Here is a 60,948-nt window from a genome sequence, read left to right on the forward strand (position 1 = left end):
TTCAAAAAGTTTCAAGCCGGAAATTTTAAACTGAAAAATGCCGACGTTTTCGATTGCAACGGAACGTGCTGACGTTTTGAGTCAGAATGTTCATTCCAAATGACCATTTCTAGTTTGTTTGCAACCAAACATCTTTCAAAGTGTCAATTCAAAATGAATTTGTTGGTTTCCATTTTCCTGATGGAAAATCAGAAAATTCTATCAAAAATGACATTTTTCCATGGAAACCTTCAATTTGAGCTGTTTCCAAGCGCTAAATTTCAACCAGCTCTAATAATGGACATGCATTTTAATCCCACTGAGCCTGGCAGCGTTTGTGGCCTGTGTGATATGATGCAGAATCTCCTATCAGTTGACATCTGAGTTCACAACAGCCCCCTGATCAAATTAAAGCCAGAAGCCGTCTGGCCCCAGGTGTTCATTTGCTCGCTATTTGAATCACTTATACGTCTTCCCGAGCAGGCTTTTTCAGTGAAATCACTCTTGTGTTTTTAATAGCCTGTGACTCAAAGCCTTGAAGTTGTAAATGGCTTGAGATATGATCTATTCCAGGCTACAGGGGACCTTCACAGTATGACTTGCACATGCTGCGTCTCTAATGAGGCTCCCGTTTGCTGTCACAGCATGTTCACAACACTTACCAGAACCAGAAAGGGCGCGGTGGAATATAAAAAGACTGTGGCTTAGCGTGTCTGCGTGTGGGGAAGGAGTTTTGTATGTGTGTGTGGATACATGGGCGGGGGTGAGCATGTGAGACTTCAGTCACCCCTCAATGGCCGTTCCCAAACAGCCTTTTGGTCTTTCCGTTTCGTTTGGAAGACGTTACAAATCGTGCAAATGGTCAACACAGAAGCTTTTGAAAGACGTTAAAGGGGATCTGAAGTGCAGCCCAGTTAGTCACTTCCTGGATCTCCAGGACCTTGGGTGGTTGTACATGCTCATCCATCGTTTACACCTAAGAATAGCGGAGCCAGATGCTCAGCTGGTGTCTATTGATGCAGATCTGTTGGTTTCATTGTCCCATAGTCTGCAATTTCTATCTGAAAGAGGAAGGGTGTCACGCTATTGACCCGCCCTAGAATCACAAACAGCTGCCAGCAGCACCCCCCTCCCAGTTTGGGTGATGCAATCCCAGACTTCGAACCCCAGCCCTGGAGAGCCCGCTCTGGACGCTGGAAGCCAGCATGATGCAGGTGCTGTTCTGCATAAGCCACTCCCCACCACACCGGAAAACCAGCAAGACCTGACCTTTAGGGCAATGACTAGGTCCCTCTCTTCTGCTCCCGGGGGGTTCTGCAAAGAACTAGCAGTTTAAATGCAATCCCTCAAGGTGCATACTGGGTACATTTATTGTGTGCACCTGCAAAACATATACCAGCATGTGGGCTGAATGTGATGTTGAAAGACCCTGAAGGGCCTGATAACCCCACAGACACAAGGAGGTTCAGTTAAGAATGAGAAGCCTTTACATGCCACTGCTTCTCCTATCGCTGAAGGCCCCTGCTGCTTTCAGAGCCCTGCAGTGTCACAGAAGGAAGGACTGAGGGATGTTCAGTGCTGACACTGGCTGCTGTGGCTTTGAGACTTGTCAGATTCAGTGCAGTGACAGCTGCTAGCAGTCCTGTTGCCTGATGCACGACTGGAAGGTGCTCGGATACTGCCATGATGGGTGTGGTACAAGAACTGGGATAGAACAGAACAGTGTCTAGACCAGAATTGCTGCTCCAAGGCGAGGCAGGTGTTGGGAGGTTCTTTGTTAAGTTCTCCTCGTATGTTCAGTATTTGCACTGCAACAGCTCCTGTCTTTCAACTGGTGCATGCAATATTCATAGCTTAAACAAAACATCTTGTTGTCACTGCCAGACCAGAGAAGACAGTTTATCTAGTCTAATATCCTGCCTCTAGCAGCAGCAGCCAGTCCCAGGTGCCTGGGAGGAAAGACACAACCCCCCTGTAATGTACCTCACGGTGAGGCACTGTACTCGGAGGGAGAATTTCTTGCTGACCTCAGATAGTGATCAGTTTATGCTTTGAAGCATGAAGATGAATTGTCCTTGTCGTTGTTCAGCCTGGACAATGTGATTTCAGATGTTGTTTTTCTGCATAGAACTTCCTAATCCTGTCATTGGTCTTATTAAGCTAAAGAAGTTTTGCATTCATCTTTGTGTCTTCAAAGCCAGCCAGCCTGATTTTACTTCCATATTTGGGAGATGGGCGGAATGCATCCCAGCTCCCCATTGAACATCACTCCGGTGATGTCCTGCATCAGAAAGCGACAATTCAGCGGCCCTCTAAGAAGCTCTCCTCTCTGTCACGGAGTGTGGGGGGGTCAGGGCCCTGCACCCCCAGCTTCCTGCGATTCACCCTGACTCTCAGCCAGCCAGTAACACAGAAGGTTTATTAGACGACAGGAACACAGTCCAAAACAGGGCTCATAGGTACATCCAGGACCTCCCCAGCCGGGCAGGGCCGGCTTCAGACCCCAGCGCGCCAAGCGCGCGCTTGGGGCGGCATTTTGCCGGCAGGGCGGCAGGCGGCTCCAGCAGACCTTCCACAGTCATGCCTGCGGGAGGTCCACCGGAGCCACGGGACCAGCGGAACCTCCGCAGGCACGTCTGCAAGAGGTCCCCCGGAGCCGCGGAACCGGCGACCGCCAGAGCGCGCCCCACGGCGCGCCGCCCTGCTTGGGGCGGCGGGATTCCTAGAGCCGCCCCTGCAGCCGGGTCCCTCTGGGGGCAAGGAGCTTAGACCCCTGGCTTGGGGTTCCTGCCTCTCCCCAGCCAGCCAGCCCAGAACTGACAAACCCCCTCCCGCCGACTCACTCCCCTCCCCCTGGCTCCTCCTCTCCCTTTGTCCAGTTTCCCGGGCAAAGGTGTAACCTGGCCCAACCCCCCTCCTCTCAGGTTACAGGCTCAGGTAACATCCATCAAGTAAAGTCACCCCCTGCTCTCCCATCCCCCATGCAGACATTCCCAGGTCAATCCACCCGCCCCCTCCTGCGTCACACGCTCCTTCTCCCTTTTCTTGGCAAATGCTCTTTGTTGATCCAGCGTCCTCCCAGCTCTGCTCTATTGAAAGGAATATTTGGATGCCCTTAAAAAGTGCCAGGCTGCTCACGGGGCAGAGTCTAGCACAAGACCTATGGACCACTTAAATTCCATCTTCCATGAAGATGTCTCCACCAAGGCACATGTGGTTCATAGACCTCTGTGCCAGGCTGAATGTGGCCTTCCGTGCACAGAACAAGTACAGGCTAGTGTTCTCCTGCCGATGGGTCTTAGCCCTCACCACCACAGACTCCGTAGAGTTCACTCTCCAGGTTCCAGTCAGTGCTAAACCAGCTGACAAGCTGGCCAGCTGTGCTGCTGGAACTTGGACTGAGGACAGCAGTTAGTTTCACACCGGTCACTACACAGCTGTAACCCTGGGTCAGTTTTGAACCAGCAAGGTGGGCAGGGAAGGATCTTTACCAAGTTCCTGGTCCCCTGAGCCTTCTGCTTCCCCGGCGTGCATGTCAGAGCTATTCTACTGCACTGATCTCTTCACAGTCGCCACCCTCAAAGTTAACAAGATCTCACCACATGATGGTAAATGGGAATTTTGCAGCTAAGCCCCTGAGAAAACCTCACTCAGATCTGGGTGTGAAGTGCGAAGCATTAAACCAACTTGACCTCAGAACACTCCCTCTTCGTCAGAATAACCAGCCCGTCTTCTCTGTCCTTCCCTGAGCACTCAGGACTTCTACCTAATCTCTTGTTTATACATGATAGCGGAACTAAGGGCCGTGTCCTGCTCTGAACTCAGTGGGCATGTGGCCGGAGACATGAGCACAGGATCAGGCCCCCTGTCTGCGTCAGTATTCCGGTCACGGAGGCTGTGTTGACACTTGTGTATTGCTTAAAATGCCCCTCTGCGGCTCTTGAGCCCATGTGGCTCCATCAGAGGCCAATGGGAGCACTAGGATAGACTGTGCGCCAGGGGGACGAGCCTCACCCTGCACACAGCTGGTCTCCGTGAGATGGTGGTTAGTGTGTCTGCACGACTGCTCCCACAGTTGCTACCGCTGATGGAGCTGCACCTCCTGGAAACAATGCTTGCCACCTCCACCACCCCTAACGACGGATGGTGCCTCGTCCCAGAGGATGCCTCTGGGGACCTGTCTCTAATGGGATTGAGAAAAGCATATTATGCAGAATCTTCTAATGGTCGCTTTGGGCTATTTTCCACATTATGAGCAATTATAGCACGCAGCCACCTGACCTGCGTAATCCTCTGGGGGGAGGAAAAGGCAGACCCCGCTCTGGGGCAGGGCTCAATGTTGATTAGCTAAGCTCAGCAGCTAGCAGAGGAGGTAACGGAGCTAGCACCCGAGGGCACGTAAGGCCACACCAGTCCCAGAGCAGGTCAGAAGATCTGCTCCCCACCCCAGATCCAGCCAAAAGCAAATCCTTCCTTCCTACATGTGCATTCAGCAAGTTGAACCTTATCGGTGGTTTTCCTGTGCTCATTTCCATTTACAGCCAATTCACCACAGCTATTTTCTTGTTTTTAACATCTCAGCTCTCCCCTAGCCCCTGTGCCATAAATAAGGGGTTGATGGTCTGCAGTTGCATCACATGTTTTTAAAGATGGAGGCAAGGCATCAGAGCCCATCTAATAAAGAGGAGTCGATCACATGGACTTTTCTGCATCCTCCTGCTGCTATGCAGCTGGCAAAGTTAGCCTCTGGCAAGCAGCCTATGGATTCTGCTGTATCTAGGGAACTAGAGAAAAGGAGCCCCAAGCTTTCCAAATAACGGTCGGGCTGGGAAGGAAGGCTTCCCAAAAGCTGTGTTGAGGGGAAGAACTCTTCATGGAGAGGTTTGCTGATGCTTTTTCACCGTTTACTCTTGTCATGTAAACTCATTCCAAACACACCCAGATTGTCTAGCTTATTTTTAGTACATTTCAAGTGCGCAGCAGAGCTTAAGCAAAGCCGATGGGCAATGCATTCAGCTGCAGAGGCCACTGGACTGGGTGTCAGAAGGACCTGGGTTCTGTTCCTGACTCTGCCATTGCCCTGCTGGGTGAATTTAATGGACACCAGGACCTTCCTGTTCCGCTCTCACTGCAACCAAACTACCCACACTGCTCTTGCTGCCAATCACCCTCCAGTTAGCAGGCCCCCTTCTCCTCCCAGCTGGCAGGAACTTTTCCTGGACTTCTGAAACTTCTTGAGAAGCATATGCCTTTGCCAATCTCACGTCACGGGGACAGCTGAGTTCACTATGCTTTCCCACGGGCACAGGCTTTCTTTCTCTCTGCTTTCTTTATTTCTTTATCCCCTTTTGGCTGGAATCTTAGCTCCTCAATCCCTTTGCTGTGTTTATGCCTATAATTGGGGCACTAATTCCCATCTTACTCAGTCCAAGTGTGTGAGTGTGTGTGTGTTAAACTTTTTACCTTTTTCAGCCAAAGTTATGCTAAGCATCCAGCAGAGAAAAAGTCACCTTGGGCAAAATGAGAGACTTGTGGAGGTTACGAGTGGTTGAGATGAGTAAGACGGGAAATGGTTACATCTAATAACACAGATATGGATGGATCTTCTGGTCTACCCGAAACTGCCAACTTCTTCTGCCAATCTCGGTCATCAAAGAGGAAGCATTGCACACCTAAGCCAGTGCTGCTACCAAGCCAACCAACCACTCGCTAGAGAAGGGATTTCACTGTGCAATAATATGAATTATCCTTTGTTGGTACTTTTATCATCCTGCAGGATCAACCCACTGAGCACTCAATACAATGGGTAGGTGCAATTTAAGTAATTTACATGTCTAAACACCTGGCCTATGTCTGCAAAATTGTGAGCACAAGAGAGTCCAGTTATGGCTACGCTGAAAATCAGACCCTATATAAAACAGTGTAAATTTACCAGGCACGGAGATGCAGCCCCCTCTGGGCTGGAATTCAGCAACCAATGCTATCCAGTAGCACCAATGCTCCCCTGAAGTTTTTGGGGGGAGGGTTAAGGTGAGCATGTGAAGAAGAAGAACTTCTCCATTTGCTTCCCACTGGAAGGACTCGGAGGGGGAGGTTGTTGGCTCCAAGTGGCATGGGGCCCTATGAAATTGCTTTCTCCCGCTCTGCCCGTGTTGCGCAGGGATGCGAGGGAGCTAAGCAAAGAACATGGCCGGGAAGAAGATCGCTTATTTTTTATTAGTAAATAGTATTTTTCGGAATTCTGCTTCTTGGGCCCGGTTCTTACCAGGCGGTGAAGCTCCACTGAGCGCAGTAGGGCTACGCCAGGGATGTGTGTAGCCATGTACATGCAGTGGCTAATGGCTTAAAAGGAAGGAGCAGGATGCTGCAGTGAACTGGAGAGGGGGATTTCCCTGTCCTCCCAGCTGGCAGGAACTTTTCCTGGACTTCTCAAACTTCTTGAAAAGTGTGTTCCATGGGGACAGCTGAGTTCACTTTGCTTTCCCAAGAGCACTGGCTTTCTTCGCCCCGCCACATATTGATGAACTCAGAATTTCCCAGCAGAGCCTCTTTCCTGAGAAGTGAGGGGCAGAGTGCACGGAGAGGGTGTAGGGAAGAGAAGACCTCGAGGACTAGAGATGGGTCGCATCCAGCTTTGAAGCCAGCCCAGTGTGTAGGAGGGGGACTGTACTGACTATTTGAGCTTGGATCAGGCTTCATGACGGCAATGAGCTAATTTATCTTCACTCAGCACCACAGCATCATAGGTACCTTTTAGTGTCCCCTGGTGCCCAAGGGGCAAGAAGCCTTCCTGTGCCTCCAACGCTGTGTGCAGCCCTGCAGAGGGGTGGGCACAGTGAGGCCGGGAAGCCCACACACTGCACATGAGTACCAGTGCCAGCATCCCTGGAAGAGAAGGGGTAGGGTCAAGCAGGGGCGGCTCTAGGTATTTTGCCGCCCCAAGCATGGCAGGCAGCCTGCCTTCGGCGGCTTGCCTGCGGGAGGTCCCCGGTCCCGCGGATTCGGCGGCAGCCTGCGGGAGGTCCCCGGTTCCGCGGATTCGGCGGCAACCTGCGGGAGGTCCCCGGTTCCGCGGATTCGGCGGCTTGCCTGCGGGAGGTCCCCGGTTCCGCGGATTCGGCGGCAGCCTGCGGGAGGTCCCCGGTTCCGCGGATTCGGCGGCAGCCTGCGGGAGGTCCCCAGTTCCGCGAATTCGGCAGCTTGCCTGCGGGAGGTTCCCGGTCCCGCGGATTCGGTGGCAGCCTGTGGGAGGTCCCCGGTCCCGCGGATTCGGCGGCAGCCTGCGGGAGGTCCCCGGTCCCGCGGATTCGGTGGCAGCCTGCGGGAGGTCCCCGGTCCCGCGGATTCGGCGGCAGCCTGCGGGAGGTCCCCGGTCCCGCGGATTCGGTGGCAGCCTGCGGGAGGTCCAGAAGCCGTGGGACCAGCGGACCCTCTGCAGGCATGCCGCCGAAGGCAACCTGCCTGCCGCCCTCGTGGTGACCAGAAGAGCTCCCCCCTTGGCTTGCCGCCCCAAGCACGCGCTTGGCGTGCTGGTGCCTGGAGCCGCCCCTGGGGTCAAGACAAGGCCCTGCCTTCTGCACTCCCACACTGGCAAGGGCAGACAGCTGGGCCGTGTACCTCACCCTCCCTTCAGGCTGGCAGAGGTGATGGAACAGACCTTCCCCTAGGGGCTCGGGCTCCGGCACATCCCCACACATCCCCCTCCAGCTTGGGGCTGCGGCTTAAGTTCACAGTCACGGCCCATGCTATTCAGGCAGCCCCCCTCTCACTGGCTGGCATGCGGTGCCCCAGCACCGACGGAAAGCAGTGGCAGGCGTTTAATGTGTGATACTGAGCAGAGATTAGCCTGCTCATCACAGGGAGCTTGTGATTAGCACCCACCGGGCAGGGGAGGAACAAAAGAAAAGGAGAAGTGGAAATAGAAGGAGCGTATTGGTTTGTAAGTACAAAGAATTTATTATAAAGCAAAAGATCTTTAAGTAACAATTTCCCACCAAAAAATGAGAAGTATAAATTTAGTAGCTGGCTATTGCACACCAGCCTGGCCAGCAGCAGCACTCTCTGGCTTCAGTGGAAATCCTGGTTGGAGGTGGCTCCATCTGCCTTGCTGTTCCCACGCTGCACAAAGCGGCTGAATCCCAGACAGAGTTTCCTGTGCTGCCCACTGGACTGAAACCTGCTGTTCCCTCTCCAGGAGCCAGGCTGCAGAGCCCTGAGCTGTCCCGCAGCACATGGTCAGGCACAGAGCTGTCCAGCAAATGGTTTTCCCATCCCATGAACGTTTTGAAAATGGTTCCATTTGGCATCAGGCCGAAACTGAGACCTTTAGAGAAACTCCAGAGACTTACTAGTCACTAGACATATGGTTGTTCTGGGGGTCTCTCTTCCTCTCTGGCTTTAGCCAGACATTCCAATCTTGGCCACACAAACCGGTCCCGTCAAAAGCGATATGATCCTGCAAAACATTTCCAGCTCAATGAGTCATCCTTTTCCAACAAAAAATGATTTAATCAGAAAACTCCAGGCAGGAAGCCCCGAAAATCCCCCAGTGGCAAGTGAACAGAGGATTTCAACTGAGCTGACCTTGCCCAGCCGGTGTAGGGAAGGGGGAGCAGCCAGGGACCTGCAGCTGGAGAGAAGAGAACTGGTGGGAGCATGCATCACACTGCTCGCCAAAGCACCATTAGACCCACTTTGCAGTCTGAAAATGGCTTTTCTTTATAATTAAAGCTTGATCACGTTTCCACTGTAATGAATAGAGCACTCTCGCTGGCTGCTGGGAGAGCGGGGCCCAAGCCAGCCATGAGCACATCACTGGGGAATCAGGCAACAGCTGCATATTCCAGAGCTGAACTTTTCCAAAAGCTTTGAAGATTTTGGATATGGGACTAGGTTTCAGGCCTTTTTCTAATCCAGGGGTGGCCAACCTGAGCCTGAGAAGGAGCCAGAATTTACCAATGTACATTGCCAAAGAGCCACAGTAATACATCCGCAGCCCCCCATCAGCTTCCCCACCCTGCTCCCAGCACCTCCCTCCCACTGGCAGCCCTGCTGATCAGCGCCTCCCACTCCCTCCCCGCACCTCCGATCAGCTGCTTCGTGGCATGCAGGAGGCTCTGGGGGAGGTAGGGGGGAAGACCGAGGGCACTACATGACTTTAAAACAAAACCTGTCTGCTCCTGAGCATGGAATAGAAGCCAAGCCACTGAAACATGGCACTGAACAGCACTTGATACACAAACTGAAGTACCAGGGAACAAGATAAAAATAGGCACTGCCGTCTATATCTGCACCTCGCGTAGCCTGTAGAGGCTTCCGCATCCTTGCCAGGCAATTACCAATGGGCCAGCTTCTGCCAGCTACTGTCCCCCATGGCAAAAGGGGGCAGAATCATCCGAGTCGGATTAGAACAGGTACGCCCACTCCAATTCCTGAACACCTACCTGGTTTTGTATTTGAAAGTCCCACCTTTCAGGATGGGTGGCCGGCCAGGACCTTGGTTTCATCATATCCAGAAGAGAACAACCCTCATCATCTTGCCTGAGCCCACGGTCAGTATTGACTCACAGGGATCATCAGCTACTGAATAACCAGTGGCACTGTCTGCAGGAGGTGCTTGTCCTGGAAGGTCTGCCATCCACATATGTCCCAAGCCTAACCCTGTTTAGGTTGTGAAGACTGAGAAAAAAAGAAATGCAGACAAAAAATCATGAAACTACCTATAAAGATCACTATTTAATCCTAAGAACATAAGAACAGCCAGACTGGGTCAGACCAATGGTCCATCTAGCCCAGTGTCCTGTCTTCCAATAGTGGCCAATGCCAGGTGCCCCAGAGGGAATGAACAGAACAGGAAATTATCAAGTGATCCATCCCCTGTAACCCATTCCCAGCTTCTGGCAAACAGAGGCTACGGACACCATTCCTGCCCATCCTGGCTAACAGCCATTGATGGACCTATTCTCCATGAATTTATCTAGCTCTTTTTTTAACCCTGTTATAGTCTTGGCCTTCACAACATCCTCTGGCAAGGAGTTCTACCAGTTGACTGTGTCCTGTGAAGAAATACGTCCTTTGTCTTAAATCTGCTGTCTCTTAATTTCATTGGGTGCCCCCTAGTTTTTGTGTTATGAGAAGGAGTAAATAACACTTCCTGATTCACTTTCTCCACACCCGTCTGTAATAATTTTATAGCCCTCTATCAGATCCCCCTTTAGTCGTCTCTTTTCCAAGCTGAAAAGTCCCAGTCTTATTAATCTCTCCTCATACGGCAGCTGTTCCATACCCTAATCATTTTTGTTGCCCTTTTCTGAACCTTTTCCAATTCCAATATATCTTTTTTGAGATGGGGCGACCACATCTGCACGCAGTATTCAAGATGTGGGCGTACCATGGATTTACATAGAGGTAATATGATATTTTCTGTCTTATTATCTATCCCTTTCCTAATGATTCCCAACATTCTGTTCGCTTTTTTGACTGCTGCTGCACATTGAGTGGATGTTTTCAGAGAACAATCCACAATGACGCCAAGATCTCTTTCCTGAGTGATAATCCTGCTCTGTTTTACCCTCCTTTATTTCTGTTGTGTTTTCAGCTTGCGAGCTAGCTGGGGTCTCTCCCTAGAGCGAGTCAGATGCCTTGTTTGACCATGTTCCTACTGTTGAATTGACCAAGGTCTAGGAGGCCGACCCAGGTTGGGAGCTCAGGTGTTGGAATGGGGTGAAAATCCAGCCAATGTTACAATAACCCAGGACAATAGAAAGGCATGATCAGGAGACAGAAAGGCTGGAGTCATATAAACAGAAAAAGGCTTCAGGGCTCCTGATCTGACCCTGACCCGAGGGCTGCATGGAGGTTGTGTCCTGTCAACAAGAAGGGATTAGAGCAGGAAAATAAAGGATCACAAATGGCCTGGCAGAAACTAGGCCTTGTGGGCTGGATAGTGAGGTGCTGCCCTAGTCCACGCTTTCAGGATGCCTTCAAAAAGAGACTCTGGGGAGCAAAAATGTGGGGAGTCCATGGGGAAAGGCCTATAGGCCTCCACTTTGCTCAGGAGACTTTGCCCTTCATTGGTGAACCTCAAGGATCATCGGAGAGACCCAGAGCTCTCCACATCAGCGGTTGCCATGGTTGCCGGCCCAGTGAGGACCCCAGGTTGAATCCCATGTGACTGTGCTCTGTCTTCCCTTCACTCCTATGTTCCTTTCTATCATTGTGCCCCCCAGTCCGTCCCCGCCCCTAGTCTTCCTCCTGTATCCTCTCTCTTGCAGCTTTTGACCTGATCCTGAGACCAGCTGCGTCTCCTGGCACCAGCAAGGCCAGCCCACCCCATTCTGCTCAGCCTGGGAAGGACTGGTGAGAGGTAGGGACCTGCTGAGGCCGGCCAGATGATGTCTGACCGGCCAGCCCACAGCATCCATCTCTGACTGACCAGCCACTACAAGTCTTCACCTTTGTCACAGTTCAGGGCAACTGCCCCAGTATTTCCCCTCAGTGGTCCAGCCAGGCTGCCAACTCCTGGGTGGAGACGTAAGTCCCTCTCCCTTCATCACACCTTCAACTCAGAACAAGCATGCTCATAACATGTTTAGTCCACCCTCGGTACAGTTCAGGACTCTTTGATCTGGAGTTTCCAGGAGTGGGTCGTTTGCATTCCCCAGGTACTTTCTAGGAAATCCACTTTACAGGTATAGATCCTTTGATGTTCCTAATACCTTCCAGAAATTGCATTAGTCAGTCTCCTAGAGCAGGTACATTCAGACAATTCCACAAGAACACCATTACATTTTAAATAGCGTGGACCCCAAAGATGTTAAACTTAATTCAATAAAGTTTCATTTAATTCAATGAAGTTCTTTCAGGATATTGCACCTCTTCCCTCATCCCCAAACCCTTTTGTGTCTGTCTGTTAGGTAGATGAGGTGAGATCTTTTGTTGGTGAAAGATAGAAGCTTCCAAGCCGCACAAAGCTCTTCTGCAGGTCTGGGAAAGGTACTTGGACTATCACAGCTAGATCGAGGTGGAACAGATAAGGAGTTATCACATGTTGTAACCGTAAATCTCACAGCTGAGCTGAGTTCAAATCCAACAGCATGATTAACCCTTTCTTCCCCACCCTGAAAGACAGTTTGACAAAATAAGGAACTGCAACCAACAGCCTTTCCCTGAAAAGGACTTTGATCCGGTTTGATGACAAGCATATTGTCTAACCCTCCGGTTCCCGTTTCAAAACACTTTATGCCTTGTTTGGGATTCTTTTCCTTCGGTGTATCCTAATCGAGCTTTGGCATGAGTTTTCTCATGTGTTTGCCATGGGACGAAGCAGGCCAAGGTCTCTGCCCTTAAAACCCTGAACTTCGTTTAACTGTTCAGGAGTTGTACAGTGACAGGATCGTATCAACACCTCTGGCTCTCTCGCCCCCCCTCATTTCACTGGAATTAACACAAGGCTGCACCCTTCCTAGTGGCTGTTTGAGAAGACTGGTGGACTTGGGGCAGTTTGTCTGTGTGGCTGTGGGGAAGAGCTGCCTTCGTGCCAGTGCCCCTCCTCCCATGCAGGCAAAGCTCTTCATGCCCACAGTAAAGCACTGAAGTTTCACTGGTTGAAGGAGCATTGCAAGTGCGTCTCCTCATCCCCCAGCCTTGTTCATCTGGGCTTCAGGTGTAGCTCTCGCTCTCGCTCTTCTCCTCAAAGTCCTGGGAGATTTTCTAGCCAACGCTCCAGGCCAGCTCTGCGTAAATGCAACGCTGGGCCCATAGCCTGCGGCAATCAGCGACGCCAACGCTTTTATGCGCATACAGCAGGTCCCATTTCTAACCAACAACCACTGTAGGTTCCAGCTATACTGTCATTTTGTTCCCTTCTGTCATGATACCTTTGAATCACTCAGACTCCCTGCAGCGAGCAAACTCTCCCACCACTGGACATATCCCACACTTGATTACACTTGTGTGTTTCTAAGGCCGGCTTAGTGGACTGTAAGCAGCAAAGTGCTGAAGGGAAGGATAGCTTGAGCATTGCTTTAGGTGGGGATAAATGGGCTTGAGAGGCCTTGGGAATTTTAGAGCCCAAATAGCTCAATTTTCCCTGTCAGCCGGTTTTATCTGCACTCTGCAGAGGGTATTTTTTAAAAGTGAACCAAGTTGGATGGTTTCCGTCTGAGCCTCCTGAGCACTTGGCTCCTCGTCCTCTGACCCCAGTCCTTAAACAGAGCACGATTTCCCGCCGGTGTGTTCACCTTGTGTGCAGCAGCAGGCTACCGCCAGGGAAGCCCTTTCCCATCTTCGGATCTCTCTGATAGATGCATTCGAGCAGGGCAGGAAATTCTTTTCCCAGCCCGTGAGCATTTGAGATTTATAAATGTTTTCCCATCCTGAACTGGGACAAAAATCTCTCACCTTTTCACAAACTGATAATCTGGAGGGAAAAAATGTAGAGCCACGTCAATCAAAAAGTGGCGTTTTGATCATTTCTGAACATTTAGAATTTGACTTCTTTTTCCACTATAACTAAGCTGTAACTGACATTTCGAAACAAAGGTCTCTTGAAGCAGACAACAAAAGGTTTCATTTAAAAAATGTCACATGTAAAAACTTCTTTTACATTTTTTTTTTAAGTAGGTGATTTGTCAAAGGTGACCGGCAGTTTTGGTTTTGACAAGTCAACATTCTTCAATGGGAAAAAGAAGTGTCGCTAAAAAATTCCTGGCCAGCTCTCCCCATGACTAGTGCTTGGTGTCACTAGTTCATCTGTCAGTCGCTCAGGGTCTGTCAACACTGCAATTCAATACCCACGGCTGGCCAGTGCCAACTGTCTCCGGCTCCTGGAGCTCGGTTAAGGAGCTGTCTAAGGGCAGTGCAGATGTTCGAACCCAGGTGGGAGCCTTGGCTTTAGGATGTGGCGAAGTGAGAGGGTCTGAGAGCTCGGGCTGCAGCCCAAACGTCTACACCACAATCAACCAGCCCGGGGAGCCCAAGTCAGCTGGCCCAGGCCAGCCACAGGTTTTTAATTGCAGTGTAGACACACCCTGAATCACCCAGTGCTGGAGTGCAGCTGGACTGGAAGGTGCTGCTGATTAGAGAAGATCTCCTTCCCAAGCCATGGTGCTTGTTGCCACTGGAGTCCCTAATGAACCAACCCATTGTACGATGTGATCTGGGAGGGGGTCTCCGTCTCCTCCTCCCAGCTTAGTCTCTCCCACTGCAGAGATGTGGCAAGACCAATCTGCAGAAAGAGGAGTGACGGCAGGGCACCGGTAGCGGCACCAGCTACAAACTGCAGCCCAGGCACTTGTCTCTAGGGCCACTACAGCAGTTCCCTGGGCTGCTCTGAGGCAGAGCCACACAGGGATCTCCTGGTAAAGGCAGAAGCTATTGCCGGGGCTATGGGGAGAGGCATTTGGTCTTGAAGGGAGAATGTGCATGATATGACACCGCCACGTGGTGTCCAGTTCTCTCCGATTGCTACAAGTATCAGACTTTAAAGGGGATCCGATGCTGCCCTTGTGCTATATTTCTCCCCCAAACTACACGTTACAATCACTTTACCCACCACTGAAGTGCAGCCACTTCTGGGTGCAGCCCGGCACTTGTTTTAACGGTGCACAATAACAGTATAGGGTAGGAAGTGAAGATTAGTCCGTTGGTTATTCTGCCAACGCTGATCTCCATTTTACACTCCGCTCTCTTGGCAGACTGTTCTCCTCTCACAATGTACTGCTGTACGCTAAAAAACCTAAGATGTGTGCACACAACTCAAAGCATGTGGGCTTCAGACAATAGCTTATCTCAGGATCTTTACCGCTCTAACCCTTATCTTTCCCACACCAAGTCCCTCACTTCCAACTCTCACATACACTCCTGTTCCTCTCTCTCCTTGGTCTTGATCTGGTTTGTATTCAGTGGGACCTCTCGCATACTCACCGGGAGCATGGGCTACAGAATCCGGCCTTACATTGCAAGCTCCTCAGGGCAGGGACTTGCCTGTTTAATTGTCTGTCATGCACTGTGCACACTTGGAAATAACAACTACTTCCACATGGGCAGAAAATAATTGTCGTGATCAAAATTTGCACATGACACTGTCGGATGGTGAGTTACCACAACCTGTGAGGACACTGGTTTCATAACGCGCACCTCCAGCGGCACAGTGATCTGTGACATTGCACTGTGGTGTTGTGTCAGCAGGAATCACCACAATCACTCCCACCCACCAGCTGGGCTCTCATTAGCAGTCTCCCAGCCAAATCCTCCTTAGCTTTAGGATCGCAGGCCAACAGTATAGCACCAGGCCATTGGGGTCATTGAGCCGGGAGATGGGGACATACATTGTTATACCGTTATCAGCATTGGCTAGATTATCTCAGGCCTATTTATCTGAAATTTTCCATGAATTTTACAAAGCCGTCTCTCATTACTCGAATTGTTCTTGAACGTTCCCTTCTGACTCCGAGCTGTTGGGCTTCGCAGAAAGCATTCTCTCCAAAGAGAGCACATTCCTATTTTTGTCAAAACAGCAAACATTGCCTCTAAATTAAGATCATCTGTTTCAAGCCTCCTACTTTTAATCAGTTGTGTTTTCTCCAGATTAAGAGCTACGCAAGGAATAGATGAGTAGCTGCTCCAAATTAAAAGCCACTTCTTGCTTAGCAATTTCTCTATCTGCAATAATTAATTGATCAGGGAGAATTCGCAGCCCAAGGTTTTTGGACTGGTTCCAGGTACTGGAAGACAGGGACCAGACAATATTTTGCAATGTATTACTTAGCCCGGTCAACCTTACAGCCGGAGGCACCCATTGAGCCATACAAGACCAGTCTGAGAATTCTACCTGCCGATAGCGAATCCCAGCCCTGGGTTTCTTTTGCAAGCACTGTTGCAACTGAATGGATACAAGATACACAATGACCATAAGATGCAACATATATGTTGCACATAGGGAAGTTATCTATAGGTGCTCAAATACCTGCAGCTAGTCACAAGTTTCTCCAAGCTAGCTGGCATCCTGCTGTGCTCCTTCATAAAATCATCACTAATAAAGTTTGCAAATTAAACAAAAAAATTGGAAGAATGGTAAATAATGCAGAGGACAGGTCACTGGATCACTTGGTAAACTGGCAAGCAAACAATATGTGTGGCTAAATGTATACCTTGGGGAGCAGAGAATGTTGGCCATATGTACAGGATGGCGGACTCCATCCTGGGAAGCAATGACTCTGAAAAAGAGTTTGGGGTCGTGGTGGATAATCAGCTGAACACGAGCTCCCAACGTGACTGTGGCCAAAAGGGCAACTGCCATCCTGGGATGCATAAAAACAGGGGGATCTAAATAGAAGTGGAGAGGTTAGTTTATCTCTACATTTGGCACTGGTGCAACTGCTGCTGGAATCCCATGTCCACTGCTAGTACCCACAGTTCCAGAAGGAGGCTGGTAAATTGGGGAGGGTTCAGAGAAGAGCCACGAGAAAGATTAAAGGATTAGAAAACCTGCCTTATGGCAAATGACTCAAATTGCTCAATCCACTTAGCTTAACGAAGAGAAGGTTAAGGGGTGAATTGATTCCAGTCTATAAGTACCTACATTGGGAACAGATTTATTTACTGGGCTCTTCAATCTAGCAGAGAAAGGCATAACCTGATCCAATGGCTGGAAGTTGAAGCTAGACACGTTCAGACTGGAAATTAGGCGTAGATTCTTCACAGTGAGGGTAATTAACCATCTGAACAATTTACCAAGAGGTGTGGTGGATTCTCCTTCACTGATCATTTCTAAATCAACGGTTTTCCGAAAAGCTCTGCTCTAGGAGGAGCAGGGCACTGGCCCGTGCTGTGCAGGAGGTCAGACTAGATGACCTCTGTCCCTTCTGGCCTTGGAATCCATGAATCTATGTAATGGTACAGTTAGGATTCTGATCCAAAGCCCAGTGAACTCAGTGGAAAGACTCCCATTGACTTCACTGGGGTTTATACCCAGACCTCAGGGCACTAACTGGATAGGCCCGACCTGTCAGTGTGCTGGGTCCTACCCTTGTCCCTGATGGACATCTGCCCATGTTACAGAAACTCCTCACAGTCTGACACAAGTCCACAGCCAAGATCTCCGAGGACCAGGAAGAGTGCAAGGAGCTGCAGGGCAGGGCTGCCGGGGCATACCAGGGGTTGGAATAGTGGGAGGATTGCAGTGAATTGGCAGAGCTGTACATGGGAACCTTGCACACGGCCCCCTCTACCAAACGCCATCTGCCTCCCCCTACCATATGTACTGAGCTCTTCTATACATTGAAAACACAACCTGTTGTCAGCTGGGCTTCATGAGATGTTCCCAGGAATCCCCATGTGAAACCAGTCGGCCCAGGTACCCATCCTCCTTGTGCACCACACACACACACACACACACACACACACACACAGTCCCCCATCTCATTAACAAGCCGAGGATGCATTTTCCGCAACGGCGGTTCTCATTTATACGCCTTTTGTAAGATGCCATCAGGGCAGGATAATTCATCTGTGCCCCGTAAACAGCTTGGTGTCGGTTAATGAGGGCATTGGTCTCACGACCTCGCATCCCAGGATGGGGGAGCTGAACGCGCCCTTTCCAACGGGTTATTTTCAGCAGCGTCTCTCCAGCTTCTCACAGGCTTTTGCGAAGCCACCTGAAGAAATGGGCTCCCGCTTTCCTCCGTGAAATCCAGCCCTCCTCAGTGCGGGTCTGTAGGTTGTGGGGGGGTGCAGGGGTTGTCTGTGTTCTGTCCACAGGTGTGTGTCCAGTCCAGGGCTTTCCACCTGGGCATGCCCGTCCTGTGGCTGTCTCTCCTGGATTAACCCCGTAGCCCGCAGAGCAGCTCAGCTCTGACAGGGCTCAGCAGAGCCTTTCCTTAATGCTCCCCCCGAATTCAACTGCCCTTCCAGCCCCCTCCAAGCCACACCTGTGCCAAGCAGAACAGAAGCCGCATACTGCACGGGGAGCAGGGGTTAGTCATTTAACCAGCCGGCGTGATGCCTGCTTCTTGATTTAACAATCTGGCCTTTCTTGCTGGCTCCCACGCCTAGCGGGATGCATCCCACCTGCACCTTTGTAGCTCAGCTGCTGGCCAGCACTTTGTTAATCCTTTAATTTTAGTGCTCAGCGCAGATGCTGGGGCTGGCTGAGGCTTTGCTAATGGCTTTAAACGGAAGCAAACTCCATGGACCCAGTTAAGACAGGTACCTTTCTGTCCAGCAGCCTTAGTGTCTGATCCTTGGCAGGGCGGGGGTGAATCGGGACTTGAAGAGATCATAGCAGCCTCTGGTTTATGAGGAGCAACATGGGAGATCTTCTATAACTGGGGAAAGAGGGGTTGGGGCTGATCTTTGAGCTGGCCAGAACCAGGCCTCCCCGGGTAGCAGACTTCAGCCCAGACTGTGTGAGGTTGTCTCAGACCATTTGGCCCTGATTCTCCTCTAGCTGGCATTGGCCTAAAGCAGGGGTGATGCATTGGAGAGGAGAGAGATCAGACTCAGGACTCCACCGGGTTGTATGGCTTATTAAAAACTCGGGAGCCATGACCCTGCACCGCGCCCAGCCAGCCGCTGCCCTGCCCTGCAGACCCCATCCCAGGAAGGCCAGCTGGAGACGGGATTCCAGTGTCCGGTTCACCTGCTTGGTAGTAAAAAGCAGCACCAGCATCCCAGCTCCAGCCACCCCTCATAGCTAGTGAGCTGGGAACTCTGCCTCCTGTTCCCGCCCAAGATAGCGGCCATCCATACAGAGTTACCCAGCAACATATCGCACCATTGCCGGGCGAGGCCCCCATGGGCTTGTAAGCCCCTCCCCCAGGCTCAGGCAACGAGCGCCATAGGGTGACGCTGGGCTCGAGTGGGGCCATGGGGAACAGAGTGTACTGATGAGGAAGGGAAGGAAAAGGGCATCTGCAACTCACTGGCCTCATAAAGGCAGCCTGTGCCAGGCCATGAAGAGAGGCTCTCAGGAAGGTTCCCATGTCTAGCTGGATACAACGGGATTTGAATGGGCTCCAGCTGTGGATACTGACCGGGCCTTGGGTTAGCAGCAGTCGATAATATGATCCAAACTCACCAGCTGTCCACTGAAGCTACCGCCCAAGCACCCTCTGCGCTGTTCCTGTGGCCACAGTCACCTGGGTTGCTAGCCCAGCCTGGCTGGCCAGAGTGAGCTGTGTTGGAATGAAATTCGAGATCGGTTCCAGGCTATCCAATGACTCGCAAGCATTGATTTGCCCCACCCATGCCAGCCCAGCCTGTTAGGACCTCCTTTAACCCCCAATTAAACCTGGCTCCTAAACGCAGTAAAAACTCCAGAGCAGACAGGACCTCAAAACGTGTAGAAAGTCCTCTCCCCCGAAAAGGGACATCTAATTCCTCTAGGGACTGGCCAGTCAGACTCAGGGAAAGGGTTAACAGACAAACAAGAGTGCAGGGATTGAAAAGATTGGGCTACCTGGAGTAGGGAGGAAATGAACACATACCCGAGGGACTGACAGTAATGAACGGATGCTCCTCTGAAGCCCTTCTCCTAGCACCAGAACAACCAGAAAAACAGCACACTTAAAACTGATGGAAGGAAATATTTTGCACAACACAAAATTAGCCTGTGGAACTCCTTGCCACAAGATCACAGGAGCTTATCAGCAGTCAATGAAGGATTAGATATTTATCAGGAAAATGAGAATGTCCATGATTACTCTAAACAGAAGTAAAGAATTAGGTCTATAAATCCTTCTGCTTCAAGGCAAAAGTCGACCACGTGCTGCCTGGGAACTTCCCGTACGGACAAGTTGGTCCGTCCGTGCCCAGGATGGGGATTCTTGTGCCTCTCTCTGAGTCAGACGGCCCCCTGGTCGGAGGAGGTGTGTGCTCCTGTCTAGAGTGAGGTTATAGGGTGTCACAAACTGGAATGCAGCAGCACGTTGCAAGTTTACACTCTTCCTCTTCCCTTTTAATTACAGCAACAAACGTGCAAACATCAGTGCTAGAACCCCAGGGTCCTCTTGATGAGACTCACACTCATTCCAGCCTGGCAGCAGTGAAGTCTGGGTTTAGGACTATATCATTTGACTCTGGACTGACTCAGATGGAAAAGAGATTTGAAAACAGCTGCTGCCTGCAAGCATCATCAACCATCGCACAATGCTTCATTGCTGTTGACATGTTAACGGCAAAGCTCTGCAGGGGCTGTGAATGCTTAGCGTCCTCGTCAGCCCACTTCCCCTGTCCCTGTCAGTTATCAAGTAACCGGCAGATCGGTTTAGTCTGAAGTGAGGATCTGCGGACACCACCACCTTCGAAACTACTCAGAGGATGCTCATTCCTAACATGAACATGGCCAAGGCGTTCTGATCCTCGATGGACGCTGGAGTCCTGCGTGTAGCACCGAGAGGCAGAGCAGCAACATGGGCTGTGGAAACAAACCTCCTACATCCTGTCTCCACACTAAGGACAGTTTAGGAAAATTCAACACTGTGGCAACATCGGTAGCCGTGGCATCGACGGGGTTTTCAGCTGCCAACGCTGTGGTTTACAGCTAATCCTGCTGGGAACAAGTCTGGTCAACGCAGCTTAAAAAGGAGCGTGATCAGCTGAAAACCAGCCACTAGGTCTCCCTGCATTGCAAACAGGGCTAGGGAAGATGGAGCCTTATCGTCCTTCGTCTCTGCAGGGCATTGTCCCAGCCACATAGTTCACATTCAGAGCTGCTACGGGACTGGGGGTGACTTGTGCCAGCAGTGACTGCATGGTTCCCAGAGAACAGGGGGCTTCTCGGGACCCTGTGTCGGGAGGGCTCCTGGACAGGACAGTGCTCTGCCTCCAACCTGCCCAGGGTGTCTAGCATTTCGCATTGGCCACGCAACACTCTTCCACTGGAAAATGCTGCATTGCATTGTTGGATTCCAAACGTTTTGCAGGAGTGTATCGATTTCATCGAAATCTGACGACAAATTTTCAAAGTGTTTTGACGGAGCACTTCGACCTTAGCAAACGAAGCGTCTCCGTCCGGCCCGTGGCTGCTGGCCTGACCCCTCGGCCCAGGAGAGAGGGGCACTGCACCCAGAGTCCGGCTCAAGCCCTTTTCTCAGCTTTATTTCTTCCCCATAGAGCTAGTACAGCACATCAGTCGTCCCTTCCCCTCGCACAGGGTCTTCTGCAAGGGCCTATCGGTTTCCTACATGTTTCCACTTTACAGGCCACTTTTCTGTGAGTCACCCTGTTCCAGGGCCTCCTATGGGAGCCAGCCTGCTTCCTGTAGCTCATCCTTTTACCCAGGGGCTTCCTGCCACAGCCTCTCCGTTCCGGCAGCCCTTCCCCCAGCAGGGCCACATGCTGGCTTTTCTGGTCCCCTGCTCCCTAGCTGATCAGTCCCTGCTGGGAGGTAGCTGATCTGTCACAGGCCAGGCTTGGCCCAGCTCCCCTTACATTTTGAAATGAAATTTTGTGGGAAATGTCAAATATGTGACGGCCTGTTCCAATCTGGGATGAAAGGACATTTTGCAATGTCGACATCTCCCATGGAATCGAGGTTCTGCCCTTCGACAGTTCTAAATCACAGCTCGTGCCCAACCCAAGGTCGCTCTCTCTGCCTCACCAGCTCCCTGCATGCAAAATCCAATGAGTGGATGTGGCAGAGATGGGTCCCAGGGGCCTTAAACCAGGCCTAGAACTGGCCGAATGGCGCTCTGCCCAGCCCTCCACCTGGCCTCCGACAGAGGGGGCATACCAGGGTGGGCAGGGTGTGTGGTCAGAGTGCTCTGTGCTGCAACTGTTTGCCAAGGGGGGTCCGCTGCAGCCCGAGCAAGAGTTAGAGCAGCCCTGAGGCCTCTCTAACATGCTGAGGGCCAGGCAGGCACCTGCCTACTCAGTGACCGGGGGCAGCACATAGCCCAAAGCCACACACCCCTCTGGTCCCTGGGTGGAGCGCAGGGACAGAGGAGCTGAGAACTGGCACCGGTCTATGGGTGTCCCCTGGGGTCTTCCACTTTGCAGGTCAGACTTTGTGATGCGACCTGTACCAAGACTCTGGCCAGTCCATTCCTGTTTCCTATCTACGCAGGCCAGGCACCAGCATGTCTTAGCGCCCTCGGGCTGCCTACAATGGGCTTAATTTCAGTGTGCTAACCCCCAGCATGGGGGGCTTTGCGGGTGACACTTCTGCATCGGGATTGATAGTCTATTTCTCCAGGAAACCCGAGTCAAGATGCCAGGCCTGGTGAAAAGGCAGAGGAAGGGTCAGGCAAAGGGGCTGCATTTGAGGATTAGGCACTAATCACCCTAACACTTTCCTGGCACATCACACACCTTCCCCCCCCCACTGCCAACCCTACTGCCCCCTCCCCCATGGGTTCAGCCCCTCTCCCGCTTGCACCCCAGGAGGAATTGCTTCAGCGCTCAGCAGTAGTAGGCTATTATCCCGCTCCCTCAGCTGGCCCGGAGGAGAGGTGACCCGCTGAGACCTGGCCCAGAGCCGCAGCTCAGCCGGGCCCACGGGCGCCAGGGGCCCCGGGAGCTCTGTGCCTTGGCCCTAGCGGCCCCAGACCTCTGGCCCCGAGAGGGACCCGCCTGCCCAGCGCTTGGAGATCGGCCGGCGCAGGGCGCTGCTCTCACTGGCGGAGGCTCCGGCCGGCCCCTCTCCCCCGTCACGTGGGCGGGGAAGGCGCCCGGCTCCCCGTGGCTCCCGGCGGAGCGCGGCTCGCTGCGCTTAGTTCAAACCCGCGGCGGAGCAGCGAGCCCGGCGAGCTCCGCGCCCCGCTCCGGCCAGCAGCGCCCCGGCTCCGCGGGCCGCCAGGTAGGGTGTCCGCGGGGCGATGCGCGCTGCAGCGGGGGCTGGGCTCGGTCCCGTTCGCCCCCGAGCCCATCCCCGCAGGGGCCGGCCGAAGCCCCCGGCTGGGGCGGGGAGCCCGCACCTGCTCTGTCCGCTCGCCTGGAGGATCAGCCCAGCAGAGCCTGGCGCTCGGCACCCCGGGCACCGCCGCCTCTGACTTCCCAGAGACCGGACCCCGCGGCGGGGCAGGCGGGACAGTGGCCTTGGCCCCCCCACGCCCCTCCATGCAGCCAGGCTCCCCGACCTGGCCCTGGGCGGGGGCGGGGGTTGCCATGGGGTGCGGCGGCATCAGTTTAGGGCTGGGCTGAGATGTGCCCATGAAGCGAGATTAGCCCCCTCCCCCCGAGTCTCCCCACTGGTCACAGCAGCATTTTCCACACAACCCGATACTGCCCCGGGCACAGGCGCCCTCGGGGCTCGAACCGACGCTTGGCCGTGTTTTCAGCCCAGGGCTTTGGGGTCCCCTGGCCCCCCGCTGAGCCCCTCCCCCCAGCTGGGACCCACCTCCCCTAGAGCATTATGCCAAGGCCAGGGTGCCCACAACAACCCTTAGGTGACAGAAGCGTCGTGCCCACCCGTTCTGCTGACCTCCCCCGGCCACTGCCAGGGGTCCCTGGGGACGGGGAGCAGCTCCAAGCCACCAGCCGCTTCTGCTCCCCACAGAACACACACAGGAACGGGGCAGAGTTCTGTTTCTGCTTTTCTTTGCCCTGTTGTGATTGTCTGAGCACCCCGCCCTGCACTAGCCCTGGCTCCCTGCAGTGCCTCTGGGGGCCATGGGTGTGGCCCTGCCTTTGGGGCACAGAGCTGGGGGGGAGACACGTGACGGGGTGTATTGCAGCTGTGCAGGTGCTCGGGGGAGATTCCAGTGTGTCCCAGATCATCCCCCCCAGCTCCCTCCTCATCCTCACTTGCTCCACCTTCATTTCCCCCAGCTCACCAGGCAGCCACTGCACAGAGCAGAAAGGACATGGAGGGGAGTGAGCAGCGGGGAGCTGGGCTGTGGCGGGGCCGGGGGCTGCGCAGTGTCCCATGGGTGGGTGCAGGAAAGTTGCACTGAGGAGTGATGGGGAGACACGGGCCAGCAGGGGAAGAGAGGGGGGCTGTCCCCTGACAAAGCCCCTCTGGCGGATTTCTGCCAAAAGGTCCTGGTTTGGGGCAGTTGAGAATGTGTGAAGCAGGGCTCAGAATGGAGGTGACCCTGTGCCATTGACCAGCAGCTGGAGATAGTGGTTTCCACCCCAGCAGCGTGAGATTTTGGATTTGATGACATCCTCTCTCAGCTCCCTTGGTGTTAGTAAGTTTAAGTCTTGTTCAGATTTGAGAAGGACAAAGGGTTTGGTCGGCAGGGGCGGCTCTAGCCATTTCGCCGCCCCAAGCACGGTGGCACGCCGCGGGGGGCGCTCTGCCGGTTGCCGGTCCCGCGGCTCCGGTGGACCTCCCGCAGGCGTGCCTGCGGACGCTCCAGCGAAGCCACGGGACCAGCGGACCCTCCGCAGGGACGCCTGCGAGAGGTCCACCGGAGCTGCCTGCCGCCCTCCCAGCGACCGGCAGAGCGCCCCCCGCGGCATGCCGCCCCAAACACGCGCTTGGCGTGCTGGGGCCTGGAGCCGCCCCTGTTGGTCGGGAAGCTGGAAGCTGCGCTGTCAAAGGGTTCCTGTTAGACCCACAGAAAGTCACCGCTCTGGGGTCAGTTCAGTCTTTAAGGCCCGAAGGGACGGTTGTGATTACCCGATCTGAACTCCCACAGGGCACGGGCCAGGGAACCTCACCCCTGGATTCCTGCCACCAGCCCAATCATTTCTGGCTAAGCAGAGCCGGTCTATTAGAAAGGGAGTTACAGAGCTCCAGGGAGGGAGTATCACCAGGACTCTCCATTGTGCCCTCGGTTAATGACCCAGGCTTAAAAACATGCAGCTGGCAAAGTGCAAAACCAAAGACCAACCCCGCAGGTCTCTGCCCCAGGGACGAACCATCCTCCCAGGAGGGGGCTACACATCGTGCTTGAAGTTTGATCCCCCCCGGGCAATTCACCATTCCTGATCCAGCAACGGCCAACCATTAGCCTGGCGCGACTGAATGAGCTGGAGTATTTGCCAAGCCCCTGCTGCTCTGAAAAGTTTTCCCTAAGGGAGCCCAATGCACTCGGAAACCAAGGCTCCCTCTCCACCTCCAAACCACGCAAATGTAAGGGGTCCATTGCCCCTTCACTAACGCTCGGGGGGGGGGGGGTTGCTAGCTCCCAGCGCCAAAAGAAAGGGGAGGGGTCGAGGGGAAATCAGGACCCTGAGACTGACAGTCCCCAGGAACAATGGGGAGGTGCCAACGCTCCAGGTCAGCCTGATTGACAGGGCGGGCAGGCTAATGAGGGAGACAGGAGGCCAGGGGGGTCCCGTCCTCCCTGTGAGCTGGAATTGCCTGGGGCAGACGGAGTGGGGCCGAGCTGGGGAGCAGGGCTGTGCCGGCCAGACAAGCAGCCCAGGGAGCAGAGTCACAGAAGCAGCCCACAGAGCGGACCTGTAGCAGCCAGGGCCAGAGAAGCAGCCCAGGGCGCTGGAGGCAGAGCAGCAGCCGCAGCCGTGCTGAGGCAGAGTGCGGCTGAGGCTGGGGCTGGCGCTGGAGCAGTCTGGAGCCGGGTGCGGTGAGCAGCTGGGGAGAGCGAGGGGGACCCTGGGCAGTGGGCCCAGCACAGGGAGATGCCTCAGCCAAGAGGCCCTGCAGGCCGGACTTGGGGGGGATCGTAACCCTGACAGGGTGGGGCAACGCTGGGAGGGAGAGTCCTGCCACCTAGAGTCTGAAGGCGTGTGGCCACCGCCAGAGCAAGTGTCCGACCCGCAGCGTCCCTGCAGCATGGCCAGGGCCTGGCCAGGGCCCTGGGACGTGTGAGGAACAGATTGTGAACTGCCCTGACATCCCCGTGACGCTGGCCGTGCCATCCCCGTGCCACAGAGCAGGGTGACGGGTTTTCCTTTAACCTCCCTATTTTTCCTTATTTTTTTTAATTGGTGGCTGTTTAATAAATTGTATTTGCTTAGAACTGTATGGAGTGACCAGTGGGTCAGGGAAGTGTCCAGTGCGGAGAGAGCCCCCCAGCGTGGGGACACCCTCGCCCCTGCCGTCAGTGACCACGACAAGGTTGGGGGTCGAGCCCCCCAGGAATCCCGGGCCCAGCCTTGTTGGGGTTCTGAGGAAGGGGAGCCCTTGAGGCCAGGCAGGGCTCGGGGTAAAGGGAGAGGGAGCGAGGACTCAGATGGTAGCGTATGAGCCAGGAAAGATCCCCACAGTAGCGGGACCATCCCCCGCTTACACAAATAGTACCTGACTGAGTGGCTGTGCGTGTGTTGTAAGCAATTCCCATTTGGCAGCCTCAGCCACATTCTTTTCTCCTTGACCCCCATCCTCCATAAAGCCACCCTGTGTGCACAGGGCGGGGAGTGTTCAGTGGCTTGTCCTGGATCAAAGGGAGAGTCCTGGGGAACAGCTACAGGGTGATCGCACAGCAGGGAGGGGTAGAGGCTGCCTCTGCTGTGCTGGCTTTCCTCTCCGGGGTTCACAGCTCCAAGCAGCTGAATCCTGCAAACGCCCACGGCTCGAGCTGCCTGGTCTTTGCTGGGCCTTTTGAATTGAGGAGATGATAGCCCGGTGCTGGCAGCTCGGCTTCTCAGCTTCAAGCCAGGAGATCAGTAGGTTCTGCACGGATGCAGAGGAAGGTTGAAATGAAAATATCCATGGCCCAAACCCCACCGCTTTCCTGGGACACCAGCTGAATTCCAGGGTCTCCCTTTTCTTGTCTTCAGCTCTGTGTTTCCCAGTGTCGCTGGGATGGGAAACAACCAGGCGCCCGCCCAGAGCAGAGACACTCCCCGTTGTTCTGCCAGGGAGCCCATTCTCAGGAAATTGCCCTGCGGAAGAGATTAGGTACCTGCTGCAGGCCTGCCTGGGCTCATGGCGCAGTGTGGATGGAGCCTTCCCTTCCTCTGGCGCCTCTGTGCCGGGGCTGGGTGCAATCCAAGGCTTGGCAGTGAGTCCAGTGCCTTTCCACAGAGCAGCCCAGCTGCCCCTGCACACACTGTGCCCGCCGGAGGCCGCCAGCAGTGTGCCTGGCAGAGGTGCTTTCTACCCCATCCCTACTGCGAGCAGCAAGAGCCCTGAACTTTGCATGTTTAGCGGGCACATTGGCCCTTTGAGGTTCTCATATAGCAGAGAGGGTAATTGGCTTCCCCTAGGTTAGAGACCCAGCTCCTTTCTGGTTGCATTGTGAAATGCATTCTGCTCCCACTCTGATGCAGGAATGTAATGAACAAAGCAAGGAGCCTCACCTTCTGGGATGTAATCTGAACTAACTAGCAAAGCACCAGAGATGAACCCGTTCAGAGATGCTAACAGCCAGGTCAGCAGCCCATACATCCATGGAGCTGCAGCTTTAGGGCGAGTGGAGCTGAAGCGTTGGTCTGGGAAGGAGGAGGTTACGCCGTGCCAGCCTAATCTAGCCTCCCCAGGCCTGGGTTGGATTCCCCACATTGCTGAACGAATTACAGGCCTCTTGGATATTCAGAGTCTAACTGGTCCTTGTCAGTTGTCTTCAGGGCACTGATGTAATGAAGGTGCAGGGTTTGAACTCAGTCCCTTCAGCACCACCCTCTCCTGCTTGAGCTGAAGGAGTAATTCTGCTAGCTGCTAGCAGTAGTCGGGTGTTATCCTCTAGTGGATAACAGTGTGTGACACATGCACATGCTGTTTCAGTGCATTGCACTGAATTTGACTTATCCTGCCACTGCCACTTTGTTGTTGGTAGCGGGGAAAACCATCCTTTTCCATGGAAATACCATTCTGTGGGAGCAAGCCACCCTCCTCCTCCCACCAATCAGCAAGTAGCTTGTTATTAAGTGTTCTTTGCTTCCTGCCTTAAACTTACTGGATGCTGTTGCTGTGCGCTGTTAAAAAGCTGCAGCGTTCCAACCCAGAGTAAGCTGCTTTTCATTGGCCGGTGAAGTGGTCACCATGTATAGCTGTGTATCAACGTCCATAAAACTCTTGGGAGTGGCAGGTTCTGCAGAAGCTGGGATGAGGAATATTGTTCGCTCACCAGTACAGCTGCTGAAAAATGATCAGAGATGCTCTTCCCCCAGCCCAAGGGCTGAGGATGTTGCTGCCATGCCCCGGTGTGTCTCTGGGATGAAAGGACTAATCTCCACCCCTAGGTTCGCTCAGTGCACTGAGCTCCCACTCGTGTGCCACGCGGGCCCATTCATCATGTTCTCGTACGTCTAGACTCTTCCCTTCCACATCTTCCCCACAGCCAGATAGTTCCCCTGGGGAGATTGGGATCGGGGCCACTCCGAGCTGGGCCGCAGGTGCAGCACACTCACCCTATGTACACCCTAGCCCAGAGCTCGTTGCTTCGACCTCCATTTTTCCATCATGCAGCACCAGGAAATCTGTGAATGATTTACTCATCTTATCTCTCAAACCCCGCCCTGTGCTTGGCTCTAGTATTTTTGACCTACTGCCAATGCTATAAAGCATCTCTTTATGAATCTTACATTTTAATCGGATCTGTTTTGTTTTTCCTGGCACAGAGAGTGAATTGGAGCATGAAAATTTACCTCCATCATCTCCCTGGTCTGGTGCATTTAAACACCTGGAGTTACTGCTCTTGCTTCTTCTCTGCAGTAACTTCCAAGGCTTCTCTGGTAGCTGGGGGTTCTGGTGCCGTTGTGCTCTCTGCAGGTGCCTGGATTGCAGAGAGCCTCTTCTCATTTACACTAGGTAACTCTGTCCGCCTCAGTGGAGTTACCCAGGCCTAGGCCTCTCTGGACGTCTCTGCAGGCCCCATGTGGAACACACGCCTCTGGGGAGAGAAGGAAGGAGGATGTATTGTCCTCTTCAGACCCAGTCCGTCTGAAAAGCCTTGAGGAAAGGGAGTCACTGCTCAACGTGTGAAATCACACGTTCGCTTTCTCTTAAATCAGCAGATCTCAAAAAGGGGTACACAGACCCCTGGGGGTACGCAGATGTCTTCCGGGGGTACATCAACTCAGCTAGAGATGTGTCTAGTTTTCCAACAGGCTACAGAAAAAGCACTAGCAAAGTCAGTACAAACTAACATTTCATACAGACAATGACCTGTTTATACTGCTCTGTACACACTGACATGTAAGTACAATATTTATATCCCAGTGGATTTATTTTATTTTTATGTGGTGAAATGAGAAAGTCAGCACGTTGTTAGTACTAGTGTTCTGTGACACGTTGGTATTTCTATGTCTGTTTCTGTAAGCAAGTCGTTTTGAAGTGAGGTGAAATTTGGGTACACGCAAGACAGATCAGCCTCATGAAAGGGGTACAGGAAAGGTTGAGAGCCACTCTCCTAAATACTCAGTGATACAAACAGTTTCCTGGGAGGGAGGGAAATAGGTGAATCCTAGGGCTGGAAACTGGGAAGTCCTGAGTTCTAATCCTGATTCTGACTTCCTCTGTGGCCTTGGACAAATGGGAGCTGCTGCCTGCCTCCGTGCCTCAGTTTCCCCTTCCCAGAGAGGATAAATAATGCTGCTTGCCTGCCACTCAGGGGATTGCAAAGGTCCATTAGCCCGAGTTTCAAAGTGCTTTGGAGACAAATCCCATGAGGATCGGCTGCCAAGCACTCTTTTGTGTTCTTGGAGTTTATTAGTGTTATCTTTACCCTACCTATTTCTGCCCTCCCGGTGAAGGACACAAGCGCAGACCCGTACTACCGGCTTCCCCCAGGGGCAGTTCAGTCAGAGCAAGGTGGTTTTCCGTTTCACTGCATGAGATAGTGCGGGGAAGACATTGCTTCCTTTTCGTGGTAATGGTATTTCTGAGCTCAGACAGGACTCTTGAGTTATTTATAAAATAGCCACACACCAGTAGAAATGAGCTTTCCGAGTGTAATTCTCTTGTTTGCTTTTTAATCATAAAAGAGTTTCAGAAACTGTTTGGAAGAGACTTGACTCATTTCACTGGCAGGACTTCACTGGGCCATATCACAAAAGCACATGACTCTCATTAAAAGATGTTACAGTCGTCTCTGATGATGTGCTGCTACTGCGGCATTAACATGATCATAAACTGTGGGGCTTGGTTCTGCTCTTGTCGTCACAGGTGATACACTCTTGTAACTTCACTGATTTCAATAGCCTGAGTCACACCTGTGTAGCTGGCACTATGCTATCTGGTCGTATTTGGGGGGAGGTGTATGCGGATGGTTAGTCTTTGCTCAAGAGAGCTCATGATCCAGCTAGTGGGTGCTGCAAGCCGAGGTTGGGGAGCACTGTCCGAGTCAGAGGCAGTGTGGCCAACTCTTCCAATACCTGGTGTTTCTCTTAAAGCCCCAGCTGCTGGAGTCATGGGCTGGAGGGAGAATTTCAGCTTTCATTTTTAACTAAGGACATTTCTTGCCCTAGTGTTCTTGGAGGAAAGCTTGAAAACGTGACCCCTAAAGGCAGGAAGCAAACAAAAAGAACCCGCAGATTTAGCATTTTTAAGCCAACCTCATGATTTTTGCAGCTTCACTTATGGTCCCTGAACACTAGGAGCCCTTTGCCAGCATGGTGCAGCTTTTCCATGCGATACAGTCACACACACAACTGAAAATAAGCACTTGGCCAGCCCCATTGCAGGTAATGAACCCCTGAGATGCAGACTATCCCACAGCCAGGAGCCACCTTGCACTGCACGAGTCCATTCACTCAGGGTGAGTCTCAAGGGAAGAGTTAGTTGACAGGGTTAATTAGGTTCGCAGGAAATCCAATTTGTTTTTTAAGTTCACACTTATTATTCATACTGACTGGGCCCTGCAGGGGAAGGGCAGAGTCATTTCACTTGTTAAAAAGGGAAGCGGATTGTTACTGGTATGCACGGCCTGCTGGCAAGGCACAGGGAATAGTGCCAAGAAAGAATGGAGGCGCCTCCCCAAGGGACGTTATTGTTCCGATCCGGACAGACCAGTGGAGGGGCACAAGCAGGGCCGCAGGGGGGGGGTGTTGGAGGGCGGTGCCCGGGCGTCTGTAGGAGTCGCTGCTGAAAGGCTTTGCAGAAGGGCCTGCTTGGGAGCAGTACTGGAGAGGGAGACAGCTGCAAGCATAAGCAGTGGCCTGAAGAACGAACAGAAAGGTTCCAGTTTCCTTCTCTGAGACGGGTCCTTGGGAGCGCGGGCGCTGATGTGCCTGTCTCCGTCCCAGAAGTATGCCAGGCAGATCAGAGAGAGAATTGTTTTCCGTTAAAGAGAGATGCTGGGCCAGGCGCTCCCAGGTGCCAGCTCATGGCTTGAGGAGGTGCAGAGAAGCTACTGGGTGGTGATGGTTCAAAGAACCAGCCAGGGGCAACGTCCTGGCTTCTTAAGGATGAACTTCCTTGCTCAGAGCAAAGCGAGAGCGAAGACCAGCCTTCTCCTGGCCCAAAGGTCCGTTCTGCTGCCGGCCTGGACACCTGCCATTTAGTGCTCAAGATCTGGGATCTGGAGTCCAGCCACAGGGCCTGAGTCTCCCCTGTCTTACGCTGATTTGATACCAGGGCAGCTCCACTGACTTCAGATCATGGCAGCTGACAGCAGCATAAGTGAGCGCTGGCAGCGGGCGGCGGGAGGTGCGGGTTTGGTTTCTGGTCCGTCCCTCCCTTCTCAAGGGGATTGGGAAACACCGCGTTGATCCGAGTCCCCGAGAGGGACAGGCGAGCAGAGCTATCCCTTGGAGTTGGCTCAGCCAGTGATGTTCCTGGGGTGGCTGGAACCCCCAAGTAGTCATTGCTGCTTTCTGCAGCAGCCCCTCGGCCGCGTCCCCATCGCACTGGCTGCAGGCCTGATCCTTGTTCTTTCCTTCCAGAGTCCGAGCGGTGGCTGCAGCTCCGGGCCTGAGGCAGGGACCAACCAGAAGGAATGATGTAGCAGAATCTCCCTCTCTACCTTCCCCAGCCTGACCATGTGGACGGAGCCAGGCATGGTTGAGACCCTACGCGACACAGCCCCTCTTAATTTCTCAGAGAGGAGGAGAAGAGCGAGGAAGAGGGAGAGATTGAGACTGAAAGGCGGCCACCAGAGAGGCACCTGGCGGCTAACGTACTGATCCCCAGCTGGTGCCGATACATGGGAGTGATCTATGGGCGTTATTTCTGCGTAGAGCCCACGTCCTCTCCTAGCTCTGGGGGCAGAGTCCCCGACTGGTTCCTGGCACCTTTACGGAGCCAAAGAGCAAACAAGTGAACACAAATCTCTCTGCCCAAGTGTGAGGCTGGTTTGAGTAGGGCCCTGGGGACATTCGTTGTGGGCTCCAGCAGGACCCTCTCTCCAAGCAGCTGCAGAGCTCAGACAGAGCTGGGCCGTCATGGGGACCCAGACGGGAGAGGACTGATTGCCCGCGTCTCCTTGCCATGAGTCCATGTCAGAACAGCACAGCTGCTCCGAAAGGCATGGGCTGCAAACCACAAACGGTGCTAATTGGGATCGTGCTCGCCGTGCTCATTGTGGTCACCATCTGCGGCAACGTGGTTGTCTGCCTGGCTGTCTCCTTCAACCGCAAGCTCCGCAGCCTGACAAACTGCTTCATCGTCTCCTTGGCCATCACCGACCTGCTGCTGGGCCTCCTGGTGCTGCCCTTCTCCGCCATCTACGAGCTCACGCGCGAGTGGCACTTCGGCCCCACCTTGTGCAACATCTACATCAGCCTGGACGTCATGCTGTGCACAGCCTCCATCCTCAACCTCTTCGTGATCAGCATAGACCGGTACTACGCCATCACAGCCCCGCTCCGCTACACCCAGCTGGTCACCCCTCTGCGGGTGGCCGTGGCCATGTTCGTCATATGGGTGGTCTCGCTGATGGTCTCCTTCCTGCCTATCCACCTGGGCTGGAACACCAATGGCACCGGCGTGCAGAACACGGGCTTGAACAACAGCTTGGTGTGCAAGCTGGCGGTCAACCCCGAGTATGGGCTGGTGGATGCCTTGCTCACCTTCTACCTTCCCTTGGTCGTTATGTGCATCACGTACTACCGCATTTTCCGAATAGCCAGGGAGCAGGCCAAGAGGATCAGCCATGCCACCTGCTGCAAGGCCGCTAGCCCTGCGCTGCTCACTGTGAAAGAGCACAAGGCCACAGTGACGCTAGCAGCCGTGCTGGGGGCTTTCATCATCTGCTGGTTCCCTTATTTCACAGTGTTCACTTACCGAGGGATGAAGGGGGACGAGGTGGATGACACGTCCCAGTCCATAGTTTTATGGCTGGGTTATGCCAACTCAGCCCTGAACCCCATCCTGTACGCTGCTCTGAACAGGGACTTCCGGACAGCCTACCAGCGCCTGTTCCACTGTCGAAGGGTGGGGCCCCTCTCCAGGAGCACTGCCCCCCTCTCCACACATCTGCCCCACTCCAGGGCGAGAGCCCACAAGCAAGCACGGTGCATGCAGGAAGAAAAGCCTCTGAGGATGCAGGTGCGGAATGGGAAGGAGAACTCACTCACTCGAGAAGCCACGGAAAGGTAATGCTGCTCCCTCGAGTTGGTTTGGTGGGGAGGTCCGGGATGGGGCAGGGGAGAGCAGGGACATCACATGGCTTCAGCTTTGTGTCCAAATTAGTTCTGGGCTTCAGCTTGATTCTGCCCAAGGCACAGGACACGTACCCAGTGAGCTTGGATGCTATTGTAATATCTCTGGTCACCTTGGTCTTGCACAATATGGCCCAGGTAGCAGCAGGGATCGAGCTCACTTCCCCTTGCTCTGCTAGCACGTGAGTGACAAGAGAATAGTCCCTTTGTAGTGTGAGTATAGGGCCATGGACACACAGCTGGGCAGTTCCGATTCCACCCACCAGAGGGCAGTGGTGATAGCCAGTTTGTTACAAGAGCAAATGTGAAAGGACCCCTTCAGTCCCTCTGCCCCTTCCCGTAAGCCTGTGAAGTTGGACAATAGGCTGGAGAAGACGGGGAGGATGGGGGCTAATAGGAACTAGCCTGGATTAGCTCGAGAGCCGTGTTTAGCTCCAGTGGGGGGGGACAGCTGGCTGCGTGTTCCCTTGCAGCCCTTTTGTCTGTTGCCACTGGTACGTTGCAGCTCTCGTCATGCTCTGCATCTTAAAGCAGCAGTGGCAGCAGCATCTACTGCTGCCATTAGAGCACAAACATTGGTCCCTCGAGCAGCGCAACGGGACAGAGGGAGAGTGTCTCTCCGGGGCAGAGACATCCTGCAGCACCTCCTTCAATCCTGGGACAAGGGTTGGGAGAGAATTGGATTTTGCTACAGCACAGGGTGCCCCATGCGTTCTCCTGAGCCGCAACACTGGGAGCCCAGAGCACGGCCATGCGAGTCCCTACCCTGCAGGGCAGGGCTGAAGCTGGCATGTTCACAGCATATGTATAAAGAAGTGAGCTCAGACATAGAATAGCCTTGCAGAGAGGTTGCAATGTGACACTGCACCCGCGAACCCCAAAACAGAGAGTGAGGAAACAGGCTGCTCCCTGAAACAGAGAAGCACAACTCCCCCCACCTTGCTTTACGCTGCGTCTTTCCACCCCAGCTGTCTGCTGCTGGAATCGGGCCACCCAGACCCCGTGCCTTTCTCAGAGCTCCCTGCCTGCAAGCAGGGCCAGGAGGTCCCTCAGCCTTCCAGTGACACCACGTTCCCCAGCGGCCGATGCTAATAATACGAGAGGCAACCATAGCACCTGCCAGCTAAGGTGCCCACCAGTAAAAAGACCATTTGCACATTACAGTGCCGTCCGCTGGAGGGTCACGAAGCGCTTTACCGACATTCTGAATGAGCCTCCTGGGGCGGGGGGGAGGGGATCCTCTGCATGTTCGTGTCTGGCTACCTTCAAATGCTACAGCAGCTGTAGTGCATCAGAGTAGACAGGAGGTGTTTCCTGTGAGCTGCTGTAGCCGCAAGCCCATCTGGGTGTAGCTACTAAACCCCAGTGCTCCACGTGCAGGTTTCTGTTGCTGGCGAATTCAACCAGCAAGCAAGTTCTGCTCACGTTTCCGAGTCAGGTACAAGCTAAACTTAAGGGGGGGTGCACTGGCTCTTCTTGTGGTTAATATGCAAATGTGCATGCAAATTAGGCCATTCCTCAGCATCTCCGACTCAGAGCCCCGTCCCACATGCTGACCACCATCACTTCCATTCCATGCTGAGCCGGATGAGCAGTGGGAGGGAGGGGCAGGGGCCGGGGCCGAGGGGCAGCTGGAAAGTCCTGCGGTTTCTGCACCCAGGAGAGGCTAGGGCAGATTACCTTGCGAGGCTTCACCAACGTGCTGGACAGAGCCACGGGTGTGAGCTCTGAGCCAGGCCCTGCCTGTTCCCCAGAGCCCGGGGAGGAGAGTCTAAGGAGGGAGGGAGGGAGCGCCAATCCTCCCACACCCGTGACAGAGAAAGGAAAACAAGCTGCATTTTTTTCTTCCTCACTGCAAGTGATTCCTGCTCCTTGCAGGCCTTTCAGCTGACCCCTAGAAGTGGCTCAGAAATGTTCCACCCAGCAGATAGCGTGTACTCTCTCCCCGCCGCCTTCCCTGGGAGCGCCAACAAAGGACCGATTCTTGGCTTTATCCTGGCTGACACCGGTGGTGGAGAAGCAGGTTTCCTACCCCGTGGCTGGAGAGTATCACGCCGGTGCCCTGCCGGGAATGGTGCTGCTCACCCGCGTCCCAAAGTGCCCCACACATGTCCCCAAACCCCCATTGAGGTACAAAAGGCTGGACCCAGCGTGGTAGCCTAGCAGAGACCCTGGAGGAGTAGCTGGTCCAAGCATCAGCTCCTCATTGCGGAGAGCCCCAGGGCCTCCTGCATGTGCTGTGATTGTAGGACATCCCCTTCCCACCGCCAGGCTCAGCCCAGTGAGTCTGTGCTCGCCTCTGGCCCCAGCTGATTCAGGCTCCAGAGAAAGGCTGCAGCCAGCTCAACCTTTAGCCGTCGGGAGGAGGGATCTGCACTGGGTCTCCAAGTTCTGCAGCCTGACCCGCTTGACAGGGCTGGTTCTGGTGGGGGCCGGTGCTCCCCCCAGGCATCCCCAAAGGGAGCTGGGAGAGGACCCTCAAGGAGCACTCTGTTTATTTGTAATTTGCTCGTTAATTGTAACTTTGATCGGTGCTTCTTCTTGGTACCATTTGGGCAGAGCCCCCTGCGGTGCTGAGAACAGGAGAGGGAAGGCAGGGCGGAGAGCCGCTGACCTTGCAGCCAGGGGGAAGGGAGGTCCTCTTCCACCCGCAGCTGGCTATTGGGAAGTCGCCTCCGAGGAGGAGCTGGAGGAGAGCGGTCAAGGCTGGCTCATTTCCATGGCCTTTTGAAAGCAGTGGGAGCAGCCAACTCCCATTTCCCCTACTCCTGCCTGTCTCCTTCGCAGATACCGGGTCCCAGCCGCCCTCTGTCTGGCCTAGTGGCCCTGCTCGGGCCGTGGAGGCAGGTCTGTCTGGGTCCCTCTGCATTCATGGCTCTGCATTGTGCACTAAAGTATTGACTCGAGCGAGAAGGGTGGAAGAGGGAGAGCTAGCTCGACCCTTCATTCCAGGAGACCAAGTCGATCTCACCACAAAGGGAAATAGGATTTGGAGCTTTTCCGTTGTTGAATTCTCTTGGAGCAAGATCGGGAGGAGTTTTCACTCCTGCTTGTGTAGCTGGGAGGCTTGGCTGCCAGGAAGCTGTCGGGGCTGGATGGCTACAAACAGATCTGAAAAGGGATCAGGACTGGAAAATTCTGGCCCCATTTTCTTTTGGAAATGAAGGTACCAGGTTTAACACACAGGCTTACGCCTGTTTACACAGAGCGAGCGAGCGCGCACTCGTTTCGATTACACGTGCATTCCCCTAGCCGGCCTTTGGCCTGGGCGTGATGGGAACTAGCCCCAGTTGTAGGCAGAAGCGCAGCAAAGGGATTGCTAAAAGAAAAGGAGCTGGGATTTTCCAGCCAAAAGGGGAGGGCAGGGATGAAGAAACCCAGGTGAACTCCGCTCTCCCCATGGCGTGAGGTTGGCAAGGGCGCACTTCTCAGGGCATGTTACTAGACAAGGAGAAGCTCCTGCCGGCTGGGAGCAGGTCGGTTCCTGCTAACTGGAGCAGCCGGGGAATGGATAGTGCTGGTTTATTTGCACAGGGAGCTGCTGTGGAGGGCGTAGCAATAGCCTGACTGGCTCTGAGACCTGAGCTCAGTGCCTGGGTAAATTTCAGTGAGGCAGCAACAGTCCCAGGCTTCCTGCCTCGCGCTGCAAGGGCTGGGTGTGAGCTCGGCTCCAGCCGGGTCATGGCACGGTAGAGTTGTTAATTATTATCAGAGGGGGAGCCGTGTTAGTCTGGTTCTGTAAAAGCAGCAAAGAATCCTGTGGCACCTTATAGACTAACAGACGTTTTGCAGCATGAGCTTTCGTGGGTGAATACCCACTTCGTCGGATGCAAGTAGTGGAAATTTCCAGGGGCAGGTAAATATAAGCAAGCAAGAAGCAAGCTAGAGATAAGGAGGTTAGATCAATCAGGGAGGATGAGGCCCTGTTCTAGCAGTTGAGGTGTGAAAACCAAGGGTTTTCACACACACCCAGCTTCCCAGCACAGTCTGTCGCAGCGGCGTGTGGCCCCTCCCGCAATGCGGTCCCATCTCTAGCAGGCCCGGGGGCTAAGTGGGGTGAACTGAGGATCGAAAAAAAACCCGGCAGTAGGCTGGCAAATTGCACCAAATGCCAGGAATAGTGACCGGTGAGCACGGGAGCCCCAAGGAGCCTAGCAGGAGGCTGCAGAGAGGGCCAGTTCATAGCTGCCCTGTGGATCCTTCCATCCTAGGCCTGGGAGCCGCCTCCTTCCCAAGGGAGGGAATTCCATGGAGACGGACAGTGGCGCCCCCTGCACCGGGGGGAAGATGCTCCAGCAGAGCTTGAACGCTGCAAACGTCTCCCTGTCTCTGTGGGCTGCCTAGGTGATGGGTGCAAAGCAGGGACCAGCACCCTCGGCAGGCACCCTCCCCACTCCTTCTGTATTGCATGGACGGTCAAAAGCCAGCTGGCAACGTCTTGATCTAGAAAGCACAGGCTCCGCTGGCGACTGCACGCGAAAGCCCCGGCAGCTGCAACCCCAGGGTCACTCTGAATGGTCCCCAATGGTCTGAACAGTGCTCCCCAAACTTCTGCCATGCCCTTCCCTCACCCATAATGGAAACTGTCCGCACCACGTGGGACTTGTGGTCAGGAGCTTGTTTGGGAGCTGTGGTGGGAGCCGGGAGCCAAGGCTGGGAGCTGAAGCCGCAGCCGGGGATGGAGGCAGGACAGGAGCCAGACCGGAGCTGGGGGGCAGAGCGGGGCTGGGTGGTGCTCCCTCCCCACCCCCATAGGGGCTGGCCTGGGCCCCACCACACCCCCCTCGGAGGGCGCACCCCACAGTTTGGAGACCACTGGTCTAAATAGATGCAACTCTGCTGACTTCAGTGGCATAGATAAATTCAAGAACTAGATAAATTCCTGGAGGATGGGTCCATCAATGGCTGTTAGCCAGGATGGGCAGGGATGGTGTCCCTGGCCTCTGTTAGCCAGACGCTGGGAATGGGCGACAGGGGATGGATCACCTGGTGATTCCCTGCTCTGTTCATTCCCTCTGGGGCACCTGGCACTGGCCACTGTCGGCAGACAGGAGACTGGGCGAGATGGACCTTTGGTCTGACCCAGTGTGGCCGCTCTTATGTTCTTCGCTTGGGTGCAGCAGAGAGCAGAGTGCGGTGTTAGCAAAGGGGCCACTTTCCCCTGATCTTAGAGCCACAGCTGGTCTGTTCTAACTGGGACCGGACTGGGGAGCTAATCGTCCTATTTATCTGAACGCTGAAATACGGAAAACAGGATTGGTCCAAACTAGATGGCTTCATTTTGCCCTGTGCATAGCGCACTCCCCTGCAGTCTGCTAGGTTCTTTGTCACAGCCGAGCGTTAGCAGGAGAGACCAACATCTGTGAACCTCCCTAAATAGGAGAGACCCCTTTTCCCAAGGGGTCAGCCCCCCACACCTCCCAGTCTGGCACCTAAGTAAGAGGCCAGGTTTTCAAAGGAGCTCGGCTGATTGGAGCTGCTGGGCTGAGTTCTTTGTACAATCTGATGCGTTCAGTGAAGTACCCGAGTGGGATCGGCTCTCTGGAAAATCAGTCCCAATTGTGTGAGCCAGGCAGTGCTGGAAATCCAGCCCATTACCCTTCGGCAAGGCAGAGACAGAGACTGGATCAGCAAATACTGCAAATGTTCTCAGACAGTGATGTCGTTCAATGGGATGCCACCACCGGGGACAGGGAGTTCAAACCTGGCCGCTCCATCTGCAAACAGAGAGAAAAGGAGGTGACACAAATCATTAGAATCCTGGGGAGATTTCCAGGAGAAGAGATGGAAAGGATTGGGACTGGCTAGAGAGGAGTTAACTAGAAGGGGAAACTGATGAATGGGACAGAGGAGAGACTTTCCCCTCGCCCTCTCTCCAAACCCTGGGGAAAGGAAAGGGAGCTCGTTTAAAACTGGCCAGAGGAGACACTGCTCCGTTTGCACAGCTCGGAACTCACTGCCACTAGAATCCAGCGAGGTGAAAGCTTAGCAGCCTCGGACAAGGACTGGACATTTCTGTCACTCATGGGACGTCCCCAGGGATATTAGCGAGGTTAAAAATGTATAAAAGGTTTGAATGAGAGAGAAGCTAGGTAGCAAACGCCACCCGCCCACACCCGCCAGCACACAGTCAGACCCCTGCGGCAGGCCAGGCCAGGCCAGCATGCTCGGGGCACTCTGGGAGATGTGGTGACCTGTGAGACGGGAAGAGAAATGCTCCTTCCCTGGGGAAATAACCACATTACCGGCCACAAATGGGGCCCAGCGGTCACTGTCATCCTGGTTCCTCTCCAGCCTGCTCCGCTCATTCCCGGCGCCAGGTGATGCAAACCAGAGCGCCGGGGGCACTGCCGGGGGCACTGCTGGGTCTGGTGCAGCAGAGACACGTGAGAGTAACAGGCAGCAGCCCGGAGCCGCAGCGGAACACTGAGCGGCACTGAGTGATTTTTTTTTTGTCTTTAATTTAATCCTCTCCAGCTCTGGCGTTTTCCCCTGAGTCTCGGCCAGCCCGCCGCAGTGGGTTCCGCTCTGGGACGCGCACTCTCAGCCTTTGATTCCTGGCTGCCCCCCTCCAAAAGCCACCGAGGACAAACGTTAGAAGGTCACAGTTAGATTTGCCCCTGGGGGAAGCCTAAAGGCAGAGGTGGGGCCACTGGGTGAGTACCGGGACAGCGATGCACAGTGGGGGAGCTTGGGACGGGCGAACGCTCTCCCCCATATGCTTTCGGTTCATTTCCTACCTTCCCCCCACCGCCCCAGCAGACCCCACTGCTCTGAGTGCCGGGGCTAGTCGGGCCAGGCTCAGCCCCAGGCGTAAGAGAGCAGGAGAGGAAATCCCACTAAAGAGAGAGGCACTAAGCCGTGTTGAGTCTGGGGCTGGCGGGCTCGGCTCTGCATGTGAAAGGGGAGGAGAGCACAGGTCCCTTCCTCCTGGAGTTCTGTTCCTGGCACGTCTCGGTGGACGGGCTAGTGTGGATCGGCACTGGGTGGAACTGATTGACAGACCAGATGAATGAGTTTCACGTCCTTCCATCTCACGGTAACAGGCCTAGAGCGGATCTATTTGCAAACGACACCAGAGCACAGCTGCCCCTCTCAGCCACTGACAAACCTGTAACTCCCACCTGCGCTGGAAGAGTCTTCAGCAATTTCCAGCCAGCTGATTACTTCCAACTGACTTTCCAATTGGCCTGCACCAGGCTATTCTGCCTCATTTCCTGGGCTAACCCCCGTGGGAACCGATAATGTGAACTGGCACCGTCTACCCCAGAGGTGGCTGCATTAGGAAATCACATTACTGGAGCACTTGGGATGATTGCCTTTGTCCCAGCCCATTTCAGCTGCATAAAGATACCAAAAGCTCTGGCGCAATTGCTGGAGGAACAGCGCCAGCGCAGCGGGCTTGCTGCTGCAGTATGCCACTGTTAGCCCTTCTCCCGTGCTCCCCTGCCGCAGGGTGAGGGTTTTACAGCTGGCCCCTGCGGTTCTGTGTGTGACGATGCCGCTAAACTCCACGGAAAGCGGGTGTGAGTCACGCATGGAAAACTAGATATTTGCAGCAGGAGGCTTTATTTACCCTCCATTGGAAAAGCTGGGCAGGGCTTAGGCAGCGAAGGTCACGGTCACCTCTGCTGCTGGCCCACACATACCACCTGCTGATAATGCGGCCTCTGCTTTATTGACTGTGTCGCAGGGCAAACATCAGGGTCCCCTGTCTGCTGAGAGCCAGATACACTTGTTCTGCTGGCTCCACACCGGGCCCTTGTAACCTTGGCCATGGTCACACTGTGCCGGGGGACGGGCTCCCTCCCTGCGCTCGCGAGCCGGGCAGGCTGGGAAAGGGCAGTGCCCGAGGCTCATCGGGCTTTGGCATCAGGCCCACCAGTCAGCAGGGCACCTGGGGAACCACGGAACCGCTGCTGGATGTGTGGGGACGGTTAGCTGAGTGTAGCTTTAGCGTGGCAAGGCCACACGCGCCCTGAGGCCCACGCACAGCGGTGACACGGTGCTGCAAATCGCCAACCCCCCGCTCCAGCCAGGGGGTCAGCTGGGTAGTTCCTGAGGTCTCTGCTCAGCCCCTCCAGCCGATTCCCACCTCCGGCAGGAGTGGGGCCCTCTGCTGACCGCCCGAAAGCTCTGGTGGGCCCCGCTCAGCACCTCAGCCCCAGAGAGGGAGCACAGCCGTGAGTGCTCCAGGAGCAACCGGCTCGAGGGAGTCACCCGGAGCCCAGCAAGCAGCTCAAAGCTCAGTAATGCAGGAGACGTCTCTGGCAGGAAGCCAATTCCAGCTCTGCAGCTTCTGCCTGTGGGCTTTGCTGGATCTTACCCAAAATAAATTTCCAGCAATTTTCTGTCCATCTTTCATTGCTGGCTTCCTCCTTCCCAGCCTTCCCTTCTCTCTCTCTCCCTTCCCGGTGCGGTCTCTCACCCCGAGCCTGGCAGACGCATGGGAGAGGACATTGGCAGTAGCTGCAGGAGACACTCCCCAAAGTGTCCAGCCTGGGAGAAGGAGACTATTGAGCATGACCTGAATGGGTGGAACAAATTGGCTCTGTCTCTCCCCCCAGTCTATGCTATAGTGCAAAGCACAGGCTGCAAAGGGGGAGGATGGTATTTGGCACCTCTCTAAGGCCCAGGGTCCGCGTCACGGACAGAAAAAGAAGCAAAGTTTGTAATTCCTGGCGCAGTGGCCAGGGGATGGCAGCGGGTCACTCCCCCACCTTCCCAGGCGGGTTGAAATGCAAGGGCATCGCTCTGCCCTCCCGGAACTGTGCTACTGACAGGGTTCCCAGCCTGGGCCGCCTCTGCTGCTGCAAGGGCAGGACAGTGGGAATGGCCAGGGAGTCTCATAGGGTCCCTGTGGCTGGCCGTGGCTTTGGAGGGGAGGGTGAAGCTGCCAGTTGCTGTAACACAGGCTGGGCTCAGAACTTGCCCTTGGCTTTTCCTGCACCCTTTCCCCTGCAAGCTCCCCTTCAGTTTGGGCCCAGGAAAGGGGCTCTGGGAATGGGGGCAGTTGGGGGAGGTAGGAGGGAAAACTAAACCGCCCGTAGCACGTGTCGGGCAGATCTAGTGAGATCCACCCTTGTTCCCTCCCCAGGAGTCCCGCCCCATCTGGCTCGTCCTCCTCCACCATCCTGTCCTGCTGGAGAGGCCTCTGGCTGGCCAAGTTCCTTCCCAAGGGGGGCACGTGGATCCCAGCGCGTGAGGAGCCGGCGACCGAGCTGCAGAAGAGGGTGAAGCCCCCAGCGCCCCCTAGGGTCATTTACTGTGTCTTCTCCTGAGCCAGGATGCATGGCCCAGGCGAGTGCTGAATGCCATCAATACCGGGCAAGCCTTGCTCAGGACCCAGAGACCCAGCCGAGCACCACGTCCAGCATCTCGCTCTCCACGGGCAGAGCACTTTGGGGGGGTGTTTGCAAACCCAGGGACATGGATCTGTAACATAATCCACCCTTCTGTGTGGGCATGGCTGTGGGTGTGCGTGGGTGGGGGTGTGTGTGTACACGTGGGTGGGCGTGTGTGTGTACGCACCCCTGTGTGGGCACGGCTGTGGGGGTGTGTGTGTGTGTACACGTGGGTGGGTGTGGGTGTGTATGCACCCCTGTGTGGGCACGGCTGTGGGTGTGCACGTGGCTGTATGTGTGTATGCACCCCTGTGTGGGCACGGCTGTGGGTGTGCACGTGGGTGTATGTGTGTACACACCCGTGTCGACAGGGCTGTGGGTGTGCACGTGGGTGTATGTGTGTACACACCCCTGTGTGGGCACGGCTGTGGGTGTGCACGTGGGTGGGTGTGTGTACCCACTCCTGTACATATATATATGGGTGGGAACAAATTAAATTATTTACATCTGAGGAAACAAGCCTCTCCCCAGAACGGCGCCCCTTGCTCTCTGCCTCTCCTCCCTACCCGACCCCCCTCTCCCGGCTCGACGCGGCTAGGTCAGCCTGTGAGCTCGCCGGGCCAGGGACCGTGTTGGGTCAATTCAGTGAGATCTTGTGATCCGGATAAACAGTGCGGAAGAGAGGGAGGAGCTGGACACTTGGGGCTGTGCCAGGGCGGGTACAACCCACCAGGATGGGGTGTTTGGGGCTGGACCCCCTGTGTCCCCACAGCCCAGTGCAGCTGGCGCTATATCACGAGGCCACCTCAGGTTCCCAGGCTCGGGCACCATTTTCCCTTGTCTCTGTTTGGGGAGATGCTGTTCATGGCTCCTGATAAGCTGAGGCCCGGTGTCCGGGCAGCACCATGTGCTACCGAGGCATCTACATGGCGCGCTCAGGTCATGTCAATTCTCCTCCCCGGCTGAGGACATTTTCCAGCTCAGTCCCAGGGTGAGGTGCGTCCTGAAGAGCTCCTAGCGCGAAGTCCAGCCCTGCGGAGCTGAGGGCTGGGGGACCGAGCAAAGACCCAGGGCCTCAGCTTGGTCTCCAGGGTAGAATGCCTCCCCCTTTGCTCCCTACCTGTGTGAGCCCCGGGGGGCTGAAAACTCCCGGGGTGTGTGTGTGTGTGTGCGCGTGTGTGTGTGTCTGTGTGTGCGCGTGTGTGTGTAGCCAGCGTGAGGGGAAGCCCCTGGGGGCTACCTCTCAGCACCACGTTAGGAACGAATAAAGCTGACCCCTCCTGTCCTGCAGCGAGTGCTGATGTCCGATCCTTCCCCTGCGGGGCCGTGGGGGCTCCTGGCCCCGGCTCTCAGGCGAGCCTCAGGCAGGTGGGGTTGTCAGAGAGAGGAGCGGATGGTGCAGCCCCCCGCCTGGCTGTAGCATCGGCCATTCCCACCCTGGGTCTTTGCCTTTCGTGAAATGGTCCCCGCGGGTGCCCGGGAAATGGGCTCCGGGCGCAGTGTCTCTTGCGATGAGCCCAATGGCTGGGAGGAGGCTGTTTGTCAGAGCAGGGCTCCCAGGGCATGTGTCAGTCACGGGGCTGCTCTCCCCTGCAGAGACACGTGGGCCCCATCCCCGGGGCACCTGACCCAGCCTGTGGCAGAACAGGGATGGCACAGCCCAAGCCGGGTGCAATGGCAGGGCGCAGCGCAGTGTGTGGCACTGAGGGTGCTCCTGCCTTGTGGGGTCCGGGCATCTCACCACACTAGCACACACGTTCGTCCTTTGCCCAGCTGCTTGGCAGGGTGCCAGGATGCTCCCTGCCTCCCACCCCGGCAGCAACTCCCCATTTCACTCCCAGGGCCCCTGGAGCGTTCGGGGATCGGACCCCGTTTGGTGTCAGCACAGCTGGGAAATGCTGTTCAGAAGAGCAGCCCCTAAACCCGCTGCAAGCCAGACGACCTGCTGTCCGCTCCGGCCCCAGCGCGTGCCAGGCAGGGCTCGTTAGCAGCCGCTCGCTGCCGGAAGGGGAGAAATCTGCAAAGCGGGAAGGGAGAGCGTCCGTCTCTGACTCGTGAGCTCAGCATTAGCACCTTGGGCCCGGGAAAAGCGTAGGCCAAAAGGGCCAGAAGCAGCTACTACGTTTAGGCATCTCAGTTTGGGGGGTTCCCAGCTGGAGACCTCGGGAGGCTGATTTTCAGGGAGACTGAGTAGCCATAGCTCCAGCGGGCATCACAGGGCCACTCCAGTGTGCCAAGGGGCTAGAAAACAACCCTGGCAGGGCACGTGAGGATTCCCCAGGCGGAGGGGAATCACTGGGTAGCATGAAGCCAGCCCTGAGGCTGTCAGCCCCTGGCGGCGCTGGGGCCGGGGGAGTGCGAAACCAGCGTACGCTCCCCATTGTCCCCACTGCCCGGTGCCATGCCCAGCCCCGCTCAGCCAGACCTGGGGCTTGCAGGCAGCTCCCTCACCTAGACTCACCTCCGCAGTGACCCACCAAAATCTGTTCCCTGCCCCCCGGCCCAGACGTGCCGTCGAAGGGGACACAGGCCTGATGGCCACTTCCAAGCGGAACTCGGGGGAATAATGGCAGTGACTGATGCCTGGGTCAGAACTGGTTGGTTTCGTGTCCTTCCCCCACTGGCTTCCTGCCAACCATGTGCCGGCGCCGGCTGCCGATGATGCCAGGCAAAGCTCTGCTGGATGGGACGTCTGGGCTCCTCTGCCGCCTCATACCGAGACGTCGCTTCTCCCAGCTCAACGCAGACCTCGAAACGTCTTGCGAGGGCAAAGGGCTGCAAAAGGTGGGCAGGGGGCCGGGGTTTAAAGGGCCGGCCCAGGCAGACTGTAACGGGTAATGCCACAGCACACGCCCAGAGGAGTCCCAAAGAGAGACAGAAATTCCCTGCAAAACTTCTCTCCAGCCCTGCAGACCAGCTCTGTGTAGCTGGGCGGCGTCTGGCTCGCCCCGTCCAGTAAAAGCCAGAACCTCACCCACCTCGTCCCTGCGAAACGCTGGGAGCTTGGGAGCGCACTGGGAAGCACGAGGATGGTGCGAGAGCACCACCTGCCTGCTGCCAGGGGACAGCCGCTCCAGGCCTCAGGCCGCCTCTCTTCTCCCAGAAGGCTGCCCCAGCTCCACCCCAGCTCCCCCTGTGAGGATCGAGTGACCCTGAAAACGCCTCCCACAAGCCACCTGCCTAGCGCAGAATTCAGCCCTAGCCAGGCAGATTTCAAAGGGTTCCTGCTCCAAGTGGGAAACGGTTTATACGTCCTGGGGGGGGGAGATTGAGATTGCCAACAAAATTCCAGTCCTAAATCAGGACCAAAGAATCACAAGCTCGGAAATTTCTGTGAACCAATAAGCTGAAAAAAATCCGTTCGGGTCAAGCTAAAGATTTTGTCTCGCCGTTTTGGAAATGTTTCATTTCCTTTTTTTTTTTTAGTGTTACGGTCAGTTGCTTCAATTTCTAAACCCAAAGCTATTTGGAAACAAAGAAACCTCCAAATTTTTCACTTCAGCCATTTCAAAACTCCTTTCCCCCAAATTTTTCAGAACGACCCTTTCCCACAAACAGTTTTGGTTTCAACAAATTAGGGTTTTCTGACCAAAGTTTTATCAACAAATCCGCAAGTAGCTCTCCTGCACGACTGCTCTGCGCCTGGCGTCCCTTGCACCTGGGCAAAGCACGGCTGGGACACGCCTGTTCTGCTCTGGGAGCATGTTGCACTGCCCGGGGGTAAATGCCACACAAGATGCGGTGCAGGGTGCATACGGTCCAAGGGCATAAATCAGCCCTGCTCAGAGCCAGCCCCGGCACCGTGTGGTGTAATCAGGCTCCTGCTGGGGTCCCTGGGTCACAGCTTGAGCTCGGCTGATGGAAAAGCCTCCGGGAGCCGGGCCCACACTGGGGCTTTATTTTGGTGTTGTCCAGGTTGTGTCTGGGTGCGGGGCAGCTCGGGGCTGGCTGAGAGATGGGCTGTGTGAGGAGACAGGGCCAGGCCAGAGCCCAGTGGGTGCTGTCTGTAGTGAAAGCCCCTCTCTGGCCCTCTACACCCGGGGGCTGGAGCCATGTGTGGCTGCCACACGCCTGTCAGTTCTATGTCCCGCCTCACTGTGGTGGGAGCTGAGGGCACGGAGGCCTTGCAGGGCACTCGACGCAGCAGGACTGAACTGGAGTGAGAAGAGCTGAAACTCCCCTAGACTCTTCCTCTGGGATTCCCCCGTCCCCAGGCACAGCACCAGGCTGTAACTGAGGTCCTGCAGGGATCCCTAGGACAGTACAGCACCCAAGGGCCCTGCACAGAGGAGTCCAGACCCCGTTTAGCGTCTGGGAGGATCTCCATTCTCTGGGCAAAGCAGCAAGGGCTGGAACCGGGAAATGCCCATGTAACACCGACAGACCCAGGTCGCTGGCGGGCGGGATCGAACCTGGGACCTCTGGAGCTTAGTGCACGAGCCTCAACTAGCTGTTAGCTAAGGCTGTAGGACAGACTCATTTAACTCTCTCTATGCGGTCTCGGTGCCGCTCGATGGGACAACGCCACACCCAGAAGGTGTGTGGGCGGGGCCGGCTCCAGCTTTTTTTGCCGCCCCAAGCAGCGAACCAAAAAAAAAAGATAAAGCCGATCGGCGGCACTTCGGCGGCAGCTCAATCGCGGCGGCACTTCAGTGGCAGCTCAGAGAGGAAGAGGGAGTGAGGGACCCTCCGCCGCAGTCCCGGACGTGCCGCCCCTTTCCATTGGCCGCCCCAAGCACTTGCTTCCTGCGCTGGTGCCTGGAGCCGCCCTGTGTGGGGGTTACACCCGCAGCAGCCATGCTGATCCCAGCCCCTGGAGAATAGCTCACTGGCACAGGCACAAAAAAACCCAACCCTGCCACCTATGATAACAATTGAGACTTATCTAATTGCAGAAATAATTGCAACTGAAGTGTTTAATTACCAGCCGCTCCCGATCCCTCAGACAAGGGCCTGGTTTTGGTTTTTTGATTATTAGATTACAGCCGGGGGGGCAAAGGGGAGGAGAAAGATTCACTAATTAAGGTCTTGGAGAACAGCTACCAATCTGGAAACGCTGCTTTTAATTTTAATACTAACCAGGCTGGAAGGGGGGAGGGGGGGAGAGCTCCTTAATGCGGAACATCTGCGCCAGCCACTGTCTGCACGTCTGCCCACCTGGCTTCCTCACAAGCACCACATGCCGAGCTGCATTAATGCCACCGGCTCACTGCTCAGTGCGTAGCGATCGACCCACCTTCCTGCCACGCTCCGTGTTGCCAGCAGGAGAGCGCTGTGCCCGGTCCAGCACAGTGCCGGCGGGGCCGCTCTCCCATCCGCTGGCTCCCACCAGAGTAACCGTGAGCGCCCTGTTCTCATGCGGGGAGCTCAGCGCAAGCCGGCCCTGGGGTCTGGAACTGGGGAGGTCCTGGGAGGTCAGGAAAAGTACCAACCTCCGCTGCTCAGAGCAGAGGGCAAGCGCCTGGCCTGGCCTTCAGCCGGCCTGCGCTCCGTCACGCCAGCAGCCCCGACAGGAGCGGCCCGACACCAGCCAGGGAGAGAGAGAAATCGAGCCTCAAGTGAGGCGTTCCCACGCCACGCTGATGGGCACGGGGTAGGCGGACAGACGGGGAGAAGTGACGGGAGCACCTTTGACAAGCACTGTTAGGCCAGTTCGAGGGCTCTTTACTGAGCTACCCGGCTCTGCTGGGGGGGTTGGAGCTGAGTCTGGGGGCACATGACAGAACTGAGCCGCATGGGAGCTCTGAAATGTTATCTCTGCCAAGAAATGAGTATGGCATGGCTGGCTGGCATGGGCAGTATGGCACACATGGCATTATGGTCAGCATCAGCTGTATGGCAGTCATAGGCTATCTGGCATGTAGGGCATATACGACTGGCATGGCCTTATAGAACATATGGGCTGGCCTGGGCTGTATGGCACATATGGCTTGTATGGGAAACTGCTCCTCCTCTGAGCATTAGGCTTGAGGCCTTTTTGTTTCCTTTTGTTAAACTATAAATAGCAGCAAATACATTTGTGGTTTTCAGCCCATCATGTGCCAACGGGGCATAAACCTGCAGATCAGGCCCAGCAACACCCAGCATTCAAGAATCATGAGTTGGGCCTGAAAAATCATGATGGCCAGAAGCTGGGAGTGGACCACCGGGGTTGGTCACTGGATAATTGCCCTGTCCTGTTCATTCCCACTGAAGCACCTGGCCCCAGCCACTGCTGGACGACGGGATACTGGGCTAGACGGAGCGCTGGGCTGACCCCGTGGGGAGAGTGGTTCCCAGTCTGCCTGCTGCATCTGATGAAGTGGGTTTTAGCCCACAAAAGTTTGTGTGAGTCTCTAGGGTGCCACAAGGACGCCTCGTTGTTTTTTCAAGGATAAGGGGTTATTTCTTCCTTCCTTAGAATGCTAGGCAGGATCTAAGCTGAGGTCATTGCTCGGCTCCAGCTCCGGCTCCGGCCTGGGACCCAGCAAACCCAAGCTCCGCTGGCCAGGCGTTTGCCCTGTGGTTTGCATTACTGACACTTCTAGCTTCATTCAAAGAGCCCTTCCCCTTCCCGCGCTGGTGCGAGGCAGAGCACAGTGCAAGCCACTAGGGGGCAGAAGCGTGCAAGAAACACAACCCTTGGCACAATGGATTTTGCCTCCCCAGAGCCAGCTGGGGAGAGACCCAAGGACAAAAGCCCCTCGCCAGGCCACATGCAGGGCTTGGGGGCTGCCCCGCCTGGGCAGTTCCTGGAGAGTCCATCCTGACTCAGCACGGCCTGGGCAGGCAGCGAGGGCACGTCCAGGGCACCCGCTGGCCAAGCTGGCCGTAGCTAGTGGAGCTGCCAGCCTGAGCGTGTGAACCACAGAGCCCCGGGGCCCTGTCCCTCCCCTCGGCTTTTGCACAGGGACAGGAGCATAGTGGCTAATAGTCCCCGGCAGCCCGTATACGAAGCCTGAGCAGAGGCAGATCTCAGCAGGGAGAGGCCCGGCAGTCATCCAGAGGGACCAAAGATGGTGTTTTGGAAAGTTTCGGCTCCAGATGCGTGGAGTCCGGAGTCCGGGCTGGAATGATCACACTGACATCCAGAGCAAAGCGGCTGCACCAGCCCCCCACGCAGCACAGAGCCCAAGACTGCAGCTCTTGGCACCAGCCCCAGCATTGGCAGCACAGCTGGCAGCACGGATTCAGCCCCAGCCCCAGCGGAACGTTTCTTGGCACTGGCCCTGCTGGTACGGATGCCTGTGACCCTGTCCTCTATACACATGGCATCGCATCCATCCCTGGGATGTACAAACGGGGGTAGTGGGTAGGAGGTGGGAGGTGATTTTACCTCTGTCAGCTGGATCCTGGAACGCTGCATCCAGCTCTGGTGCCCACATTTTTAAAAGGGTGCAGAAAAGAGACACAAAAATGGAGAAAATGCTAGACAGTGAGTGATTTACAGAGCTCAGGCTGGTTAGTTTGTCAGCTGGAGAGGTGACTTGATTACCATGTACAAGGACCTTCCTGGGGAGAAAATACTGGGCACTGAAGGGCTCCTTAATTGAGTGGGAAAAGGTGGAACAAGAACCAGTGGCTGGAAGCGGAAGCCAGACAAATTGCGCTCAGAAATGAGGCAGACATTTTTCAGGGTGAGGGCAGGGCTCAATTTGTAACTTTCACAACAGATGCAGCAAGCCCAGACATGAACTGCCAAACCTCAAGGTGCCAGGGCTCAGCCCTGGCACAGATTAGGCACTGGGTGAGGGTGATTCACCATTGAACAAACTCCCCAGGGAAATGGCAGGTTCTCCATGTCTGGATAGTGCCAGACCCAGACTGGCTGCCCTGCTGGAAGATTAGGGCGACCAGAGCTCCTGATTTTATAGGGACAGTCCCAATATTTGGTGCTTTTTCTTATATAGACGCCTATTACCCCTCGCGCCCTGTCCTGATTTTTCACACTTGCAGTCTGATCACCCTATGGAAGATGCTTCAGTCAAACACAAGTTACTGGGCGCAATCTGGGGGAAATGGATGGCATGCAAAGGCCTGACTAGCTGGCCTGAAACTCTGTGAAAGAACAGCTACCCTCCTGGAGAACTGCCTGGCTCAAAGGGGCCCATTCCTCCACTGCCAGGAAGCCGGGACCCAGTAGCTTTAGCTGGCCCTGAGTGGGGAGCTTGGTGGGGTTGGCAAGAGATGGGCGCAGATGCACTGGAAGTTTTCCAGAGCAATCGGGGCAGCAGGGAGGTTAGTGACAGACAGTGCAGCCAGGGCGTGTCTGCGAATGAGGGGGAGGTGAGGAGCTCTGCATGGGAGAACTCGGCTGTCTCGCCCCCATGGCGGCAGCTGCTCTGCATGGCCAGTCGGATCCCCGGGTCTGAGGGCACTTTGTGCAGACTAAGAGGGACCATTCAGGGGCTTCATCTTCCTGACCTCCAAACCCTTGCGTGGCCCTGTGACGCTGCGCAGTCTATATGATTTTATAAACATTTGATAATGAGTGAATATAAAGTAACTGAAATATGCTTCATGCAAAAGATCTCTTGTGAGGTATCATTACAAAGCTTATTATTTACTGAGTGTGGTCATCCTATTTGTATAAATGTATCACTCTTGTATCTGAAACAAAAATAGGAAATATAACTCTGAGGGCCTATTGTAATTATGCAAAGTGTGGGCCATTAATGGTGGTTTGGAATCTTGATGACTCCCACCAGCCAGGACAATTGACTGTGGATGGCTCTGTTTGCAGGCAGCCTTCCTGTGAGTCCGGCTGGGAGAAATGAAGGCTTGGGGGGGGTCTTACAGTGACATGGGATCGTGTCACCTGAACCGGAATCCGTCTTTAACTTGGTGCTTTTCTAGTGAGGGGGGGAGGTGGAAACCCAGAGGGACAAAGGATTCCCGCCTTATGCAAAAGAGATATAAAGGGGTGGAAGAGAACAGAGGAGAGACATATCATGAGGAGTCCCCTAGCTACCCGCGGAGCTGGGACAAGGGCTGTACGGGGGAAAGGATTGTGCCCAGGCCTGGAAGGGCTCCAGTCTGAGGAAAACACTTACTGAAGCATCCCTGAGGGTGGGATTGTCTGTACTCAGTTTGATTAGATGTAGATTTGTGCATTTTATTTTATTTTGCTTGGTGAGTGACTTTGTTCTGTCTGTTACTACTCGGAACCACTTAAATCCGACTTTCTGTGTTTAATAAAATCACTTTTTACTTAGTAATTAACCCAGAGTATGTGTTAAAAGCTGGGCGGGGGAGAACAGCGGTGCATCTCTCTCTATCAGTGTTATAGAGGGTGAACAATTTATGAGTTTACCCTGCATCAGCTTTATACAGGGTAAAACAGATTTATTTGGGTTTAGACCCCATTGGGAGTTGGGCATCTGGGTGTTAAAGACAGGAACCCTTCTGTGAGCTGCTTTCAGGTAAACCTGCAGCTCTGGGGCAAGTAATTCAGACCCTGGGTCTGTGTTGGAGCAGACGGGAGTGTCTGGCTCGGCAAGACAGGGTGCTGGGGTCCTGAGCTGCCAGGGAAAGCAGGGGGCAGAGGTAGTCTTGGCACATCAGGTGGCAGCTCCCAGGGGGTTCCTGTGATCCAACCCGTCACAGTCCCCTTCCCCACCCCGAAACGCTGATCCACTCCCCCGGCCTCACTGACTCCCCCAGAACTCTACCAGGCTGGCTGCAGCCAGTGGTCACTAACGAGCCGGCTGCTGGTAAGCCTGCCATGCTAGCCTGGGGCCCTTTTCCTCTCCCAGGCCTGGGTCTTGGGGGAACAGTTTCCAAAACCTCATTTTAAAAAGTCCCCTGTCCAGCTCGCCGCTGGAACTTTATTAAGATCATTTTTGACAAGCGGGTTCCACACATGGCACTTTCTGCAGTGTAGCCAAAGCCCCGGGGTCTCCTGGGGACCAGTACATCTGGAGCTCACCCAGAGGAGGGAGGGGGGTTGAGCTGGTATGTTGAAGCCATTTTGAAAGTCAAGTGGCGGAAAAGCCTGTCGGCCTGAGCCCCGTGGTGTTTCCATTCCCCCTTGTCCCCCGCCGCCCCGCCTTCACCTCTGGGCCGCTCCATGCAATCAGAGCGACTTCTTAGCCACGGCAAGGCCGCGCGGCGGCTAGACGTGAATGCTTTCTCCAGCCGAATGGCAATCATTCCCGGGGGGACCGAGTGGAAGGGCTTCTCCAGGCAGGTATTTGCTGCTCCAGCGCCTCACTGACCCAGAAATGGTAACAGCAGTAATATGGCACTCCCGGCTCCAGAGCCCTCCACACGCAGGAACCACCCATCACGGCAAAACTGAACAGGGAGCAGGCCCCAGGGGATCTCAGGAGAGTGTAGTGAGCCAAGCAGCCACTGAGCAGCAGGGAGAATCCGTCCTGGAGAGAGGGTCACCTCTGGGAGTTTAGCAACTTGTCTGAAAGCAGGAAAATAGCTTGATCTGAAAGCTTCAGACACTTTGTAGCCAGCGCCTCCCGAGACCCTGCCAGCCCCCGCAGAGGCAGCAGGGGATGAAGGGCATATGCCATGCAAGCGAGCCGCTAACTAGAGAAGACAGGACAACTGAAGAGTTCGTCTCAGGCAGCTTCACACAGAGGATTTGCTGCATGCAGAAAAGACACCACCTGACTTTGAGCCTCCCGTCTCCCCAGCATCACTCGCCCTGGCAGCCCCCTGGGGGGTCATGCACAGACAGGCATGCCTTTGCCCAGGGTCTGGGTGTGACATTCCCCTCTGCGGTTATCTGGACCGGTGATCTCCAATCCTTGACTCTGGGAGCCAGCCTGACCCTGCTCTGCTGTGAGAACCGCCACTCCTGGGCTGCTCACACACAGCCTCTGGCGTGTAAGCTGCTCCCAGCTACTTGCAACCGAATGACACTAGCCAATATCGCTGGTCCCAGACACAACCCTGGGAACCGCCACCTTGCAGTGTCCAGTTACGCCCGCTGGATGCTGCAAGCTTGTATGAGTTCGTCAGTTTAACAAAGAAATTGATACGTACCAGGCTTGTTAGCTATAAAGATAGATTTTAAGTGATTATAAGTCAAAGCAGAACAAGTCAGATTTGATCAAATGAAATAAAAGCAAAACGCATTCTCAGCTGATCTGCACACTGTCAGTGTCTGTACAAACTGAGATGCTTCTCACCACCGACTGGCTGGTCGCCCTTCAGCCAGGCTCTCCCCTTTGATCAGCGCTTCAGTCGCTTGCTGGTGCTGGTGTCTGTAGATGTAGGTGGAAGAGAGAGAACCTGGCAAAATGTCTCTCCCTTTTATCATGTCCTTTCTTTCCTCTTGGCTTTGCCCTCCCCCCCCTTCAGCATCAGGTGAGCATCACCTCATCGCAGTCCCAAACTGCCCAGAGGAAGGGGGTGGCTCCCTCCAGGGTCTAACAGATTCTTTTGTTGCTGCATGAGCCAGTGTCCGTTGTTCCTGTGAGGCTGGGCGGGGTTTGTCCCATCCATGCTTGGCGAGGTGTGAGCTGCCTCTCTGCTCTTGGAAAGGTTTTGCCTGGGCTTGCTTTAAGCCATGAGGATACATTTCCAGCCTCGTAACTACATACATGAAATTATAACCTGTAACCTACTATAACATCACTGTAACAATTACTATAACATCCCTATCACAACCTTGCTCAGTGCATCATGAGCCTTCCGAAGACACCCAACATGACAAACTTTGCATTGGACACCACACAATCATTTTATGAAGATGAATATGGGGGTGTAGAGTGTTCCTCCGAGGTACAGAGCGTCACTCTGGGTCTTACACAAAGGTTTTGTAACTTGGGGTCCTGGCGAGACCACGCTGCCAGCTAGGAGGTGCTGCCAGGCAGAGATGCCAGCTGTTGCGAGGTGCTGTGTTTCGTGGTGACTTAGGCACCTGGGCTAGGATTCCATTTAACAGAGGGTGCCGGGCACCGGCCCAGCAATGCGCTGAGACAGCAGCCCACATGCCCATGACACGTCTGCCATGCCATGCCATTTGCAGTGCTGTAGCCATGTTGGCCACGCAGTGATCATCTCTAGCTGCATGCTTCCCCCGAGCCACTGCCGGGCTCCTGTTCCCTTCCACAACAGCTGACCCACGCGTCTAATCTCAGGAGCAGAGACAAGCTCAGGCTGCCCACTCCAGAAGCTGTGAACTCCTGGGGCTCCCACCACAAAAGGTGGCACTTCAGGAAGTACCACCCCACGAATGACATCACTCTGCCAGCCAATCACTGCAAGCGACATCCTTCAGAACGGCTGCTGCAGGTTGCTGGTCTGAGGGGAAGTGCTACACGTAATGGACACGGGCTCCGTGCACCATGTCACTCACGTGGTGCATATGGGAGACCTGTCCCACTCCCCAGTCAGCTGCTTGAGTTCTGGCGTCCTCACACCCGGTCCCAGCCAAGGAGGTTTATGGGTAAAGCCAGGCTGGCACCCAGCACCAGCAAAAACAGGCCCAAAGCACGTGGTAAATGGCATAAGGAAATATATTGTCCCTCTGCAACAAAGAGGAAAGAAGGCAAATATCAGTGATGAATCTTCTGCCTTTCAGTGTGATTGATGGATGTAATCAGCTCTGGGCAGCTGACGGGAATGCCAGGAGGACGGGACATTTGTCAGCTGAAGGGTGCTAACCAGAGACACATGCAGCAAAAGGCAGAGACAGCCAGGCGGGGCAACGTTTCGCATCCCCCCCCAGGGGCCGCAGGGACATTGGCTTCTGAAGAACTTGGTGGGGGGAGTGAGAGGCACAGAAGGAACGGAGGAGGGAGAGGACTTGCCCCTTTGGGGATGGGGGAAGTGACTCAGGAATCTTGATTCAATTAATCTAAATTAAGCCAGTGAGGATGGGCCCTGACCAGGTATGGGGGGGTGTTTAAAACCCACGCGCCAGGCCAGTGGGAGCCCCAGGGCACTGGCCAGCCAAATACACTGGAATCAGGGTTAGCTGAAGAAACTGGAGAAAGTCCAGAGAAGAGCAACAAAAATGATGAAAGGTCTAGAAAACATGACCCATGAGGGGAGATTGAAACAACTGGGTTTGTTTAGTCTGGAGAAGAGCCGACTGAGAGGGGACGTGGTAACAGTTTTCAAGTACAGAAAAGGTTGTTACAAGGAGCCGGGAGAAGAATTGTTCTTCTTAACCTCTGAGGAGAGGACAAGCAGCAATGGGCTTAAATTGCAGCAAGGGAGGTTTAGGTTGGACATTAGGAAAAACTTCCTAACAGTCAGGGTGGTTAAGCACTGGAATAAACTGCCTAGGGAGGTTGTGGAATCTCCATCATTGGGGATTTTTAAGAGCAAGTTAGACAAACACCTGTCAGGGATGGTCCAGATAATACTTAGTCCTGCCAGGAGCGCAGGGGACTGGACTAGATGACCTCTCGCAGTCCCTTCCAGTTCTATGATTCTATGAAGCCATGTGTGAAATGTGGCCCCTTCATCTGGGTTGAAGCCCCCGCAGGTGGGCCAGAGAGACAGGCTGTGGAGATGAGAGAACCTCCAGACAGGCAGGTGAATGGAGAGAGAAGGAGACCCGGCCAGAATCCAGAACGTGGCCATTCTCCATCCCTGGCCAGGGGAGTGTCCCTCATAGCGGGTGACATTGTCCCACATCAATAACTGCACCGATCTCCCACGGCTGTGTCAAGCCGTCGCTCACCACACCCTAGTGTATTACACGGGGGGAAGCCCGCGTGAGCAGCTGCTGAGCCCTCATCACCAGCTCAGGCTTCCCCTCTGAGATCCAGTCTCTGCACGGGGTAGGGCAGGTCTCCAAACCATTAGGACTTCTGGGGTGGGGCGGGGGGGCTGCAGCTGGGGACATGCTAGCAGGCTGTGTGCTGGCACAGGAGAGAGCACTGTGCCCTGGCTGGATGCAGAGAGCTCTCCCTGCAGAGCCACTTACCCAGGGGGTTGCTGTGTGCCTGCAGTAGCTGCTGTCCATGGGCTGCGGGTGCTGTCAGTTCTCAGTTCCCTGCTCGGTCTCTCTCACCCTGTGGGAGTGTCACACACACCCTGGCCAGTGCTGCTCTGCCTCCCTCTCGCTGCGTGAGCCATTGGTCCAGCCCCACCCGCAGCGCCTGGCCCTGCAGCGATTTACACTTACTGCCCTGCCGGGCACTGGCTCCGCACCAGAGCACCAGGGCTTCAGCCAGTCGGGGTCCCAGTGTGCTGGGCCGGGATGCTCCTCCGCTGCCCCTTTGCCCCGGCCCCATGTTCTGGGCAATCTGATGCACCACACGCTCATCAAAACCTCCAGGTGCCACTACATGGCCCAAGCCCATTGTCCCTGTGCTGTACGGCGCTGGGCTGGGCTCTGCCAGGGACTCGGCTTTGCCCCAGGCACCAGCAGGGAGAGGGGGATTTGACTCTGAAATCTTACAAGTAGCTACCGGGGGGTCAGTTTATTTCCCTGCCTTCTTCTCCCTGCAGCGCCCGAATCGTTCCTGTTGGGCTCCAGACTGACAATGGGGTGAATGGAGCCCAGGCTCTGCACCCCCTACGCCCCCCCTGCAGGATGAATTGCTTCCTGGCGCGCATGCAAGCACCTCTGCGGAGCCATCTCACCTGGACTGGGGTGGGCTGCAGGGACCTCCCTCCCCAGGGGGCTCTGTGGGAAGGGGAGGGGGGCGGTGGCATCTTCCCAAGGGTTGCAGTAAAACAAAGACCCCACTCGTCCAAAAGTCCTTCTGCTTTGGGGATGCCCTGTGCGTTTCTGCTGCCCAGACAGCTGGACGGCCAGGGACCTGCAAGGAGCCACCTCACACATTGCCAAAGGCCGAATGAAACCATCCTTCTTTCCCTGTGCCTGGCCTCCAGGCGGCTCCCCTCCCTTCCCGCGTCTCTGCAGCAGTCCCGGCTTTGATTAAAACTCTGCCACCACCAGCACGCTCCGTCAGGGAGACGGATGTCAGAGCCCGCGCTTGCAAAGTGCAGGCTTGTGCTCCCTCCCGACACACGTTCACAAGCGCCACCCACGCCTTGGCACACACACCTGCCATGCACCCTTCCCAGCTCATGTGTCCTGTCCCCCTCACCTCACTCACACACACACTCACACACACTCACAGAGCCAGCAGCCTGAGTTCACGCTCACTCACACACACTGTCATAGGTTTATTCCCCACTTTGAACTTTAGCGTTCACAAGATGGGGACCTGCATGGACTCCTCTAAACTAAAATCCTAGTTTAGATCTGGTTCTCGCTGCCACCAGTCAGTTTTAAGTGTCTGACACACTCCCTGTTCCCCCAAAACTTTCCCTGGGGAACAGAGATTCAAACTTGAATCTCAACACAAAGGGAAACAAACCATTTCCCTCCTCCCCTCTCCTAGTGCTTAGGAGAGATACCTGGATTCAAATTCCTTGAATCAACCCAAAGAGGGATTCCCTATCCCCCCCTCCCCTTCCCCTTCCCCTGAAAATCCAAACAATGGAAGAAATCAATCAAGTTCTAAAAGGAAAAGATTTTATTAAAAGAAAGAAAGAAAGTACACTATCTGTGTAATACCAGGATGGAACAATACAGGATCTAACTTATAAACCTGGAGAGACTTCCCCTCCCTCCTCCTCAGAATAATCAAAGTAACAGCAACAGAAATAAAGAATTCCTTCAGCAAACACCCAATTGCAAATGCAGAAATTAAATTATAAGACTAGTCTGCCTGTCTAATACTCACTAGACTGAATAGAAGAAAATACTTCAGGAAACTTGGAGAACTTGAAGAATATGTCTGGCCTCTCTTAGATCCAAAAAGAGAACAAAGACCCAACAAGGAACACAGAGATTTGAAATTATCTTGTCCCCTGATTGGTCCTCTGGTCAGGTGTTCATCAGGTTACTGAGCTTGTTAACCCTTAACTATCTGTTATGACACACACACTCACACACACACTCACAGAGCCAGCAGCCTGAGTTCACGCTCACTCACACACACTCACACTGTCTCACACAGGCTTTTCTCTTGCACTTTCCCGTCGCTCAGTTCATGAGCCTTTGAGAGTGTGCTGAGCGGTGCCAATGTGTACGGAAAAGGACCCTCCCCGGGTCCCCTGACACGCACATCGCGCACTGGGCGTTCACACTCACGCTGTACCACGGCCGGGAGCCCACCCCCGCCAAGCCGCCTCATGCTGCACTGGGGACGAGACCCCGGCACTGGCTGCTCTGGACTCGTTCTGCGGCCTGCACTGAAGGAGACTGCGCCGGCTTTGAACCACCATCCTGCCCAGCAAGAGGCCTGGGCTCCCTGCCCCCAGGGAAGGATGCGCTCAGAGTCCCCCCTCCAGCCATTACCGCGCCCATCCCATCACTGGATACAACAGCCCTTCCCCAGAGGGTCTGTCCAGCCACTAGCCCCCGGGTGAGGACGGGCTCCAGGGCTGGGGGGGGCAGAAGCTCCCACACAGAAACTTCAGCTTTGGTTCCCGTCAGGGCTGGCACTGGCTTTCCCCACCCCCACTTCCTTCAGGGGTCCGTGGAGAGCTGGGCCCGAGCGGCCCCGGAGCCGCCTGCTCTCTCCTTCCTTTTGTTTTACTGCTTTGGTTGGAGCAGCACCAGCCGACACAGAATGACAAAGCCACCGACCCACGGGCTGGCCAGGGGCGAGCCCAGCTCCTGCGGGGGTCCCTGCCTCTCACCAGCCGTGAGGGGAGGGTCCCACCAGCTGAGGGTCCCAGCCCTGAGTGAAACCTTCCCTCCCCCTCCCTACAGGGGCCTGGACCCACAGACCCACTTCGACACGGCACCAGGCAGGGGAACGGAGCTGGTACGGGAGACTCCCGCCTCTGCTGAGTTAAAACACGGGCAGGGATCATTCAGAGTGAAATGCCGATCGCCCCCATCGGCCATAATGCCACCCCCAGAAATCTCTGCACAAATCTGTCTTGCGGGGCTGGTGGGCGATCGGCAGAGCTGTCAGGAGCATCACACAGGCAGGGACCCAGCACACTGGCCCTGGGGAAGGGACGGGGCACGTGGCGGGTTTGGTGTCAGTTTGCTGCCATGTCATTTGGTGTCATCTGTCAGACACTCGCTCTCCCCACCCACCAGGGAAGCAAATCCGCCCCTGGGCCTTGGCAAGGAAAGCAGCTCCAGGATGGGGGGCGGGAGTTATCTGCTCCTAACTGCTGCTTTGCAGAACAGCCCCTTTCTCATTGCATGCTCCGCTCCTGGCCGGTCACTTTTAACAAGGGGATCTGAGGGCTCTGTCCCCCTGCTGAGTTCAGCCATGTCCCACTCCCCAAAATACACCCCGGGGCTCACTGCGATCCGCATCGGTGACTTTCTGCATCCCCACAGCGACTCTGGGCATGTCCCGGGTGCCCCTCGGTCCAAAGGCTGCTCCTTTCCACAGCTGGGGAACGTGTCTCACTAAGCTGGTGCAGACGCCGAGTCGGTGCCACGGAGACGCTTTGCGAATTCGTGTGGGTTTCACCAAATTCTTTCAGGCAATTGAAAACAATCTGAAAAATTGAAACATTTTGAGTCTGGGCAGGGGCAGCTCTAGCCATTTCGCGGCCCCAAGCACGGCGGGGGGCGCTCTGCCGGTCGTTACAGTTACAGCTCTGCCAGCCCCCACCTCCCCACACACACACACACACACACACACACGGTGCTGGGACAGTTACAGCTCTGCCTGCGGATGCTCCATCGAAGCCGCGGGACCAGCGGGAGGTTCACCGGAGCCACCTGCCGCCCTCCCGGTGACCGGCAGAGCGCCCCCCGCGGCATGCCACCCCAAGCACACGCTTGGCGTGCTGGGGCCTGGAGCTGCCCCTGAGTCTGGGCTCTAAAGTGACATTTTGTTCCAAAAATTTTATTGAGGAAAAAACTTGGATGTGAAGAAATGTTCAACACAAGACAAGGAGTTTCCAGGCAAAAGAAACGTTTCATCTGACCCCAAACGGGTTGTTGTTTTTTCCATTTGTTTGGTTGCTTTTTTTGAGTTTTTGATTCACCAAAAGTTTCAAAAAATTAGGTTTTCGGTTAGACTGGAAATGATATTTTTCCGGATTTGGCAGCAAACTGAAAAATCCATGATTTGCCCAGTGTCAGGGGCTGTGTCTCCCGCTCTGAGCTGCTTGGTCGGATCCCAGGTGAGAGCTGCGGCTCCTCCCAGCAGCCAATCCTTATCCCTCCTCCCCCACTCACACCTCCCCCACCCTTTGTTCTCCATCTGGGACCTGTGCCCTGCTTCCCTGCTGGGAGCGGTGGGGACCCATCTCCCCCTGGGGTGTGGGGTGGGAGGGGTCATTG

At 55.1% G+C, this 60,948-nt stretch overlaps 1 protein-coding gene and 1 long non-coding RNA gene across 8 annotated transcripts; one reads left to right on the forward strand and one right to left on the reverse strand.

The window, feature by feature from the left end:
- Positions 1-8,050: 8,050 nt before the first annotated feature.
- Positions 8,051-11,090, reverse strand: LOC123375258. The gene is made up of 3 exons (XR_006581374.1): positions 10,820-11,090; positions 9,423-9,657; positions 8,051-8,434 (listed from the first exon to the last, which is right to left on the reverse strand). It is a non-coding gene; the product is annotated as an uncharacterized LOC123375258 (long non-coding RNA).
- A 10,081-nt stretch (positions 11,091-21,171) lies between these two features.
- On the forward strand, positions 21,172-42,840 carry HRH2 (histamine receptor H2). Of its 7 annotated transcripts, XR_006581683.1 has the most exons (4): positions 22,641-22,777; positions 31,657-33,306; positions 39,850-40,028; positions 42,470-42,607. XR_006581683.1 is itself a non-coding variant. In XM_045027828.1 (3 exons), exons 2-3 carry the CDS (start codon positions 32,201-32,203, stop codon positions 42,651-42,653), a joined length of 1,290 nt encoding a protein of 429 aa, XP_044883763.1. In that variant the 5' UTR covers positions 21,172-21,192; positions 31,657-32,200; the 3' UTR covers positions 42,654-42,840. The 7 variants fall into 7 exon arrangements, 6 of the variants coding, with proteins under 6 accessions (XP_044883763.1, XP_044883758.1, XP_044883762.1 ...); XM_045027828.1 differs by lacking the exons at positions 22,641-22,777; positions 39,850-40,028 and adding an exon at positions 21,172-21,192 and having other exon boundaries at positions 42,470-42,840; XM_045027823.1 differs by lacking the exon at positions 39,850-40,028 and having other exon boundaries at positions 42,470-42,840.
- The last annotated feature ends 18,108 nt before the right edge of the window (positions 42,841-60,948 follow it).

Source organism: Mauremys mutica, chromosome 8 (genome assembly GCF_020497125.1).
Source record: "Mauremys mutica isolate MM-2020 ecotype Southern chromosome 8, ASM2049712v1, whole genome shotgun sequence".
NCBI classification, from domain to species: domain Eukaryota; kingdom Metazoa; phylum Chordata; order Testudines; family Geoemydidae; genus Mauremys; species Mauremys mutica.

Excerpts from the sequence above, each read along its gene's own strand:
- HRH2 (XM_045027828.1), top strand. The coding sequence starts at position 32,201 with ATGAGTCCATGTCAGAACAGCACAGCTGCTCCGAAAGGCATGGGCTGC. Across the intron at positions 33,307-42,469 it reads ACTCGAGAAGCCACGGAAAG|GAGTCCCGCCCCATCTGGCT; the intron begins GTAATGCTGCTC and ends TTCCCTCCCCAG.